The sequence below is a fragment of the Trachurus trachurus genome (assembly GCF_905171665.1).
Source record: "Trachurus trachurus genome assembly, chromosome: 5".
Lineage (NCBI taxonomy): Eukaryota > Metazoa > Chordata > Actinopteri > Carangiformes > Carangidae > Trachurus > Trachurus trachurus.
This window is the reverse complement of record NC_139896.1, coordinates 19,614,628-19,686,716: the sequence shown is the minus strand read 5'-3', so window position 1 is coordinate 19,686,716 and position 72,089 is coordinate 19,614,628. Positions and strand designations below refer to the sequence as shown.

The window sequence follows — 72,089 nt, the reverse complement described above, 5'->3', positions numbered from 1 at the left end:
AAGGGCTTTACACAGCATCATAACAACATCCTCTGCCCTTAGACTCTTGCATCTACTAAAGACAAACTCTCAAAAAAACAGGGAAAAAACAGGAGAAACCTCAGGGTGAGCAACAGAGGAGGGATCCCACCCTCACCCAGGACGGGCAGATGTGCAATAGATGTTGCAGACAAGAAAACAACAACATGATTGCTACATGGAATATGGAAAAACATTAAAATGGAATCCATCAGTTAACAAGCTGATGAAGGCAGCTTCTGCAGGCTGGGCTATATACAGGAACGGCAGGGAGAGCAGGCCAGCTTAGTGGGAGTAATGGATGGCAGACTGGTTCATGAGCAGGGAGGGCAGGCCGGTTTAGCAGCAGAGGAAAGGAGGTGATGCAGGCAGCAGTTGGTGGAGCGGGATGGATGGAGCTCTGGAGAGATCTGTGGAAACACAGAGAGAGTGCGAGACACAGCACTGTAGGTCAACAGCTGTCCCAAGTATCAGTTGGCATGACAGCAGACTCACAACACAGACACTGAAGACGTGACAGAGAAACTTTCTCCTGATTCATGACTCCTCCTACAGGTTTGAAGTGTGAACAAACTGCCTTAGAGTTTGTCAACTTTGAACAACATCATGATCGGACGAGTAAATAAAAATCAGATTAACATTTAAATGAGACGTTGTACACTCCTCCTGTCTAATTATCTACTGCAGCAGGCGTGTGGAGAGTTTTCAGAGGAATCTGAACAAAACCAGCTCCTCCTGCCAGAGAACAACTCACACTGCTGCTGCAGCTCAGAGTCCCTGAAGGTGTTCATCAACAACACTCGGGAACCACAGCAGAAAACTAAAACTCACTGAGCAGATAAAACTATGGCTCTGTTCGTACAGTGGCTCAAATCAGACCTATTTGACCCAGATCTGTTTTGATCTTTAATGACAACCAAACAGGACAAACTGCATGGAGTCTGATATTTTCAAAAATGGATTTGAGCAGCTTTCATAAATCAGATCTGCTGTTTTGAGATGTAGCCTCAGTCTGAACTGTGAAATGTGAACTGTATCAGAATTCACTGCAACTTTTACATCTCTCTTTATCAACACTCGTCATAAGCAGCGATGGAGGGACAGTGAAGGTTTACAAACTAGAAGCGCTGTATTGTACCTTCTCCTCCTCGTCATCATCTGCTTCCACGACACTTACTCAAAAATTAATCTGTGCACGCTCACATCTGTTGCCTCCATATTTATTAAACCCAATTTTTCACCTTGTTGTCCTGTTCGGTTGTACTTATGTACACAGAGGCTGCATGTTACCTCTTGTTGTTCAGCTTATGACTATTTTACACTGGAATTTGATATTGGTCAAATCCAAAAATGTGAACTGCTATGAACAAAATCAGATCTAAAAAAAAGAGATCTGAATTGATCCAGTCCAAATTCACACATGTGCAACACACAGAACACGATGAACTAAAGTGTATTACTTTTGGTGAAGAGTAAATGACCAGTGAGAAAAATACAAACACACAGACAATTAAAATGACACAGACAATAAAAAAAACTTCATGTGATAATACTGATAACTGACTGATAACTACTGAGAGTTGGTTACAGTCAGACAGAGTTAAAAGGAGAAATGTGTGGGAGGTTATTGGACCTATTTGTTTGCCCTCTTGTAGTGAGTTACGTTATGGTCACAGAGTCACAAGATTTAGAGTTCACACCACAGTGTCAGATCACACACTGCATGAAAAGGAAGAAAGATGTGGGCAGGTGTTGTTGGCAAACGCACTGGGTTCTGATTGGTCAGTGAGCAGTAGGAGGCGGGACCTTAAAGACCCCAAGCTCTTACATCTTGCATCTCAAACAGAGAACAGAGTCAGATAAACTGTAGAAGAATTGTAGAACATTAAAGACTGTGAATCTGTTTTAACAGACACCAGAGTAAAATGATGAAGGTCAAAGGTCATTAGAGGTCATCTTTAAAAATATAACTGGGGATATCAACATGTGAAACTGCTTGTTAGAAACATAGCCTTAAGCTCTAAGCTCCAGTCAGACGGTGAAACATCCTGTTCTTAACAGGACTCGGGAGGCAAGAGAGAAACTTTTCAGGCTTTGATTCTGGAAATGTGAAAGAAAAATGTGTTGATTTAATCTGTGTTTTTCACTGGCTGAAAATAGACAAGAATCCTAAGTGTGATGACCTCACTCCAGTACATGGATACTTGTCAGTCTGGAGGAGCTGGATCTTCTTCTAAAGTCTGTGTGACGACGACGACGATGATTATGATGATGATGATGATGATGGTGATGATGATGATGATGATGATGATGAGCAAGATGTGTTCCTACCATCTGCTTATGTCCTCCATGACGGTAAAGTGTGTGTGTGTGTGTGTGTGTGTGTGTGTGTGTGTGTGTGTGTGTGTGTGTGTGTGTGTGTGTGTGTGTGTGTGTGTGTGTGTGTGTGTGTGTGTGTGTGTGTGTGTGCGTGGTTTCAACTGCTGGGAGGAACAGAGGTTTCTATATAATAAGGTTTGTGACATTTGTTTCAACAACTTTCTGCTGTTACGTCTCAGTGAATTCGATCAGACTGAGAGAAGCTCATTATCCTCAGAGAGCAGGAACAAAACCAGCTCCATGTGAAGGTCAGGAGAAAGGTCAAAGGTCACCACCTTCACTCTCCTCTGTTGCTTCACTACACTGAGCTGCAGGTGCAACATTCATGAAACATCTCTACTCCTGTGCCCCAAACCAGGAACATCCACTCTCTCTCTCTCTCTCTCTCTCTCTCTCTCTCACACACACACACACACACACACTTCAATGGGCACTTGATGCACAGTGCAGAAGAACTGATGAGGAATATCAGAGGAAGTAACTATTTTTTTTAGTTCACATCATAAAGTCACAGTATCTTTATATTGTTGTGTTATGATTTTGATTTCATTTAGGCTCTGTTGGTGTGATGTCAGAGGGGACGACGTTTTCCCTGAGGAATGTCCTGACAGTTTGGAGGCTTCATCCGATAGGGTCACCAGTCTTTTTATTACAAGGAAAGTTACCCATACAGAAACATATTATATATATATTATATACGCCCCTATATGCTATATGAACTATATCATCTTCACATGTAGATATAAATCTGTGACATATATGGAAGATGTATTACTGTAAAATCCTCAGTGTTTAATTTTTACATGTAAAACATGTGAAACTATATATGTTAATAAATATTTAATTTATTTCTGTAACTCTAAATCTATATCAATAGAATAATAGTCAATATGGTTTGGATTCTACTGTTCAGTGAACTGCTTTGGCAATAATGTTCAAATAGTCCCCGAAACACACACACACACACACACACACACACACACACACACACACACACACACACACACACACACACACACACACACACACACACACACAGGGCTGTGTTAAAGCTGTTTGTCATCAGGAGGTGACTTTGGCCTGACTGTCTGGATCTGGAAGGACACTTTGTCACAGTCAATGACACACACACACACTCTGGTACAGACACACACATACACATGACACGTGAACAGTTTTTATTAGAAGTCAGAAGCAACACATAAATGTAATGTATTTTAAAATTCAGTGCATGTACAGGCGGTGTAGTTACAGGTTCTGCCACTAGATGTTGCACTGAATTATCAGTATCTGAGTCTACAACTGAGTTCTCTTTCTCTGTCTGAGCTCTATTCAGATACTCCAGGAGTCTGTTTATAGATGATAGGGTCAATATTTAACATAAAGAACTCACCAGAACGCACCAGACCAGCTACCAACACAAAGACCTAGAGACATCAAATGGCAGAGGGGGCGAGGCTTCGTTCTTTGCTCTAGACATCATGACTCCGCGGCGTCTTTGTACAGAGAACAACTGGTTGTTCTTTTACGTAATGAGCAGGTGGCAGATGCTGTTCTCTTATGTTGTGAGATGTTGAACAACTGGACTGAGTTAATGGAGCTGAGCATTTCACAGACACATAGTCATAGTACAACTCACACTCCCCATAATCATTATACTATCTCTGTCACAGCGTGTTAAAGTGTCAGCGTGTAATGACAGACATCAACGCATGGATGTAAATATTCCCTCTGACTGAGAGGAAAATGACATGCAAACTGAGGGTTTTCATCTGCCATTCACAGAGTGTTTTTACTGCAGTATCTCAGCTCCAGCAGGGGGTCGAGTCATCACTGAGGGGGTAAATAGGAAATGAAGAGGCCTCCTCACATCCACACAGAATAATTAAATAGTAAACACAGTGAGGAGTGTGGAGTGTGTTTTCTGAATGGCTCTATGAGGCTGCAATGCTCATCACACACCAGGAGGAAAAACTGATGAATGGATGGATAAAAAGCAGAGAGAGCAGAGGTTACATGCTGCTGGCTCCTCCCCCTCCTCACTCTGCTCCCTGCTGAGTTGAAAGTGTGTCTGCTAACAGTAGCATGTTTCTGTCAGGACCACTATGTCAAAATAATATTTATTTACTTGCACAAGTTTTATTTGGCGGTATGGTACTGTTCTGGGACCCCCTGCTCTTCCACGCGCTTGCATGGAAAGCCTGAGGTAGGAAGAGCACCTCCCTGCCCTTCACGAGCCATCATGAACGGCATAAGCAGGGAGCGCAGCAGCCAAGAAAACCCAGACAGAGCAGAGCAACCAACATGAATACAATGACAGGAGGAGCTGGGGTGGAGGTGGGTTGCAAAAAAGCCGGCAGAGGAAGCAGCAGCAAGGGAGGTGACATCGGGCTGGAGCAGTTTAAACAGCGTGCTCTGAATGCAGTTCCCCAATAGGAAGGGCCCATGGGGAGTCAGCTGAGCCATCAGCTGATCTGCACCAGTGAAGACAGCTACGCTGTGCTGATTAGAGCTTGACGTCATGGCCTGCCAGAACTAATGCTACGCTTGATTTCTGTCAGGACCACTATGTCAAAATAATATTTATTTACTTGCACAAGTTTTATTTGGCGGTATGGTACTGTTCTGGGACCCCCTGCTCTTCCACGCGCTTGCGTGGAAAGCCTGAGGCAGGCAGAGCACCTCCCTGCCCTTCACGAGCCATCATGAACGGCATAAGCAGGGAGCGCAGCAGCCAAGAAAACCCAGACAGAGCAGAGCAACCAACATGAATACAATGACAGGAGGAGCTGGGGTGGAGGTGGGTTGCAAAAAAGCCGGCAGAGGAAGCAGCAGCAAGGGAGGTGACATCGGGCTGGAGCAGTTTAAACAGCGCGCTCTGAATGCAGTTCCCCAATAGGAAGGGCCCATGGGGAGTCAGCTGAGCCATCAGCTGATCTGCACCAGTGAAGACAGCTACGCTGTGCTGATTAGAGCTTGACGTCATGGCCTGCCAGAACTAATGCTACGCTTGATTTCTGTTAGGACCACTATGTCAAAATAATATTTATTTACTTGCACAAGTTTTATTTGGCGGTATGGTACTGTTCTGGGACCCCCTGCTCTTCCACGCGCTTGCGTGGAAAGCCTGAGGCAGGCAGAGCACCTCCCTGCCCTTCACGAGCCATCATGAACGGCATAAGCAGGGAGCGCAGCAGCAAAGAAAACCCCCCAAAACGACCATACCGGCAAATCCTGGAACCTCTGCTAAAAGAGATGCCAGGAAGCTATCTAGGATGGAAATAATTTTTGCCTATAAAATTTAATAGGGAATAAGCCACACGCTACCTCTTAATAATTATTAACTCATTGAGTGCCAACCATGTAATTTCTCGTTTTTCGTTCCCATGCGTTGAGTGCCAAAAACGTAATTTTACGTTTTTTGCTTTTTTTTTAAATTATGAAAATAGACACTTTAATACACATTATATGTAAATTTGGGGACTCTACGACGAGGAGAACTGAAATAGATGACGATCAAAGTCACATGACAGCTCATGATCTGGAAGTTTTTATCATAACTCGGCTTCTGCAAACGAGTTCTGCATGCAGATGCAGCGCAGCTGCTCTGCTCTCACCCGCGCTGCTGCTCCAGCTGCTCGAGCTGCTCGGAGCAGAAACAGGAAGCTCTCAGTCGACAGTCCGCCCGGTCTTCATCTGGAGCAACACCGTGTCCTCCCCAAAGTCCTCCCGCGGTAAAATCTGATGGTCTCTGGACCAAAGCAGACCGCCGGCACCGACCCGTACCACAGAAGGACCGCGACCACCGGCGGGACCGGTGTTCCCGAGCCGCGGTGGCCGACTGACCCTCACGCTCCGCGGGGAGAAGCTGTGACACGGCACGGTGCGTCTGTGTTATTGTTGTTTAGTGGCGCCCCCCCCGCCCCCGATGGTGGTTTTGTGAATAGAACAACAATTGTTGTATATATTTATCTTATACGAGCCCTTTGATCCATAAATGCGAGTGTCAGAAGAGCGACAGACACAAACAGCGCACCTTTCATAAAAGACGCTCTATCTCCTTTTCTAGAAAAAAAGGAGGGATTTTGGTGAAACCCAGCCATGTTTAGCTTGACTTTTCTCAGGAACGGAGGCACAAACGGTTTGTGGCCACTTGAAGCATTAAGATAAACCTTTCAATTGAGCCACAGTATGTGTTGGTGGCAATAATATAGAATACACTGTGGCTCTACAAAAATGGTCTAAATTGCCGGTACACTTGACTAAAACTTTGGAAAGGAGCGCGGCACTCAATGAGTTAATAATAATAATAATAATAATAATAATAATAATAATAATAATAATAATAATAATAATAATAATAATAATAATAATAATAATAATAATAATAATAATGTAACCAATCATGCCTATGAATGAAGCAGTGGCTCAGGCAGTAGAGCGGGTCGTCCAATGATCGGAGGGTCGGCGGTTCGAATCCAGCTCTCTCCCAGTCTCTGTCGTAGTGTCCTTGGGCAAGACACCTTACCCACCTTACCTCGTGTGAATGCGTATGAATGATCATGGTGGTGGTCGGCCACGGGGAGTCATCTGAGCCATCAGCTGATCTGCACCAGTGAAGACAGCTATGCTGTGCTGATTAGAGCTTGACGTCATGGCCTGCCAGAACTAACGCTACGCTTGATTTATACAAGCATTAGCACCTTGTAGATGTTTGGTTACAGTTTTTTGCAAGTTAATTTGTAGGTTTGCAGATGTTTACTCTCAGTGTTTGTTTAAGCCCAGGAGCATTCAACTACTAACATGTTAGCATTTAGCATGTTTGCTTGTTTACATGCTCTGGACCAATCTCAGTCAACCAAAGCAGCAGCAGTTATTTGTCCTCTTTTTTTAGTCTTTCATCCCTCCATCCCAAGACCTCTCACAGACCCTGCCGACACCCCTCCCTCATTAATCATCTTCTTTCTCCCACCTTCGTCCTTCCTTTATTCCTTATTTTGGTCTCTTGCTGTCCTTCATCCCTCCTGTCTTTAGCAGCTTTTCCTTTTCCTCTTTTCCCTCTCTTGATCATCTCATCTTCCCATCTCCTCCATATTTCTCACTCTGTCAATTTTATGCTTCCGTTTTTCCTCATTTTCCTCCTTTATTATTATTCCTCTTTTTTTCTTATTCTCTCCAAATATAGCCTACCCTTTTCTCTCTCCATCAAATCTTTTCTCTTGTTTCCCTGATAGGGCAAAGATTACAGTTACTTAAAGTGGTTTATAAATAATCTTGACTCCTTGTGTCTTTTTTTCTCCTCTATCTATCTATCTTTCTTTCACCACCACCACCACCCTCCTCTTCCTCTGACCTCTTGCCTCTTGTCAGTCAGCTCTGTCCTCAGCCAGGTGGCTCGTCAGCACTAATGAAAATCCTTTACACTTTATTAACCAGGACTAATGAAGCACCCCGCCGCTCACAGTGTGTGTGCGCGCGCGTGTGTGTTTATACTGTATGTGTGCATATGTGTGCGTAATAGTAACTGTGGGTAGGACCGTGTGTGTGTGTAGAACCACGGTTCCCCAGTGAGCTGCTGTCCAAACTTTATGATGTTATGTGTGCTGCTGTGTGTATTAGTGGAGAGGTCACGGCCAAAGATAATCTCACACACTGAGGAGTCTAAACCAACATGAAACTGCAGGTCTGAGCATCAACAACAACATTTTGGGGTCAATGTCGACGCAACTTTGTGGGTAGAGCTGGACAACCTGCTCTGACAAACATACAGTGGAACGTGTTTGATGGATGTTTGTGGTAAAATTTAACAGAACTTACGTAAAGCAGAAGTAAGCGATCCGGTCGTTTTGGCTCATGCTGCGTTCCAGGCAGGCTTTTGAAACCGTAAGTTACAGCTTCAAGTCACGACTTACGACTTTGTAGCGTTCCAGGCAACCCACTCGTGTTTTTCCGACCTGTTTTACCTGTGAAAGTCACTATAACGGCCACTCGTAACTTCCGACCCGTGAACTCGTACCAGATCGAACTGGTACGACTTCACAGGTCGGAAAAACATGAGTTACTGGTTGCCTTGAACGCACCATAACGTCTTGTCAGCCGATGGAGTTAGCAGCCCCCGCCCTCGTCATGGATAATTGGTCCTCGTCCCTACGTCACCACATTCACGGCATCCCTTGGCTGCACACACAGCCCTCATGCCGTTCTCTCTCCTCATTGGATAAAACTTGTAGGATACGAGAAAAGTTTTCTCCTCGGCTCAGAGTAGAGCAGAGTGACTGACAGACCCGTGTTTCGGTCCAAACACTCTATGTAAGTGATTGCTGTCGGAAGATATAACTATTTAAGACTTATATTAACACAAAAATATCGCTTACTTCTGCTTTAATCACATGTAAATGAAGGCAGTGGTGATGGGTTTGGTCCAGACTGAAACATCCTGACATGGACCTGTCCCCTCCTGTCATAATTGATGATGATGATGATGATGATGATGATGATGATGATGATGATGATGATGATGATGATGATGATGATGATGATGATGATGATGATGATGATGATGATCCTTAGCCACACCTGACTCTTACCTCCTCTAAATAGAGGATAAAGATGACTTCAGCTGGACACATCAGTCACAGCAAAAGCAGAGGCGCAACACTGTGAGGAGTACGTGGGGAAGAAGACATTCCTTCAGAATGCTTCCTGAATAATGACTCACACACACCCCTCCCACAAATAGACCTGAGGGTCTCCCCTAGAGAAGGAGCCATGATAACATGGGAAAAGAAAATAATTTAGTGCAATGTAATATTGTTAGAGAGAAAAGAGTGCGAGCTCTGATTCAGCCACACACAATGCAGCACAATAGGTCCAGGTGAGGCTCTGTTGACCTCCTGCTGCAGTAGCCTCAGGATGGAGCAGAACGTGTGTGTGTGTGGGGGGCATGACAGTCTTTGTAGTAGGACACACAGGTTCAGACACAAACCAAAAACACAGAGGTGGTGGTGATTTAACCGTATTGCCATGACTGTGGAAGCAGGTGGAAGCAGTCGTGCAGGATGACGGAGATGGACCAGAAGCAGGTAAGTGGGGAATCCAGGAATGAATTATGAATGAGAAGAGGATTCATCTCAGGTACAGACTGAGAACATTTTCATTCAGTGATCAGTCTGTGTGTGTGTGTGTGTGTGTGTGTGTGTGTGTGTGTGTGTGTGTGTGTGTGTGTGTGTGTGTGTGTGTGTGTGTGTGTGTGTGTGTGTGTGTGTGTGTGTGTGTGTGTGAACTGATCAGAGAGCAGTTACAAGCTGGAAAATTTACTGTGTACTGAAATACAAACAGTTGAGGTCACAGCCTGTTCTTTTCTCATTAGTAATCAAGCTAGAATATTAATTGATATTAACTCACTGTTTTAAAACGGAAGAGTATGTTTGTTAGATTGTGTGTGAAAACCATACATCTGCAGTTTCAGCTGGTTCCTTTACATGAAAATTAAGTTAAATACAGCAGCAGTTGCATCACATACATACACATACACACACACGCTATATACACACACTTTATCACACTCTCTCAATATAAACATTGTGCAATGCAGGTATATTCACAGTGATGATACCTTAGTGGGTGTGGGGCCAGCCATGCAGGTGTGTGTGTGTCTCCATGCTCATGACTGAACACTTGTGCATGAAAGTGTGTGTGTGTGAACATGAATGCCATTAACATTGTCCTCTTCATACTCACACATAGATGATGACGACTTGGTGCTATGGATCATTTTGTTTTCCCCATAACACCAGTGTAGCCAAAGTAACGCTGTCTGAGGAGCATTGAGGACACCAGGCTTCTTAAAGGCATGGACGGGGTTCGAACCCATGATCTTTGGTTTACGAGACCAACGCCTTACCACTTGGCCACCACGCCTCCATGAAAAACAATCATTCATCATCAATAGCATCCTAACCTGAATCACTCCCTACGCTCCCAACAGATTGTGCTACAGCAGGTTCTTCTTCTCCATCAAAGAGAATTTGGTGGTAAAAGACAGGGGTCAGAGGTTCAGGTCAGTGTGACCTCACATAGTGCAGCCCAGGAACTGACCACGGAAGAGGAACCTAAATAATAAATTTAATAGCTAGATTAAACTGTTTACTAATTAGGTCTCAGATAAAATTATGCCTTGATGACATTTTATATCTAAAAGGTTAGAGGTGAATTTGTTCATTAAAAACCACTTACTATTCAAAACCGAAGGAAACACTGTGACCTTGTTCTTAATAGTTAATTGAAAACTCCGAATTTTTTTTTTTTATTCATTTTTTTTCTAAACCTAATTTGAGGAGCCATTAAAACATTAAACAACTTAAACATGACGAATGTGGAGATACAATCAGCCTTTACACACACACACACAGCTGGTTTCTCTGATCTCCCAGGGATTGCCCCTCCTCCAGCCTTTTATAGACTGATTTTAAATTAACATCTGCTGCTATTCCATAAAAAAATGAACCTGGAGGATTCATTTCAATTAGAGGGGGGGAAAAAGTGAACGGTTTAATTCATTTAGAGGAGATGAACTCGGAAACGAGGCTGAACCGGCACCTGTGAGGAGGCACAGACAGAAAAACAACTCTATTTAATAAGAAAAGCAATTTATCCAAGGATGAAGCATTAAATCAGCTTTAAGTTTTTTTCTTCAGCAGCAGCAGAAGATAATTCCACTCATTTATGTTGCACCTCCCATTAAACTCACTGTAAACCAACTTGTACCTGCATCTCACAAAAGTCACTATGACATCATTGTGTTGCACTCTGATTGGTTCTTTTTCTTTTCTTTTCTTTTCTTTTCTTTATTAGGATCCCTATTAGCACCCACAGCAGCATCAGCTATTCTTCAAGAGTTTTAGAAACTCTGATGTAACTTTTGACCCATAATGCACCAACAAGGGGTTGAAGGTTAAAGGTTAAAGTTCAGCTGTAACTCATGGCGAACACAGTGTCTTCATACATACAGTGTGTGTGTGTGGTTGTGTGTGTGTGTGTGTGTGTGTTGACTCACCTAGCTGAACTGGTGCCAAATGTTGCATCATGTTTTGCTGCTTTTGTGTTTGTAATCCTTCAAATCCTCGTCAGTCGCGGACGCTGGAGTCAAATGTGATGTGACGTTTTAATAATCAGCCAAAGAGCCAAGCGTAGGAGTTCCTACAGGATTATGTTACAGGGAACGTGTCAATACACATCTGAGAAGAGTTACACAAAGGCAGAATACACTGAGTGGGAGGCTAATTGTGAGTGTGTGTGTGTGTTTGTGAGTGTGAGTGTGAGGGTGGCACGAGGCTTAGAAGACATAGGCTATCACACCAGGGTCCAGATTAACATGCAGCACATATGGATATAATAACTCTTAAAGCTGAACTGAAGTCGTCCTCGGGGCTTTGTGGAGACGCCCACCGTCAGATTAGCGGAAGGTACAGTATATTAATATAACCACATGTCACCATGGTGTCATTTAATCAGCTGTGCTGTGGTAGTGGTTCTTCACACTGTTGTTCACCTCAAGCTCCAGTCCAAGAAATCTGAGCTTTTTATTAATCCACACAGAGTCACAAAGAAAAACACTTACTCTGAGCACAACGATCCAGAGATCAGAGTTGTGTTGGCCAAACAAAAAGACATTTGTGACTGATGACTGGTGTCAGCTGAAGCTGCTGAGGTGCACTGGTTGAGCCTGACCCTCAAACATTCACGTAACTGTTATGCTACAATATTTCCCAAATTCAGGAAGAATCTTGTAATACAGAGGATTTCAGACACCCTGGTTTTCTAGCTTCCCACTTTAGCCTTCAATTTTACATAAATTATATAATCTAGCTTCCCACTTTAGCTTCAGTTACACAATATTTTGCTAGCTTCACTTTAGCCTTTGGTTGCAGTTAAAATAACTATTGTGAGCTAGCATGGTATCCTTTAAGTTAAAAAGCTACCTACTGTTTGCTCATGTCCTACTAAACTAAGATAATTAGAGCCCCACATACTCGAGGCAGACTCAATCCTTTTAAAATTGTTATGACGACGTGGACTCCACGTACGCGTAGGTACCCCTTAACAAATGACTTTAAAACACAACATTTTTCACCAGACCTGACACAAGGTTTTGTGAGATTTTGAGCATGAGTAAGGCACAGCGATTACAATAGGGTCCGAGGGCCCCTGGTGTACTCGGGCCCTAATAACACACTTATAACCACTGTAATCATCCATGTAGCTCTAGGATGATCACAACTACAAGTTTGAAGTTTTTTTCATAGAAAATCATCACAAGTTATTTTATCTGACACTGTAGTCTATTGGGCTCTGGGTGAATTACATGATTTTCCTCTAATCATTCCCTGATCAACTCATCAGCTGTAAACAGACACAATAACTAATGTTCAAATAGAGATAAATTGAGAAGTAAAAGAGGAGTAGGTTACTAAAAGTCAGTGGAGCTGCTGCCAGTGTGTTATTGTGTGTCAGCTCTAGTGTTTGTCAGACTTCACCACAAACTCATTGTTTCAAATTTGTTGAAACACAATTTAACTCAGCTTCAGTGTCACACAATAATAATAACCGTCAACAATTATGAAAGCTGCTGTGTGTGTGCATGTATGTCTGTGTCTGTGTGTGTGTGCAGTTCAAATTCAGGGAAGAAACACTGCAGGAGGCCTGTCAGTAATTGTGTGTTTATGTTTTATACAAAAGCTCAGCGTGATGCAAATGGGAATGTGCGTTTCTGTGCAGATTGAACAGGCTGTGTGTGTGCACGAGTGTGTGCGTGCGTGCGTGCGTGCGTGTGTGCGTGTGTGTGTGTGAAGTATAACAGCCCAACATGAAGGTAGTGTGCTCTCTCCCATGTGTCAAAAGGTTTCATATAGCAATAATGGACACTGTTTTCTGTGTATTACCACTACTACCCTTAAGGCACACTCACACACACACACACACACACACACACACACACACACACACACACACACACACACTGTTTTGTGTGTTTTTCTCTCAGAGGCTTCATGGGGCTGCGGAGGACTGTAACACAGACAAGAAGAGAACAACAAATAGAGACAGAGGAAACACTTTTAAGTTCACTGTCTTCACCAGTCAGTGTTGATTAACCAGCACAAGCTGCTAACGACTGATTCACTGATAATTAATTAATCTGCAGCGCCAGGTGAAGTGGTTCATCCCACTGAGTCGTCCTTTGTACCCTCATGATTACCTTATGCTACATCAATGAGCTGACATCTTTGAGCCCTCTTCACTTCAACCACACAGTTAATATAACAAACCTGTTCACATTTCATTAAGGACCAAAACTATGGAGGACTGAAGGTGTGGCCTAATGTCACTAACATCACCACAAAAGAACAGAGAGGCCAAATAACATTTTAGAAAATACAGACTACAGACAGATTAGGATTCGCTGTGTCATCTCAAAGAGATTAAATAGACTAGGCATGTTCACTGGTGTGTGTTTGTTCGTCTTTCCTCCACCCATCCATCCGCCTATCCGTCCTTACCTTTAATGATCTGTGAAGAAGTGGACCGTGTGGATAGGGTGAGGAGGAGGAGGACATGGAGAACAGCCCTACAACAAAATTTTGAATAAATAGTGTGATTATTTTTCAATGATACATTGGTATCCTAACCCTAATTTAACACATGGCTACAGTGGCCCAGAAGGGTCAACATGCTGCAGCTTAGAGAAAACCCAAGCAGAGACACAAATGTCTGTTAAATTAAAAAAACAACATTGTCAATTTGACAACACATGCGCCACAAAAAGTCACGACACACTGGAGATGGTTCAGGGGATGTCAAAAAGTTACAGACCCAGCTAAAGACTAATGCTAAGTTAACAGTAGGCTACATTATTTAATATCTAAACATGTGATAGTGATGTTATTTTTAAACACCACAAACAGCTATCTTCATAACTTCTGGAGATGATGATGATGATGATGATGATGATGATGATGATGATGATGATGATGATGATGATGATGATGATGATGATGATGATGATGATGATGATGATGATGATGGTGACAATGATGATGATGGCGATGAACAGGTGAGGAGGAGCAGGAGCCTCTGTCTTGTGAAGACTGATGATGGAGGGGGAGGGGGCTGAATGCTCCACTGACTTCTGCAGATCCTCCCTCCTCCTCCTTCTCACCTCTCCCCACTTTAGCTTTGATTTCCACTCTATCTCCCATTTCCATTTCCTTTTTCCCGTCCTCAACTTATCCTTCCTGCTTGCTTCATTTCCTCTCTTCACCTCTCTCCTCCTCTCTTTTCCTCTCCTCTATCTTCCCTCTGTTTCAGCATTTCCTCCCTTTTCTCTCCTACAATCCCACTGCTCAGAAATAAATGAGCAACCTGCTTCCAATTCTCATCCTCTCTCTGGGCTGGCATTTAACACACACACACGCATATACATGCACACGTGCGCGCACACACACACACACACACACACCTGCTGAGTATGCAGGCAGCAGCTTTTGATTGTGCACAGCTCTGACATATGATATCACACAGTAGGAGACGAGGAGCCTCCACACCTGCACAACAGAAGAAGAATCTGCTTTAGCACAATCTTTTGTGAGCGTAGGAAGTGATCCACCAGTTCAACCCCCCATCAACCCTCCCCTCCCCCACTTCACCACCACCATCCCCACCACCACACCATACTACACCCTCCACCCCTGTTTCAAGTGTGTTCTGATGTAGCTACATTTTCTATTTACAGTGGGGAGACAGAGGGTTTTTTTTAATACGTGTCAGTTTATATTATCTATCATAAAAAATATAAAGTATCAATGAGTCAAGGTGTACTAGGCCTCTTCCTAAGGAGAAAAAATCCAAATACATTATGTAAAGTATTCAACTTCAAGGCACCAAGAAACACCACCTCACCAGCCTCTGGATCACCATGGTAAAATGAATTTTGAAGGCGTGGTGGCCAAGTGGTAAGGCGTTGGTCTCGTAAACCAAAGATCATGGGTTCGATCCCCATCCATGCCTTTAAGAAAACCTGGTCCCCTCAATGCTCCTCATACACTGACAAAGGGTTCTAATAGACTAAAACTGGCCTTATGTGAAGAACAAAATTATCCACCATCAGCGGACGCCACAATCTTCCTGTGAGTATGAAAAGGCCTATGGTGAAATGCTCCTTTATGAACCATTATATAGTGAACTAGCTGAGGAGCACAAAGTTGAATGGACAAGGCTGTAAAACTACTGAACCACAAGGAGCTGAAAGTCTGGCGCTGGAGGACAAGGGAGACGATCTACAGGTTCTGTGGAGCTTTGGAGCTGTCAGTGGTTGAATCTTTCACACCAACCAGAGAGAGGATGTGTCAGTGCTCTCTGAGCCTGAATACCATTCATTACAATGCATTTTGTTTTAAATAGAAGATAAATAACTTCCCAGGTGTGGTGGCCAAGTGGTAAGGCGTTGGTCTCGTAAACCAAAGATCATGGGTTCAATCCCCATCCATACCTGTAATATCGTTAAAAAAGAAATCAATAGGTTCAAACATTTAATAGCATTTCATGGATTGTAAGTAAGGAGCTGTGGTGCTCACCTTAATGGTACCCAGTGATGTATCTATGCCCCTGCTTCTATTGTTTTGGCTTTCAGCATTTAAACCACCACACTGATCCATGAGTTGTATTTGCACATTCTTTACATTTCACATTTTTGAAGCTTCAAGGCTGCTGCTCAGAAAGAAAGGTGCAAAGTGTATGTAAAGATGTGTGAGGAGCAGGAAAGAAGAAGACAGGAGGAGACAAACTGAGAATACTCCTCGGTGGCATTTTTCTTCAGTCGTCCTCAGTGGAGACAAATGGAGGATGGGAGAGAGAGACATTGCTCTGTAAACCTGCAGAGAGAGAGAGAGAGGGGATATTCTTCATCTTGCTTAATCTATGAAGAGAGGAAGAGAAAGAGACAGGAGGAGGAGGAGGAGGGTCTCACTCCTCCTGTGTCCATGAGCCACAGACTGAGCTTCAGTTAAACACATGGATTTATCTTTACATAGAGTTTATGTTTACTTGATGACAAAGCTTCTGTCAGAAAATGGACAAATGATGTAAACTCAGAGGTTTTTTTCCCCTCACATCTGTAAAATTAGATTAGATTAGAAAAAATACTGGGAAAAAAACAGAAACTGATTGTGAATACAAATTTTGACAAGAGAATCAAGATGTGAGTTCACAAGACTAATGATGGGAGCAGCAAAGGCAAAAAAAGAGCAAGAAAACAAATTTTTGTCCTGTAATATTTCCTCTAAATTGATTTGTTGATGAATGAGTGGGACATGATGAGCTGATCAGACAGATGAGTAGATTGACTACATAGAGAAGGAGACAGAGAGAGAGAGAGATGAGTGGAGGAGCAGGTCGTCTCTGATTTGACAGTTTCTATTATGAAGAAGGATGAGAGGAAGAAAAGTGAAATTTGAGCAGATCTCTCTTCTCCACTCGTCTCTCTCACTTTTCCCTCTTTGTTCTCCTGCTCAATCTCATACCGTCCCCAAGCGCCTCTCTCTCTCTCTCTCTATTTCGCTCTCTCTTTCTTTCTCTCTCTCTCTCTCTCCCTCCCATGTGCTGCCACTTAAATGAAAAAGGAGAGCTCTAATCTCTCGCCCCTTCTGGATGATTACCATTTTATCTTTCAATTACCAATAATCCCTCTCCCCTCTCTCTCTCCCTCTCTCTCTCTTAGCTCTATTTTTATTTCATTTTCCGTTTGCTATTAAAACTTTTTATTCCGTTAGTCTATTTAACCATTTTAGATTCTTTCTGTTACGTAATGTTGTTTTATTTTCGTGACCAACAGATTAAAATGTCTTTTCTAAACAGATGGAGGAGTGATTTGGTTTTATGTAGGTGTGTGAGGGTTACTGTAATAGTTTCTGTTTTGAAAATCAGGGTAACTGTTTTTAAAGTGGATCATTAAGAGATGTCTGTAATGAATGAGAATGAGTCTGTGTGGCTTAAATCTAAAATACTTTTATTTTGTCACACTGCCTCACCTGAGGGAGCTCCTGATAACACTGCAGTGTTACAGTAAATACAAAGCGGACGACTTACAGCCTGTAACACCAGACAGAGTCCAGCAGGGCGGCTACCTTTATACTGTATGGAATATTACTGTAACGTTTCCTCAGGTTTTAACTCCTTACTGTAAATGTACATGTGTTGCTTAATGTCATGTCGTTGTTATTAATATTGTGGTATTTAGAGGTTGGATGAGTGACATAACTGGCCCTGCTGCGTGTGTGTAGTTGAAGCTGAAGCAGAGAAAATGAAAACCCCTCTCTATGTATGAGAAAGTTGAGTGTCGTCGTTCTTCTTAAATTAAACTTTATTGGTCCCTGTTCTCTCGCCTGAATAATTAATGAGCTCCATAAATCAGCTCTAATGGAGCTGGACTCAGTGGGACTCACTTTCTCATCGTTCAGTCTGATCCAGCTGTTTCACTCTCTCCTGCTGTCTGGACTTACTAACAACCCTCTGGGGTCAGAGGTCACTTCCCACCTCATGGGAAGTCTCCTGTTTTGCACAAACTCAGTGGAGAGTGTGAATATGTCAGAGAAACAACGGAGCAGGGTGCAACACTGCACAGATCATTATTTATAATAAGTGAGAACTGATCAGAGAGCAGTTACAAGCTGGAAAATTTACTGTGTACTGAAATACAAACAGTTGAAGTCACAGCCTGTTCTTCTCTCATTAGTAATCAAGCTAGCATTGATATTAACTCACTGTTTTAAAACGTAAGAGTATGTTTGTTAGATTGTGTGTGAAAACCATACATCTGCAGTTTCAGCTGGTTTCTCTATGAAAATTAAGTTAAATACAGCAGCAGCTGCATCACATACATACACATACACATACACACTGTATACACACTTTATCACACTCTCTCAATATAAACGTTGTGCAGTGCAGGTAAATTCACAGTGATGATAGTGGGTGTGGGGCCAGCCATGTTCATGACTGAACACTTGTGCATGGAAGTGTGTGTGTGTGTGTGTGTGTGTGTGTGTGTGTGTGTGTGTGTGAACATGAATGCCATTAACATTGTCCTCTTCATACTCACACATAGATGACGACGACGTGGTGCTCGTGGATCATTTTGTTTCTCCCATAAGACCAGTGTTAGCCAAAGTAAACCCTGCGTCAGTGGACACCAGGCTTCTTAAAGGCATGGACGGGGATCGAACCCATGATCTTTGGTTTACGAGACCAACGCCTTACCACTTGGCCACCACGCCTCCATGAAGACTGATCATTCATCATCAATAGCATCCTAACCTGAATATTCAGTCATGGACTGGTGGATCACTCCCTACGCTCCCAAAAACTGTTTCATGGACACAAAGAGACAAATAAAAACAAAATGATGCAAATGTCAATCTGAAAACTGTAACTGAGAAGTCAGGTCACAAGGTCATTGTTTGTCTAAACCAGTCACAGACACAGTGATCTGTTGTGTTCAGGATCCAGATCTTCCTCTAAACACTCTGAGTGGAGACTTGAAGAAGGAAACTGGTGTTTTAACTGTTTTACGTAATGTTGCTCTGCTGGACTTTTTGCTCAGACCCTGTGAGTCCAGTCTCTTCACACTGACAGTGAACTCACCGCTGTGACCATATGGAGACATTCAGTGGAGTCATGGTGCCATCTAGTGGAGACTGCTCATACAAGCTATATACAAACTACCTTGGATGATTTTTGTTTGTACTGCAAGGTTTCAATAAAATGAGATTAAACAAAAAGTTAGAAATTACTTGATAAATGCTGTGTAGAAAAAACTCTCAGAATCGTATTTAAATTTAGTCTGTGCAGGAAATACGATCTCTGCAGGTCTGTGCTGATTGTGGATGTATTGGGGTCATGGGTCAACCTTTGATCAATTAGAGACCTCAAGTATTTATAGGACAACACCCTCGTTTAAGATAAGACATTTTTTTCCCAGACTTATAAAGGTAATCTCTTGTTTTTAATAAAAACAAAGAAAATTGATTTTATTTATTTGTTTATTTATTTAGGCCATTTTGTGTAAAGAAGCAAAAAAACACAAACACAAAAACAAACAAAGTGGATATGAAATTACAAATGTTATATGTCTGACAGTCTGAGACGGTTTGGTTTGTAATAGTTTATGATTGCAGAGGATGAACAGCAGAGAAAATAAGACACAGATCATACAGGAGTCAGACACTGTAACATGGTTTAGAGAACTGTTGACTGTATAACTGATTCTCATTCATTCATTCATCATTCTATTATTATTATTGGTCCTAAATGTGAACCTTGTGAATGTATAAATATGTATAAATGCAGAGTGAATGTTGTCACTGTGGTTTCTGGTTGTTGAAGAACTGACTCGAGGTACGGACTCACATCAGGGTCAGAATGAACAAATACACACATAGGGATTCACAGATGTCTTTTGGGATTTATATGTAAATGCCTGATTCCACAAAAATATCTCTCACTATATAAAGGGGAACAGAATCAACATATAAATTAATAAGGTTCACAAATGTGTCTCCGATGTACACACAAATATTTCTAAATGATAGTATATATGATAATATATGATGGTAATTCACAAATATACAGTATGTTTTAAAGAATTTACAATTTTCCTCAAAAACACAAACAAACTGCTGTGACTGACTGAAAGAAGGAGACGTCTGATAAGTTAAGATAAGATAACGGAAGAAAATGCACTTGTGAATCTGTATATCTTCATTTATTCATTTTGACACAGGTCTGACTCTGTACCTTAACCTCACCATGAGACAAAAATAAATATATATATTTTCCATATAAGATGTTGTTTGATTTCGTTGTTTTATGATATTAGACAGATAAAACACGACCATGTTTCCACTGTTGGCACATTCAAGTTATCGTTTGCATTTATGTTCATGTTACTGTTCAGATCAGATAAACTGCTGAGTGTTGATGTGACGTCAGAGGCTGCTGGAAGTGACAGTGTGGACTGGATTTACAGATGTTTGTGATGAGACTGATCTCAGGTCTGTTTCCTGCTCAGAGGCGTCCATCAGTCAAAATAGTAGTTCTGGATGAAGACAGCATGGACACCAGCAAAGACCGGAGAGAAGTTGTAGATTAGAGCTCTCTCCTCTTCCTGAAGACTGGAGAATTGGTGATTGTTCTTCATGGCTGCAGGAACCGGGGAGAAGAAGAAGAAGCAGAAGAAGGATTTAGTTAGGAACTGTTTAATGATGTTTTTTTCATTAAAGCCACTTTAGGATGAAATGCAAAGTTTCGTCAGAGCTGTTATTTGTATAATTTCAGTTCAAATAAACCACATATACTGTGACCTGATAATAAATCACAATAAAATAATATTTAACTGACTCTAAGATGACAAACAGGATACATCATTCACATACTGATGTGAATTAGATTTAAGTTAAATCTTTAGTTCCACATAGGGGTTGCACAGACTAGTCGACTAATCGACTAGTCGACTTTACTGCTCCACAATGACGTTTTCAGCTTGACGTCGACTAGTCGCTGATCATGTGACAGTCCAAGAGTAGCGGCTTGGAACAACAGCTGAGTGCGCTGAATGAAAAAAATACGAGCGCCGTCAAGCTGGATAGAACGAGCGCGTACCAGACAGGAAGTCAGGCACAGAAAAGGCGAGAGAATCCGGTCAATTTTCAAAATAAAATAAAATGATGATTAAGTTTGCTTGTCCGTCTATAGATATTTGTCAGTTGCGTCTGCACACAAGACACACATCCATACAGCGCTAGAGACAGACCTGTGTGTGGAAAACCGAGCAGATACAGACGGGTCGATGTTTGACCGGCGCGGAGAGAGCAGGAGAAGCAGCTGCCTGAGATCAGCCAAGCGCCTGTGAGGCGCTGCGCTTCCGCGGGCAGTGTGTCCGCGCTGCCGGCAATTAAAAAAAAAAAAAAAACTCCGCTCATATCGACAGGTTTACGTCGCGCACAACAACAACAACCAACAACAGCAACAACCAACCAGGAAAAAAGTGTGACTGAGCAGGACTGTGATGGTGACGAGGCCTGTGTGTCGTTTTCCTCCCTAATTGTTTAATGGACAGTAGCTACAGTATTATCTTTTGCACTTGTAGCCTATAGGAGTGTATGTTACAAAAAACCAAACTGATTTACAGCTTGTTGTTTATAAAGCTGCTGTTCTGTGGACTAATTTCTGTGCATGAGCTTCTGTCAGTGAATACAGATTGTTGCAAAGCATTTCCCTCCTCCTGTGATTTATGATGGGAAAAATATGAATGACGTCATCAACGACTAGTCGACGTCGACTCGACTTTCATAACATTAGAGTCGACTTTTAAAAACCTGAAGTCGTGCAACCCCTAGCACAGTAGATTATTGAACTGTCTGTAGGTGAAGCTTGTGTGGCATGACTGAAAGCCCCAGGACAGAAACTTAACTGAGAGGGTTTCAGACTTAGTATGAGGTATGACTCAACATTAAAATTCTGTGATTTTTAGGAAAAAATAAGATTTATAATAAATATAGATAGTATATAGAATATTTCAGACAAACTGATTATATTAGTGAGATTAGTGAATTTCAGAGATTTTCCTAAACAAAGATGGAGGACACAGTAATGGAGGAGAGGACACAGAGAGGAGATGGAGATGTCCAGGTGAAAAGCTGTTACCTTCAGAGATGAAGAAGCAGGAAGTGTAGAAACTGGCCTTGACAGAGGAGGTGGTGTGAACCATCCCTGACTTGTCGATCCACTCAAAGGGACTTTTCTCTGGATGCCATTGGACGGCATAGAACGGGTAACGATAAGCTGAGGAGAAGGAGGAGACACAGTCACACTGAATCTGAATTATTAATCTAATTAAAGGTGAACCGCTGAAGGTAATGGGGGTGTTGTCTCGGTCGTCACCTTCCATGGTGGAGATGAACTCCTTCTTGCCGTCATTGTTGGTGGTCAGGATCTTGTAGAACCTCTTCAGCTTAGTGTTCCTGGTGTAGTTCTGTTGATCAAACACAGCGTTAATGTAGCATCAGATACTCTGACCCTGAATGTTGGACACCACACAGACTGGACCACAGAGATGTTAACTTACCTGTCACACGGCATTTTAACCTATGTTCAAACCCTGACACTGAGATCGTCACCACCTGATCATCATCCGCCTCAGTGCAGCTCCCAAAAGAGGTGTGGTGGCCAAGTGAAAAGGTCTTGGTCCAATAAACCAAAGTTTATGGGTTTGATCACTATCCCTGCCTTTGAAATTTAAGAAAGTATGATAAGATCTTGTGCAGTTTTGTACGCCACTCGTTCACCTGCAAAACAGCTGAGCCCAATTATTATTATTCTGATATCTGGCCGTTTGTGGATTAGCTGGGGTTAGGAGAGCCTTGTCTTGTGTGTGTGTGTGTGTGTGTGTGTGTGTGTGTGTGTGTGTGTGTGTGTGTGTGTGTGTGTGTGTGTGTGTGTGTGTGTGTGTGTGTGTGTGTGTGTGTGTGTATGTATGTAAGTCCTGTAATGTGTTTCAATGTATTTGTTTTTCTTTTATTTCTTTACCTGACATTGTATCATTGTATCTTTTTGTGGAAGGACCCCCTCGAAAATGAGATGATTCATCTCAAGGGGCTATCCTCAATAAATAAATTCAAATTCAAATTCAACACACCGAGACTCATCAGTGACATGATGATCTTCACAGACTTGTACAACCCAAGCCCCATTCATGCCTTAAAACATCTAATGTCAAATCCATCTCATCAAAAGGACGAATGAACATGTTAAAAATAAAAAGCACACTAAACATATGATGATGTGTTCAACACTGTGTCGGAAACATCAGGAGATCGTTTTTTTTTTTTTTTATGAGAAACAAAAGGCGTGAAGACGAGAAGAGAAATAATCAAATCTTACTTTAACCTGTGTTTTAAACATAGACTGTAAAAAGAATGGACGTAGCGTCCGTGACGTCACCTATTGGTTTAGGTGAGTCGTTTTTGTGACTCAAATATGGCGGCCTGAACAGCGCCATGTTGGATTGGCCGGCCGAGAACCCGCCCACTGGCCTCGAAGCAGCCTGTCTCCGGACCGCTCCCGACCTGTCACTCAACGTTTCTGCGCCCTAATTGGCCAGAGTTTTAACCTAATAACAGTAAAACGGTAGAGTAAAAAAAAAATTCACCCCCCTCAGAGTGTGTGCGGGGGTAGAAACTATCAATTGAGACCAAAAAACGTTCTGACACCAGGCTTTGATCATGTTTATTGAGGATGTAAAGTCGGCGATTTTAACATGGGGGTCTATGGAGAATGCTCCCTTCTGACACCAGCCCCCAGAGGAAGCCGAGGCCGAGGGGATTGCAGTTTTTTGAACGCGGGAGTGAGCTTCACTTCTCAGACCGACAACTGCCCCCTTGGTTTTAAACCACATGTAGGAACATCTGGAATACCACTCTTCTTAGGTTCATGTTGAGGATCCTGGAGGGCTCTACAATCATGGGTTCAATCCCCATCCATGCCTTTAACCTCAGACTAGCAGTTAAGATTTTTAGTTGCTAAATAAAGAGGAGAGAGACAGACCTGGATGGACAGACTCCAGCTGTGAAAGTTAGACGTGATGTTTTCCTCGGACAGAGACAGCAGCAGATCTTTGGGGAAGCCCTGGAACAGACGGCTGGATTTGGCCGCTGGAGGACAGACGTGGATCAGTGTGGAGGAGGCGGGAGAGAAAAGCAGATGAACAGAAGTTAATAACAGGACATTGACATTTTTGGTTAATAAGCTTCACTGATCATTTTGACTGTACTGATCCATATGGTTCCTTCAGCCTCGTGTGTGTCAGAGTCTTTCATTAGCATAGGCTCCACCCACACCCACAACCACTCAGCACCACGAGTGACAGTGCTGAGGCCTCAGTACAGATCACATCTCAACTAATCGGCACATCAGGACAATTTGCTCTTTAGAAGTTTTTCTAGCAATACTCCTGTAAAAGGAATCTCCCCTTACCTGTCTCAAATAAATACATGCTTGTATGCCTCTGTGATAGTTTGGAAATACTTGAGAAAGTTATGCTTGAGGCTGGTTTGTAACAGAGTTTTCTAGTTGGTAAACTTTTAAAGATCCTATAAAGCAAGATTTTACAAAAACACTAACAACACAATTCCTGAAAACATGTGAAAGGAAAACCACCAAAAACACAGAACAATGTGGTATTGAATTGAAACAACAGGAAGTAAAATAAAACCACAGTCTCTCTCAATGTGGTTTAACTGTATTTCATCATTTCTGAGTTGAGCATTTTTTGAGCAGGTCCCAAAATGAGGAACCAGTGACACACTTGGACCCTTACTTACTATATCCCTTCCCCAACAATATAACAGTATAAAAATGTGGAATCCACTGACATCGGCAGTTTCCTACTCGCCCTCAAATGAAAGTTTGTTAAACGGTTAAATTACTAATAACTGTGTGTATGTCGTTACTGTAGAACAATAAACCATAGTTGAGGCCAAGCTTACGTTACCTTACATTACATCACCTGTAACTGCAGTGACCTCCCCTCCCCTCCCTCCCAGAGAAGGTGTGGTGGCCAAGTGGTAAGGCGTTGGTCTCGTAAACCAAAGATCATGGGTTCAATCCCCATCCATACCTTTGTTCTATAGCTGTAACCTTAATAAGGGAGATAATTAATCTCTGTGACTTTATGTGGTCACACTATAAATACCTCAGGATCATCCAGTCTGGGTCTACATTTCATGACAAAGCACGTAGGACTGAAGAGGTCTTTGCTGCTTTGAGGTTTCACTAACATCTTTCACTGCTCACACACTGTGGATGAAATGCAAGAATCTATCATCCTGAAGGAGGGTTGTGTTTGAGGGGTCACCTGTGACTGAAGCTTTGACCATGGAGAAGAAACTCACCATGGAGACATAAATCCACCATTCTCCTTTTTAAAGATGTAGTTGTTCTTTTTGTTTACCAAATGTCAATTAAATAAAGTTATTTCTAAAGCTCAATAACTGACTGTCTAATACAAATCATTAATGCACTGCGTACTCATCTTCTATGAATGGTTACTTTACAAACAATGAGAAGCTGTACTGTGGTGCTTAGGTGAGTTGGTGCAGGTATCAGAGAAAATCAGTCACAAACCATGAGGTGTGAAAACCACAACTATCTTTGAGTTAACTAAGAACATAGTACAAGATTATAGCTGCTGCGCAGTGATGGGTCGGGTCCGGGCTACTTTTGGGCAAATTTAGGCAATTCTGAGCATCAAACAGGAGAATAGGAAGACAGAACAGTTGACCTTATAATGTTCAATTTGCATCAGTTGAGGATTGAACCCACAACCTCGGGAACCAAAGACCATTGTCTGTCGCACTGAGCTAATTGACAAGAGGCAACAGTGGCTTCACAAATTGAGTAAGCCATTCACTGTCGTGCAGGCAGATTTGAAACCACAGTAAAAAGAAAAATCAGTTTTTGAGGTAAAATAATGATATGTATTTGTTAAACATCTACTGTGACTCTAAGATGTTAGGAGCCTTCACACATGGTCCAGTCCAAGCTATTTGGATTTTTAAATTTAGAGGCTTGCTGTGATGCCACCATTAGGACAATTGTCTTGTGTTTCGTGTTGAGGACATCTGACATTTTGATCTGTCATCATCATCATCATCCTTGCTGGGTCTTGAACTCACAATCTCTGACACCAAGAACCAGCTCCTAACTCGCTAAGCTAATTGGCTGGTAGTGACACCTGCTGTGTAGTTTCATTTATCGACTCAGGGAGTCAATGCCCGGGCAGCTGTTGTCAAGGCAGATTTCGAAAATGGTCAAAATGTCAGAAATTCTGTTATCTAAACAAAAATCTGATCTGAACCGAGGAGAAAACTTTTCTCGTATCCTACAATTTTTATCCAATGAGGAGAGAGAACGGCATGAAGGGCTGTGTGTGCAGCCAAGGGATGCGCCTGAATGTGGTGACGTAGGGACGAGGACTGTTATGGTGCGTTCAGGGCAGCCTGTAAGTCGTGTTTTTCCGACCTGTGAAGTCGTACCAGTTCGATCTGGTACGAGTTCACGGGTCGGAAGTTACGAGTGGCCGTTATAGTGCACTTTCACAGGTAAAACAGGTCGGAAAAACACGAGTGGGTTGCCTGGAACGCTACAAAGTCGTAAGTTGTGACTTGAAGCTGTAATTTATGGTTTCAAAAGCCTGCCTGGAACGCAGCATTAGCCAAAACGACCGGATCGCTTACTTCTGCTTTAAGTGGACAAAAGTTTCAGCAGTTGAGGCTACATTGTGGTGAAGTTTCAAAACTGTAGCATCTACCGTTGGTTTGGTAGGAATTTTTAAAGTTTTAAAATTTAAATGTTTATTGTGCCCCCCGAGGGGGGGCACATGTCCTTGGAGTTGAGTGAATCTGGCATGGGGTTGGATGTTTCTGTGAAGTTTGGTGAGTTTTCGCCCATAGGAAGTATGACTTCCTTGGAAGAAGAAGAAGAAGAAGAAGAAGAAGAAGAAGAAGAAGAAGAAGAAGAAGAAGAAGAAGAAGAAGAAGAAGAAGAAGAAGAAGAAGAAGAAGAAGAAGAAGAAGAAGAAGTCCTAGGAATACAATAGTGTCCTGGCAGCTTAGCTGCCCGGACCCTAATAAGAGGCTGTATGACAATGAACACAGTGACAACCTCAGCATAGGCTCCACCCACAACCACTCTGAGCACCACGAGTGACAGTGCTGAGGCCTCAGTACAGATCACATCTCAACTGATGTGATCAGCAGGATAATTTGCTCTTTAGAAGTTTTTCTAGTAGGACTCCTGTAAAAGGAATCCCCCCTTACCTGTCTAAAGTAAATAAATATGGTTGTAAGCTTCTGCACTGGACTAGTTCAGAAATGCTTAAGGAAGCTGTGCTTCAGGCTTGTTTTGTAACAGAGTTTTCTAGTGGGTAAATTTTCCTGTTAAAGCAGAAGTAAGCTGAATGTTTGTGTTAATATAAGTCTTAAATAGTTATATCTTCCGACAGCAATCACTTATATAGAGTGTTGGTCCGAAACACAGGTCTGTCAGTCACTCTGCTCTGCTGTAAGCCGAGGAGAAAACTTTCCTTGTATCCTACAACCTTTATCCAATGAGGAGAGAAAACGGCATGAAGGGGCGGTCCTCTCTGTGTGTGCAGCCAAGGGATGCGCGTGCATGTGGTGACGTAGGGACGAGGGCGGGGACTGCTAACTCCATCGGCTGACAAGAAGTTAGCCAAAATGACCGGATCGCTTTAAGCAAGATTTTACAAAAACATTGTGTATAAATAAATAAATACTTCACTTTGGAAATGCTTGCGGAAGCTATACTTGATACTGATTTTGTAATATAATTTTCTAGTGGGTAAACCTTTAATGATCCTAAAGCAAGATTTTACAAAAGCATTGTGTATATAACAATACAATTCCTGAAAACATGTAAAAGAAAAACCACCAAAAACACTGAACTATGTGTCCAAATGACCAAATGTCGATTCAATAAAGTTATTTCTAAAACTCAATAACAACAGTGATGTACAAACATTTAAGCTTCAAACAATTTTTTTTTCTGGTGCCACCAACAGAAAACAACGATGATATTTGCATTAATGACATGTGTTCATCCACCGGTAGCCTCCTGTGTGACCGAGCTGCAGTGGATTTCCTGTAACTATTTAAACCTGTGAATGCAGCAGCAGCTGCTCCTAACAACCTCTGTCCTTTATGTCCACAATAAAGTCCTCAGGTCATTTCTCAACTATTAAGGTAACAGCTGTAGAACAAAGGTATGGATGGGGATTGAACCCATGATCTTTACAAGACCAACGTCTTACCACTTGACCACCACACCTATGTGGCAGGGAATGGGGAGGTCACTGCAGGTGTGTTGACAGCAACACATAACTTTATTGAATCGACATTTGGTAAAAAAAACTACATCTTAAACAAAGAGAATGGTGGATTATGTCATGGTGAGTTTCTTCTCCATGTTCACAGCCTCAGTTACAGGTGACCGCTCAAACACAACCCTCCTTCAGGATGATAGGTTCTTGCATTTCATCCACAGTGTGTGAGCAGTGGGAGATATTAGTGAAACCTCGAAGCAGCAAAGACCTCTATTGTCCTGCATGTCATGCAGATGAAGCAGAACAAAGGTATGATCTCTGGTTTACGAGACCAACACCTTACCACTTGGCCACCACACATATGTGGCAGGGAAGGGGAGGTCACTGCAGTCACGGGTGTGTTGACAGCAACACATGTAACACGTAAGCTTGGTCTGAATTATGTATAATTGTTCTATCTACAGTGACGACAGACACACAGACACACAGTTATTAGTAATTTAACTGTTTAACAAACTTTCATTTGAGGATGAGTAGGAAACTGCCGATGCCAATAGATTCCACACTTTTATACTGTTATATTGTTGGGGAGGGGATATTGTAAGTTAGGGTCCAAGTGTGTTACTGGTTCCCCTTTTTGGGACCTGCCCAAAAAATGCTCAACTCAGAAATGATGAAATGCAATGAAGTTTAACAATCCAATTCCACAATTCAATACCACATAGTTTGGTGTTGTTGGTGGTTTTTCTTTTACATGTTCTTAGAAATTGTGTTGTTATATATACAATGTTTTTTGTAAAATCTTGCTTTACAGGATCTTCAAAAATTTACCCACTAGAAAACTCTGTTAGAAAACCAGCCTGAAGCATAGCTTCCTCAGGCATTTCTAAACTAGTCTAGTGCAGAGCCTTACAAGCATTTGTTTGTTTTAGACAGTTAAGGGGGGATTCCTTTTACAGGAGTCCTACTAGAAAAACTTCTAAAGAGCAAATTATCCTGCTGATCACATCAGTTGAGATGTGATCTGTACTGAGGCCTCAGCCCTGTCACTCGTGGTGCTCAGAGTGGTTGTGGGTGGAGCCTATGCTGAAGCGGTCACTGTGTTCATCATCATATTTAATGAGATTTAATGAAATTTAATGAAAAATATCTGATACAGGAAATAAATCCTTTCCATCAGACTCAAATAAATAACAACATACAAAAATTAAACACAAATATACCAACCCATACATAATCACTAAATACATATAACAGAATAATCCCCAAAAAGCTCAAGAAAACTACAAAACAAAAACAAAAACAAGAAAGAGAAAGAAACAAACACGAAACAAAATAATTCATACCCTTGCCCTGTAATTATATAAAAAGTCCTTGTTTGACCAACATTGATCGAGTCTATTTTTAAAAGAGTTCATTGACGGAGCCTGTACTACGTCCTCAGGAAGCTCGTTCCATACTCTTACAGCTCTGAGTGCAAAAAAATATTTTCTTTTGTCACAACGACACCTTTTTGGTAGGAGTTTTAAGGAGTTCCCTCTTAGCTCATAACTATTATTCCAGAAACTAACAACCGGCTCCACTGTGGGGTCATATATTTTATGTACAAGTTTATACACCTCAATCATGTCACCTCTATACCTCCTATAGACAAATATTGTTATTGCGATTCTTATATTGAAAGCCCAAGAAAGTAGAATTTACTCAGGTCACAGATAAAGTACATCAGTGCTGGGCTCGGAGTGACAGAGCTCTCGTAGGATCTCTGTCAGGAGTGAGCCCTGATTTCAGGAAATGGTTCACATGTATCTTCTTGGGCTGGGCCTGCTCCGTACAAAGGTTGGACTTTCGCACGATAGAAGATAATTGGCCAGTTACCTGTGACGTGGACAGGCCAACCACTGTCCATGCATGTTCTCAATGTGATAAGCAACATGATGTGTGTGTTGTTGATCAGGCGTGTATCTAATGTAACAAACCTAACTGACAGATTAAGAGAACTCAGCAGTTACATCTTGTTCTTGTTTATCAGGCTAGAGTCACACTACCTGGCTTCATGTTCACACACATCAGGGGCCTCATGTATCAATACTTGCGTGGATTTCATACTGAAACATGGCGTACGCCAAAATCCAGAAACTGTCGTACGCACAAAGAAAATCTGGGGCCTCATGTATCAATGTTGCGTACGCACAAAAAAGTGGCGTACGTCATTTTCCACGCCAACGTTCAGATGTATCAAAAGTGAAATGACCGTGGAAAAGTGCGGTGGCCCACGCCAACTCCATAGCTGGCGTACGCACGTTTCTACTGCTGTTGTTCCTTTGGCGACACTTAGAGGTGAAGCTGGGAAACTGTTAATAATGTGAAAACAATTAGTCCTCAGAGTAATGTGCACATCAGAGACACATTTATGAACAACTAACCCATCCACATGTTGCAATTAGATAGGTGGATAGAAAAGCATGCGCAAAGTGGTGCAGAAAATAGCATCAGCTTTAGTCTTAAGATATTGCAGATGCTGCAGTGCGAAGTGCACACGAGTCCCGGAGGTTTTTTTTTTTTTTTTTGCACATGATGACTCCGAGGGCAATTCTCTTGGAACTGAGCGCAGTGCGCTGCAACCGGCCTGAGAGCGCGACACGGCGGGGAGCCATTGCCTCCATTCAGGTGCTGACCACACTGTGAACAGGAAGCATTTTTATACTATAAATGTACAGATCATATGTGATGCGTAAATGCATCACATATTAACAAACATTGTGGCGAGGTGGCTGGTTCAGCGCACGATTCATTCATTCAGCATAGTTGGGGACAGATTACAGGCTGGGACTGTATGCGCGCAAAGTAAATGTATTTGTTTAATTGTCCTATGTAACCCCCCGATGCACATTGAGCATGTCTGCCGAAATATCACGCTGTCAGTGACTTTCTTTTTGCTGGTTAAACTACACAGACTGTGTGAAGTACTTAATGTCAATAAACACATGCGTAAAGTTGGACATGTGTCTTTATCAGCCTCCCTGGCGCACTTATGCATTTATTTACTACGCGATCTGTGTATAAAAGAAGGCAAATAAAATCATAAATCCATTTCACATAATTTAATTAGAGTACATTGTCTGCTTTCATTTGGGATGACAGCGGTCCTCCGCCTCACGTTCACCTTTATATAACACACACACTCTCCCACCCCCTTTGTGATGGTGCCGGAGGACGGCAAAAAAAAAAAAAAAAAAAGATGTTTACACGGCTCAACTTTATCGAGGAGCACCTTCAACTCAAATTTGGTTAAATTGCTGTTCCTCACAGTTTTTCATGGTGTTATCTGACCGTAAAGAGAAGGGAATCATTGGTGCAGACCTTATTTACATTGATTTGCATATTTAAATGGGGGCGTGGACAGGGAGGAGATTACCACTTCTACATGTGCGCTCAATTCCACGTTGATTGGGATGTACAAAGGAAAAGTGCTTGGATCCATGAGTACGCACACTTTGATACATCAGATTTTCTTTGTGCGTACGACAGTTTCTGGATTTTGGCGTACGCCATGTTTCAGTATGAAATCCACGCAAGTATTGATACATGGGCCTCATGTATCAATACTTGCGTGGATTTCATACTGAAACATGGCGTACGCCAAAATCCAGAAACTGTCGTACGCACAAAGAAAATCTGATGTATCAAAGTGTGCGTACGCATGGATCCAAGCAATTTTCCTTTGTACATCCCAATCAACGTGGAATTGAGCGCACATGCCGAAGTGGTAATCTCCTCCCTGTCCACGCCCCCATTTAAATATGCAAATCAATGTAAATAAGGCCTGCACCAAAGATTCCCTTCTCTTTACGGTCAGATAACACCATGAAAAACTGTGAGGAACAGCAATTTAACCAAATTTGAGTTGAAGGTGCTCCTCGATAAAGTTGAGCCGTGTAAACATCTTTTTTTTGCCGTCCTCCGGCACCATCACAAAGGGGGTGGGAGAGTGTGTGTGTGATATAAAGGTGAACGTGAGGCGGAGGACCGCTGTCATCCCAAATGAAAGCAGACAATGTACTCTAATTAAATTATGTGAAATGGATTTACAATTTTATTTGCCTTCTTTTATACACAGATCGCGTAGTAAATAAATGCAGAAGTGCGCCAGGGAGGCTGATAAAGACACATGTCCAACTTTACGCATGTGTTTATTGACATTAAGTACTTCACACAGTCTGTGTAGTTTAACCAGCAAAAAGAAAGTCACTGACAGCGTGATATTTCGGCAGACATGCTCAATGTGCATCGGGGCGGGGGGTTACATAGGACAATTAAACAAATACATTTACTTTGCGCGCATACAGTCCCAGCCTGTAATCTGTACCCAGCTATGCTGAATGAATGAATCGTGCGCTGAACCAGCCACCTCGCCACAATGTTTGTTAATATGTGATGCATTTACGCATCACATATGATCTGTACATTTATAGTATAAAAATGCTTCCTGTTCACAGTGTGGTCAGCACCTGAATGAAGGCGATGGCTCCCCGACGTGTCGCGCTCTCAGGCCGGTTGCAGCGCACTGCGCTCAGTTCCAAGAGAATTGCCCTCGGAGTCATCATGTGCAAAAAAAAAAAAAAACCTCCGGGACCCGTGTGCACTTCGCACTGCAGCATCTGCAATATCTTAAGACTAAAGCTGATGCTATTTTCTGCACCACTTTGCGTATGCTTTTCTATCCACCTATCTAATTGCAACATGTGGATGGGTTAGTTGTTCATAAATGTGTCTCTGATGTGCACATTACTCTGAGGACTAATTGTTTTCACATTATTAACAGTTTCCCAGCTTCACCTCTAAGTGTCGCCAAAGGAACAACAGCTGTAGAAACGTGCGTACGCCAGCTATGGAGTTGGCGTGGGCCACCGCACTTTTCCACGGTCATTTCACTTTTGATACATCTGAACGTTGGCGTGGAAAATGACTTACGCCACTTTTTTGTGCGTACGCAACATTGATACATGAGGCCCCTGGGGTTTCTACTGCTGTTGTTCCTTTGGCGACACTTAGAGGTGAAGCTGGGAAACTGTTAATAATGTGAAAACAATTAGTCCTCAGAGTAATGTGCACATCAGAGACACATTTATGAACAACTAACCCATCCACATGTTGCAATTAGATAGGTGGATAGAAAAGCATGCGCAAAGTGGTGCAGAAAATAGCATCAGCTTTAGTCTTAAGATATTGCAGATGCTGCAGTGCGAAGTGCACACGAGTCCCGGAGGTTTTTTTTTTTTTTGCACATGATGACTCCGAGGGCAATTCTCATGGAACTGTGCGCAGTGCGCTGCAACCGGCCTGAGAGCGCGACACGTCGGGGAGCCATCGCCTCCATTCAGGTGCTGACCACACTGTGAACAGGAAGCATTTTTATACTATAAATGTACAGATCATATGTGATGCGTAAATGCATCACATATTAACAAACATTGTGGCGAGGTGGCTGGTTCAGCGCACGATTCATTCATTCAGCATAGCTGGGGACAGATTACAGCCTGGGACTGTACACAGTAAAATCAGCATACCCAAATTAACACTGTAAGAGTTGATTTTAACACTTTTAAAGTGTCTATATGGGTCCACACCTGAGAGTGTTAATTTAACACTTTTTCAAGTGTTGGTACCTTTACACTAAGTTAGTGTAAATTTGACACTTTTTGGAGTTGAAATTTAACACTGCCTAAGACCAGCCAGTGTTAGTTTTTTTAACACTTCGATGTAGTGTTAGCAATTAACTCTCTCAGAGTACTATTTCTTAACTATACAAGTGTTACCTCTATAACACTTAAAAGGTGTCAATATAATTCTTATATAAATATATATTCCTAAAAAAATACTAGGAAAATAAACTTTGCGAAAATAAAAAGGTAGTCGTGTTTGGCAGTTCAAAAACATTTATTTTGAAACTTGCACCACAAATACTAGAACATGCAACAGTAAGGCACAATGTATGTCCTCTCACTCTCATTAGAGTATTGCTTATCAAACGGTCTAAAATACGTCAGCTGGTCAATGAAAATCACAATATGTTCATTATTTTTCTCTTCTATACAGTATGCATGAAAATGTTCATCGAAGTACAGTGTGTCAACAGCACAGCCTATTATGAAAGCACGTTGCTCATGTATTATGATATTACAGATTTTCTTAAATACAGGTAGGTCATCATGGGATGTTCCAGTGCATACCAACCAGTCAATCTGGTACTCTGTGCCATAATTTCTGACCCAACGTGTAGTTGAAACATCTGAACATGGATCTAATTGTAATGCATGACAGAGTAATTCTCCACCTTCCAAGCTATCAATGCTTTTTATTTTTAAAGGACCAATCTCAAACCGCTTAAAACAATAATTTTCATAGTAAAATGCCAGTTGACGCTGGTGTTGCTTTACTAGAGATTTAGTAAGGTTTTTAAAATTTGTTACAGACTTCTTAAAAAAGTAGTGTTTTGCTTCGAATCGCATACACCACATATGAATAAGAGGGCCAATTTTTTTTATAATCCTTGGATAATGTATCATTAGGTGGTGTTTGGGAATCAATTTCTTATCATGGAACAAAGTTTTGAACATGTTATGGTGGTCACAGATCAAATGTTTTAGGTAACATATCATGCCATCAGTAAGGATAGGGGAGAAGACTATATCAACAATCTGTATCAAGAGGAGCAATAAATTCCAGTGATTATTGTCCCTTTCAACCACGTCACCAAAAATAAGTGGGGTATTGCGCAGAATACACCATGACTGAATTGCATTTAAACCTAAGTGCTTGCTGTTGTCCTCAATTTTTAAGTGACTTGGTTTGTTTTTACGTTCCATGTGTCCATAATTAAAACTCTGTATCCTATCTGACAACGTGTTCAAAGAGATGTAACCATTTTTAAGCAGGTACTGGAAAAACAGCTTAAGCTCATACTGTACGACACCCTCCAACAAATCATGCATTATATCAACTGCAAAATTATCAGTACACTGAAAATACTGTAATGAATCAAGCACACAAGGTTTTTTTACACCATAAACAGTAGGTAGAGCAGGATCTTCACGTAGTGCATTACAATGTTCAATATGAAGCTCTCTGGAGCGCAATGTAAATCCTGGATTATCCTCAGAAAAAACAGACTGAATTTCTTCCTTATTTGTCAGACAGAACCTACAAAAGTATGTTGCACTGAAAGATTCAACAAAGCCGAGTAAACCATTTAAAGCAAGATTATCTCCTGTGACTTGAATTACAGAGCCAAACACTGGTGCATCAATAAATGGAAGTTGGATTCCTTCAGTTTCTAAAATTTTCAAATCGTCAATTAGAGGCTTTAATATTTCTTCAAAACCGTATGTCTTTAAATCTTGGGTGTAGAAAAGAGCTGCAAGATGTACGTTCATTAGCACAGAGTTCACCTTGGGTGGGAGGTTTTTTAAAGTAAAATAAACACAACCAAGTTTGTGGATCCCCTTCTTAGAACCCAACGGATTAGCCGTTTCAAAATCGTCATAATAAAGTAAAATTTGTAGAGCATGTCTCTGTTGTGAAAAAAGAGGATGGTTTTGGAAATAAAACCCATCATTAATGTCTTTGTATGTCCCCTTTTTACAGTGTTTCTCTTGCAAGAAGCACTCCCTTATCTCACTGTTGTTGAAAATGGATTTCAGTGTACCTAAAATGGGTACATACATGTACTTGTCTGTTACAGGAATCTGACTATATACACCTGTAGTTCTATTTCTACGTGTATCCATTCTCACACCAAGGACAAATTCTTTAGGCTCAACTATTTCCCATTTTTCATCATAATATTTTTGTCTCTTCGTCTGTGTGTTAAATTTTGAAAAGGGATTGTCTAATTGATTTAAACAGTGCTCTACTTTCTTATAAATTTCTGACTCCTTAGTTTCAGAGGAAAATGTTTGGAGAACTGCTTCTTGTGCTCGACTTTGAACATCACTAATAACTTCCTCCATCGAACAAACTATCGTTTGGATAGTGCTTTGAGAACAACCAGAGGTTTGTAAGTGTGCAACAACTGAACCACACATTCTTTCAAGTGAGTTCTGTGTAATTTCAGGGGGAACCTGTAACATGGATGCAGCAGAAGTTGTTGGCTGTTCACTTAAAGATTCAAACTCAAAATGTCTTTGTGTGGCCACTTCCTGGTTAGTATCGACCAGTTCTTCATGGTTCTTATGAACAGTCTTTAGGTGCTTTCTGAAGCCATTGTATGTACAAAAAGATGAAGGACATCCTTGCTCTCCACATTTCAAACGTAAGTTTTTAGCTGGATATAGTCCATGCTGAAATTTTAAATGTTGACAAAGACCTGAACAATTTTTGTGGTGCTTTTTACAAACAAAACATGTGAACATACTCAGACAGTTATTTCAACTGTGCTCTGACCTTTGTGAATTGGTGACATTTTAATGGTCTTGCAGTAGTTTGGCCCTCAGTTCCTTGACTCGTGGGGTTTCCTTTGTGGTTCCAACATCGATGTTGTATATCGTCGTTTGGATGAAAGTGTAGAATGCAGAAAGTGCTTCATCATAGGAGAGGCTGAAGACATAGTGAGTCTTGAACAGCACATCAAAAGCGGCCACCGATGTCTGAGCGTTGCATGGGATAGCTTTCTGGTCCACAACAATGAAGAACCTCGCGATTTTCTTCTTTTGCTCTCCGATGCAAAGGAGGAAAGGTTGCCTTGCATCAACTTTATCCAGGAATGTAGTGAGGCTGGCTCCTTCCTGTAGTTTGAATGACACATTATGCATAATACTTAGCATAACATAGTTACACAGCAAGAATTATTCTTACAGTCGAATCTGCACCTCATACTTCTTACATGGTAGTACAAAAAGCTGATGGTACATACCTTAATGAATCTGACAACATGATTGGCTGCCTGTGCTGAGCTCATCTTGGGAGTTTTTTTCTGGCCTTTTGATGTAGGGGGCAGGAGATGCAGCAGCAACAGGAGAGCAGACATATCACTATCCCAGCCTTGAAGACAAATATTTGAGACAGACAACAAAAGCATTGTAAAACATTATTTCTTGCTTACTACAGATACCATTTAACTAAAATGATTATTTTTGTTGAATAACAAAACTCAACCTCATATTCGTCATTATTAAAATGACAATCGATCAATTAATTTATTTCAGGACCACAAATTTAGCTTTGGATGACTGTTGCATATTGGATTTATTGAAATTGGCAACACATTGTATGTTGGATACAGAAAAACTTCATATTTACCGTAGTCATTCTCAACTTGAAGATCAGAAGCAGCCAGCAGCTCGTCAACATAAGGACTTGAGGGAAGACTCTGGCATTCTGTGATGACTCTGTGCTTGAAATCTGAAGACCACCTCGCAAGAAACCGTCCAGATACGTGGTCCCCGAACATCATGGAAAAATCCTGTTCAATCTTTAAACAGAGGCACAATGTCCATATACAGCTTACTAAAATGCACTTTGCATTAGGAGTCAGTTTTAAAATAATTTATAATAAAAACAATAATCTCATATACATAATACATATTCCTACCAGTCCGGCTGTATCAAGAAAACGAGGGAAGACATCCAACACTGAAGCTGTTGCATCCTGGTCATGAACCAGCTTCTGTCTGTAGTCAAAGGTGGCTCTCGTCTTCTCACTAACCACAGATTTGTCTGTTGAGTGTCTCATTATGGAGAGAGCCTCCCTGCACTCCTCACCAAGGAGCTGATCACCAATTAACAGAGATTCTCGATGGGTTGTCGGACTGTCCTGGAAATCAGGCCTGGAACACTCACGGAAGCCATCATGGGTGTTGCGTTGTACCGTCTTGAGTCTCCATGCAAGATAGCCAGTATTGGCCTGAGGATCATAGAAGTGTTCCTGCATGCATGCACACACATCAAATATTAAAGTAGTAGTGATTGCAGATACTGATTCTGATAATGTGGGCATTTTTTGACCTAATTTCAGATAATGTCAAGTCTTTCCTGTAGTGAAAAAAATACATTATGCTGCCTACTCATACCATGATGGCCCAGTTATACAACACATTTTTGGACTTCAAAGGCACATTAAAACTTACGTATCCACGTTTTGAGTAAGGATCTTGCAGATAAGGAAACAGGGTAACAATTCCAAGCGCGTAAGTGGCCCTGACATGCATGGGTGGAATCCTCCTTTAGAAACAAATTATTTATTAGGCTAGGCAAGGCAATTTTATTTGTATAGCCCGTTTTTACAAACAGTTTGTCTCAAAGGGCTTTACATCGCATCACAACAACATCCTCTGTCCTTAGACCCTCACATCAACTGAGGAAAAACTCCATGGAAAACCCTTTTAACAGGGAAAAATCGGAGAAAGCTCAGGGTGGGAAACAGAGGAGGGATCCCTCACCCAGGACGGACAGACTGGACAGAGATGTTGTTACAGACAAGACAGTTTACAGTTTATTATTATTAGATGTGTCCCGTCATGTTTTCCTTTGCCATTATATAAAAAATTATTTCTTACCCGTATGTTTCAACCATTTCCGCCACCAGAATGTTTATCATTTGCTTCCGTGTCCCAACTGACAATGTTTTGGTTTGACCATACTCTTTGATGATCTCTTCACCCTTCGGGTTGGAGCTGAGAGCAGTTTCAACCCTCTGCAAAGACAACATTAGGCAGAGCAGTGAACTAGGTGTCAGTGCACCGACACAGCCAGAGCCGTGAACTGAGACACTGGGAGCTTCCGCTACAAACAAGCTTAAAATATAGACTTATTTATTTTCGAAACAATTTCTCATGTCGGGGCTTCAATACAAGACGGACATTACAGACGAGCTGTATGGAGGTATTTGGATGTTTTTTGGTGTGTCTTTTTGCACGAAGAAAAGTAAGCCCTGTTCGCCACCGTCATATGGCAGTGCAGTGCTGCGCTGAGCCGCTGTAACTCCAAAAAGGCACAGATGGCTCTGAAACTTCTCCCAACCCTTAGTCGACATGAAAGTGAGTAAAAAATGAGTGAAATTTTAATTTTGGGTGACATTTGGTTAAATTTAGTTACGTTTCAGAGAGAGAGAGAATCTTTATTCATTATACTAGATAATGAAATTGTCTTCGGACCCACGGCTTAAAAACACAGACATACAGTACAGTAATAAATAGAATAGAAGAAAAAAAAAAAGTTTCATTTAAAAAAAAAGAAAGAAAGAGATGCGACAGAGCTGGTTGCACAAGTATGTAGGGTGGCTCGGGACGAGGGAGTAAAGTATAGCATTAGTGCAAGTCTGAGTGTGTCTGGAGGGAGAGTACATATTAAAGTCACATTAAATATAAATAGTTGAAATGCTGCCACTTATCTAGCACTAATTTTATGATCTAATACATGTGTATCTTGTTTCAAGGTTTACCTTTCTTGCTTCGTCACGATCCAGGTCTGCTTTCATGGCCCTCTTCCTGTTCCTTGTGGTTGGGAGGATAATAGTAGAATCTGATGAAATGGAAGAAGCCGGTGATTGTGCTGTGAAGTCTGGCATCGAAGCTGGTGATGCTGGAGGGTCTGGCAATGATGCTGGAGATGGTGATGTATCTGGTATTACAGATGAATCCGATTCATCCAAAGTAATAGCAATGTCTAAAAAACAGTTCAGAGAGGAATCAATTTAAATTAAAAAATAATAATTTATTGATTGGTGAATGATTAAAAAAAAAAATCAAGACAACATAACCTTACCTGTTATTGGATACTGGCGATATCCAACCTTGAAGTTTCTCACCCCTGACTTGACCAGCTCATCGAATGTGTCGGCATCAACCTCAGTCTCTGATGTGTCAGTCAAGCTGAGAACACCTTCAGTCACAAGTTGGGCCTGCAGACTAAATTTGTCTGTTACTGGGGGAAAAAAAGTTACATTAAGTGTATTATCAACCATTTCATTCAGACATTTAAAGCATAACATCTGAAAAACAAAACAGACACACTACAATAATGAAAATATTCTCTAAAATGGCCTATAAGGGTTTTTTTTAGCTTAAAATGTGTGGAGACAAACCTTCTATAAGAAAGTTCTGGAAGTCAAAGTTTCCATCAATTTGTGGAATTTTTATGTATTTTTGGACTCCTCCGTATTCCACCTTTGCCAGCATTTTCTATGTGAGTTCAGTGAATTAAAAGAAAGGATAGCTTCATGAACAATTTATCTGATCCACTGTTATTAAAATGAAAAGTCAATGTGAGCCAATATCATGCATTCATACATACATATAATAAATATCTTACCCCAAGAAATGCCAGGAGACATTAATGCATCTACACATTTTAAAAGACATAAGGCACAGAAAAAAAATAGAGTTAGTTATTTTCATGTCATTGAGGAAACCAACATTTAGCTAAGTGTCTCCCAAGATAAACCATAAGACAGTTAGAAATATAACTCCCTCTCAAAATAATAATGATATTTCTGTGTGACCCAGTAAAAACACATCGGTAAACATGAGCAGTCTGTCGAAAATTTCAGGCTGTGTGTTTATTACTTAAGCAATATCACACGTGAGGGAGTGCTGTTGTACTGTATATCAGCACGGGTGTGATTCGGTCGTAGGCACGAGGCCGCAGGCAATCACACCGTGCTGATATACAGTACAACAGCACTCCCCCGAGTCCGCTTCGCGTCGGGCCGAACAACGCCCCTTAGCCGTGGTATAATGAACATATAACACGGCCTGTCGTGATATAGGCCTATTGCTTAAATAATTATATTATACTTCACCAAGAGCTGTGTTATTTTCGCAAAAAGAAGGAGAAAAAAAAGTAGAAATTACTTTGGACGAAGGGCTTGCTAGCGTTAGCACAACTATAGCACGCTAGCTAGCAACTCCGAACCATTAGCATCATCTTATCACGGTTTCCCCCCCCCATCTTATCACGTTTTGTGTCTATGGTTACCAGTACAACGTGCATAACTCGAGCCAAACTTTCCGTTTACTGCCGTTACTCACTTTTTATGTTACAGTGAGACCAGCATGCATGCTAACCGCTAGCTCATTAAGCCACCTGCTTAATGAGCTAGCGGTTAGCATGCATGCTAACGGGTGGTTAGTAACAGCATGACGAGTAAAGTTACCGTGACTCACCATTGCAAAACGACCGGGTGCCCGAAGAGTAATATTAGTATAAAAATACAATATTATCAGATACTACTTCACGTAGCTTACTTACCGAACAGTGTAATCGTTAAAAGTTGAGAGGTAGCTCTGTCTTCAGCAGACCGATTGACACGCAGTCGAGAGAGTTCTGGCAGTTGCTTCAGCAGTCAGAGCGCAGAGCGGTGTTCGTAAGGTGGATGGGGGAGGGGCGACGTTAACACTTCAGGTGTGAAATACAGGATCAGAGTTTAGAGTAAGAAGTTCGGAGTTAATATTTAAACATTTACACTTACAGGTTTGATTTAGTGACACTTCCTTTTTACACTCGGTTTTGACAACAACTATTTAACGACCGAGAGTTATTTATAATGGATTAACTCTATCCAGAGTATAATTAACTCTACTAGTGTATGTCTAGTTTAACACCAGTAATTCAACTCTTCTCAATTTGCTGTGTATGCGCGCAAAGTAAATGTATTTGTTTAATTGTCCTATGTAACCCCCCGATGCACATCGAGCATGTCTGCCGAAATATCACAGTCAGTGACTTTCTTTTTGCTGGTTAAACTACACAGACTGTGTGAAGTACTTAATGTCAATAAACACATGCGTAAAGTTGGACATGTGTCTTTATCAGCCTCCCTGGCGCACTTCTGCATTTATTTACTACGCGATCTGTGTATAAAAGAAGGCAAATAAAATTGTAAATCCATTTCACATAATTTAATTAGAGTACATTGTCTGCTTTCATTTGGGATGACAGCGGTCCTCCGCCTCACGTTCACCTTTATATAACACATACACTCTCCCACCCCCTTTGTGATGGTGCCGGAGGACGGCAAAAAAAAAAAAAAAAAAGATGTTTACACGGCTCAACTTTATCGAGGAGCACCTTCCACTCAAATTTGGTTAAATTGCTGTTCCTCACAGTTCTTCATGGTGTTTTCTGACCGTAAAGAGAAGGGAATCTTTGGTGCAGGCCTTATTTACATTGATTTGCATATTTAAATGGGGGCGTGGACAGGGAGGAGATTACCACTTCTACATGTGCGCTCAATTCCACGTTGATTGGGATGTACAAAGGAAAAGTGCTTGGATCCATGCGTACGCACACTTTGATACAGATTTTCTTTGTGCGTACGACAGTTTCTGGATTTTGGCGTACGCCATGTTTCAGTATGAAATCCACGCAAGTATTGATACATGAGGCCCCAGATGTATCAAAGTGTGCGTACGCATGGATCCAAGCACTTTTCCTTTGTACATCCCAATCAACGTGGAATTGAGCGCACATGCCGAAGGGGTAATCTCCTCCCTGTCCACGCCCCCATTTAAATATGCAAATCAATGTAAATAAGGCCTGCACCAAAGATTCCCTTCTCTTTACGGTCAGATAACACCATGAAAAACTGTGAGGAACAGCAATTTAACCAAATTTGAGTTGAAGGTGCTCCTCGATAAAGTTGAGCCGTGTAAACATCTTTTTTTTTTTTTTTTTTGCCGTCCTCCGGCACCATCACAAAGGGGGTGGGAGAGTGTGTGTGTGATATAAAGGTGAACGTGAGGCGGAGGACCGCTGTCATCCCAAATGAAAGCAGACACTGCACTCTAATTAAATTATGTGAAATGGATTTACAATTTTATTTGCCTTCTTTTATACACAGATCGCGTAGTAAATAAATGCAGAAGTGCGCCAGGGAGGCTGATAAAGACACATGTCCAACTTTACGCATGTGTTTATTGACATTAAGTACTTCACACAGTCTGTGTAGTTTAACCAGCAAAAAGGAAGTCACTGACAGTGTGATATTTCGGCAGACATGCTCAATGTGCATCGGGGCGGGGGGTTACATAGGACAATTAAACAAATACATTTACTTTGCGCGCATACAGTCCCAGGCTGTAATCTGTCCTCAACTATGCTGAATGAATGAATCGTGCGCTGAACCAGCCACCTCGCCACAATGTTTGTTAATATGTGATGCATTTACGCATCACATATGATCTGTACATTTATAGTATAAAAATGCTTCCTGTTCACAGTGTGGTCAGCACCTGAATGGAGGCGATGGCTCCCCGACGTGTCGCGCTCTCAGGCCGGTTGCAGCGCACTGCGCTCAGTTCCAAGAGAATTGCCCTCGGAGTCATCATGTGCAAAAAAAAAAAAAAAACCTCCGGGACCCGTGTGCACTTCGCACTGCAGCATCTGCAATATCTTAAGACTAAAGCTGATGCTATTTTCTGCACCACTTTGCGCATGCTTTTCTATCCACCTATCTAATTGCAACACGTGGATGGGTTGTTCATAAATGTGTCTCTGATGTGCACATTACTCTGAGGACTAATAGTTTTCACATTATTAACAGTTTCCCAGCATCACCTCTAAGTGTCGCCAAAGGAACAATAGCTGTAGATGTTACGCCCCTGTAAAGGGGAATAATAATGAATACACACAGACACGATGTATCGTCAGTCACGTCCAGTGTTGTAATGTATTTTCCAATAATTCACAACTTCCTTTACAGCATTGTACATTGTTAATAAACCAAAACTGTTTAAGCATCTGTTCTGTCAATATATAGTTCAGTAAAAGAAATAAAGCATTGCGTTGGAAATATAAAATATATCTCTACAATGTGTAAAATTCAGAATTGACTAACTGTATTTTCAATACACAGCAACTGTATAATGATATTCACTCACTTTTACATCTGCTTCTGTACAAACATAAACGAAAGTATCTCACATTTTATCATGTGGAATATTCACAACCAAACCTACATTCTGCAAAATGGAAGTATCATTCATTCACTCATAAACAGAAAAAGAGTAACGGTGCTACACGTTTATCATTAAACATATTCTCATTAAATGTCTGACGTTGTAAATAAACAACACAACTACACCTCTGAAACAACGTCGTCTGCACGGCACGACCAGCTAGCAAGAAAACTACGGTGGAATTAGCATTGACATAAACAAAACTTAATAGCTCTCAAACTTACTTTAAACTCCGTTATTGTACTCCCTACTCATGTTTCGTGACACATAAAACATATAAACACATGTTACAGCTGCTTATGTTCACTTTTCTTACCTGTAAAGGGGAATAATAATGAATACACACAGACACGATGTATCGTCAGTCACGTCCAGTGTTGTAATGGACGAGCGAAACACCGTCTTCCCCTCTACCGTCTCAGCTCAGGCAAAAGCAATCGAACCCCGAACACCCGAGGTGATTTTAGGATTAGCTTTCAGAAACACAACTTATAAGATGAAACACTTTAGAAACAACATAAATAATATTAAGAGAGCTTTTCTAAAATAAAATAGATAATTACTTGTGTTTTACACACTTTTAACTTGTGACTCTATACTCGTCTGTCTCATAGACCAAAGCAATAGATAATGGATCACTTGATCAGCAGATCACCTGGAATTTAACCTTAATCCACTTTTCTTAAACCTTTATCATTACTGATGTGTTTTTAACCATGTACTTTAATGAATTAAATCATTGTTATATCATTCTTCCTTTTACTGTTTTTAGAAACGGATGTGAGTTTATAAACCCTTGTTTTAGCAGTTTTAACAGCACTTTTAACACTTTTTTTAACCATTACACACTCCCCCTCAATAAAAATGTCGTCCTCGACATGAAACGATTAAGGCAGGTGCATAATATACAATCAAGGTATTCTCACAGTTCTTATGTAGGCACTTGACAGCCCAAAAGTCCTTGAGTATGTGATGTGTGGCAGGTCAAGCTGCTTCAACAGTCCATTATGAGTGTGTTTGTGTGTCACTCTGCTTTCACAAAAGTCCATGAGTGTATGGGATGTGTATGTATGGTGACACTCCGCTTCCTCAAAAGTCCATGAGTGTATGGGATATGTGTGTATGTTGACACTCCGCTTCCTCAAAAGTCCATGAGTGTGTGTGATGTGTGTGCAAGACAGTCCATAAAATGTCTGTGGTTACCCGTGCAGGTGCACAGGCTGGTATGTGGGGTACTGGACAGAATCTGGCCACATGGTCCCTGGTTGATGGATTCTGTAGTGTTGCATAGGGTTAAACCTATACATGGATCTGGCCGGAGGTCCCATACTGTAGCAAACTGGATTACCAAACTCATTATAGGTGAATAGCTTTGGTGGTCGCCTTTCTCTCCTTGGCCGCTCTTGTACTTGTTCATTTTCACTCTGGCTGTCACATGGTGGAGGCGACATAGGTGGCGGTGCAGGGTTGTCTCCAAGAATTTCCAGTTCCTCTGGAGCCTCATCTCTGTCCAGCAACTCAATCTCACCTGGATCCTCTCTCAGCTGTGTCAGTGTTTGCTGTTGTTCCCCTTGCTTGTGATGTGCTCCTGCCGGTTCAGAGTCTGCTGCCTGGCCAACACATTCCTTTTCATTACCTGCCTGTGGATGTGCATCCTGGAGAGGCTGTTGAGGTAGGTAATAGAGCCAGTCATCCTCTGAATCCTCATCACTGTCATCCTCTTGCTGACTCTGAGCACTTTTTCCTTCACCTGTCTGTTTCAGGCTTTTCCTCCGTGATCTGGCGACTTTTAGGGGAACTTCCAAAGGCAGATGGTCACACGGAAGCAAGAGATTGCGATGTAATATCCTGCTATCTCGCCCCTTTCCTTGTTCCGGTACAACTTCATAAACTGGAGCATCTTTGTTTACTCGGCGAACGACTTTGTGAATGATTTCTTCCCAATGACTGCGTAGCTTGCCAGTCCCTCCTCTTGGGGTCAAGTTTCTAACAAGGACGCGGTCTCCTGGTTCCAACTCTGAGCTTCTTACTTTGCGATCATGGTTTCTTTTTCCTCGTTCAGCTGATTTTCTTGCACTGTTCTTTGTTATTTCATAGGCTTCCTGCATCCCTTCACGCCACTTTCGCATGTACTCTCTGTGGTCAGGCGTACCTGTTTCTGGTGTCAGACGGAAGAGGATGTCGACAGGCAGTCTTGGAGTCCTCCCAAAAAGGAGATAAAAGGGAGAAAAACCTGTGACTTCACACTTTGTACAGTTGTATGCAAAAATCAACTTGTTCAATGACTCCTTCCAGTTCGATTTCTCTCTCTCTGTCAGTGTTCTGAGCATCTGTATTAGTGTTCGGTTGAAACGCTCTACTTGGCCGTTTCCTTCAGGGTGGTATGGCGTTGTTCGTGAGCCTAGCACTCCAGAAGTCTGCTTCAGTTGTGACAGGAGCTGGTTTTGAAATTCACCTCCCTGATCATGATGGATGCGTTGAGGGAAACCAAACTTTAATGCATAATCATTGAAAAGCTTGTCCGCTACTGTTTTTGCCGACTTAGAGGTGGTGGCATAAGCTTGGGCAAATCTTGAGAAATGATCAATGATAACCAATACATATTCATAACCGCCTGAACACTTGTCAAGATGCAAAAAGTCAATGGAGACTAATTCAAAGGGCTGGGTTGTGACAATGTTGGTTAGTGGTGCTCTAATCTCTCGGCTGGGCTTCTTTTGTTTTAAACACGAACAGCTTCGAGCCACATAATGTTCAATGTCCTGCTGCATATGAGGCCAAAAGAAGCGCTCTCTTACCAATGAAGTGGTGCGGTCGACTCCTTGGTGCCCCATGTCATCATGTAGTTCTTTCAAAACAGTTGTCTTGTACTTTTCTGGCAGAACAAGCTGTGTTCGTGTGGCTGTTTTTCGACGCAGGATGCCATCATCATCTAAGGTGAGTTTTTCCCATTCACGTATCAGTCTTTTACTTTGTGCACTGAATGAATTTAACTGTTTGTTATCAGGTCTTTTATTTAACTGACGACACTCAATCACTGGGCCGATATTTTTATCTTTCTTTTGAGCTTGACAAATCTCTGCAGGCAAGAGAGGCTGATGTTTTGACTTTGTGATGTCTTTTGACTGAGCAGACAGAGCCATGGACCACACTGAACTTGGACTTGGGTCCTCAACTGACTGTACTACTGCTTGTACTGACCGAGATGACAATTCTTCAGTGCAGTCTTTCAACATGGTGTCGATGTCTACTGGCATTCTCGAAAGACTGTCGGCATCGACGTTTTCCTTTCCTGGCCGGTATCGTATGGTGAGGTGGAAATCTGCTAATTCAGCAACCCATCGGCATCCAGTTGCGTTTAGCTTTGCTGTGGACAAAACATAAGTGAGCGGATTATTATCCGTATACACAGTGCATGATGAGCCGATCAAATAGTCCCTGAATTTTTCACACACGGCCCATTTTAGGGCCAGGAACTCTAGTTTTCCGGAATGTAGATGGTAGTTCTTCTCGGATACAGTGAGGGTCCGGGATGCGTATGCTATTACTCGCATTTTTCCTTCCTGTTGTTGATATAAAACGGCTCCCAGGCCCAGGTTGGACGCGTCCGTGTGTAAAACAAAAGGTTTGCTGAAGTCAGGAAAGGCAAGTATTGGCGGCTCCACCAGATGATCCAAAAGTTCCTCAAGCAAGTGTTGATGTTTTTCTGTCCATACAATGGGCTGGTTAGAGGACGCTCCATTGTGTCTCTTTTTCATCTGTCTCGTTCTTGTCCCATGTTTGTCACTCTTTTGTACATCAGTAGGGGCTCTCAAGAGGTCGTATAGAGGGGCAGCTATCTGAGAAAAATTACGAATGTACTGGCGATAATAACTGAGGAGACCCATGATAGCTCTTAATTCTCCAACAGTGCTTGGTCGCTTGTCTTTTAGGGCTCTAACAGCTATGGTGTCAGCAGGGTCAATTTTACTGCCCTCTGATGAAACGACCCGCCCCAGATAACGAACCTCTCGACGAAACATCTCACATTTGGCCGGCTTCAACTTTATGCCATACTCTCTCAATCGGCGCAGCACAGTTCTGACATTTTCAACATGACTTTCAAATGACTGACTGAACACAAGTATATCGTCAAGATATGGAATACAAATCTGATCTCGAATTCCCTCCAGACACTCTTCCATGCATCGCTGGAAGGCAGCCGGCGCGTTCATCAAGCCAAAGGGGATTCGGATCCATTCATACAAACCCCAGGGGGTTACGAAAGCAGTGAGGGGGCGACTCTTTTCTGCCATGAACCCCTGATGGTAGGCTTTCCCCTGGTCTAAGAGCGAAAACCATGAGTGACCCCCCAGGCCGTCCATAATGTCCTGCACTCGGGGAATGGGCTGACGGTCTGGTACGGTTTTGTGGTTTAACTCACGGTAATTTATACACAGGCGTAAGCTTCCATCCTTTTTACGAACGCACACAACTGGAGATGCATAAGGTGAGTTTGATTTGCGCACCCAACCTTGTGTGATGAGGTCATGCAAGTAGCTCTTCATCTCTTGATAAAGTGGTTTTGGCACGGAGATGTAAGTTTTGGCCACAGGCTCAGTGTCTTTCAGTGAGATGGAGAGCCGCAGATTCTCAATACAGCCAATGTCGTCATCAGAAGTAGAGAAAGAGCCTGACTCTTCTCTTAACATTTGTTTAACTATTTCTTTTTCAGATGGGCCGAGGTGGTTCACGTCGACTGGGGGTTCCCATTCACCAGAAGAGGTTTGTTCATTTCTTACTCTCACATTACTCACTGTGACTGGAGGAGAGGTGCAGGATCGTTCGAAGATTGTCGGTGGATAAACTGCTTGAACCTGCTGCGCTGTCCCAATAACAGTTCTGCCAGTGAGCACGACGTCATGGTCTGTTGGGTTTTGTACATCAACAATTATGAATGGTTTTGCCCCTTTTTCCAGTGTCACAAGAGTATCAGTGAACTCAAGGCCTTCTGGCCACTGTGGGTCAACACTAGGCTCAAACATCAGTGTTGTCTCAACTTGTGAAGGTGCTGTCAAAACACGGCAGTCTACTTTTACAGATGTGTGTTTGGGGACATGGACTCGCTCTCTGGTCGTCTTGACAACATATTCATGTGATCGCTGTTCGGCAGTAACTTGCTCTACAAAAACTTTAGCATGATCCATCTCAAAGCCAGGAAAAGCTGCTTGGACAGTTTTAATTAGCTGCTGCCTATCAGTGGCGTTACTCTGCTGTAGCTCAGTATCAACAATCAGTCCAATAACATTTGAGCCAATAATAGGTCGTGCAAGACTGTTACCTTTAATCACCAGGGTGGGAACAACGACCTCTGTTGTGGGGACTCCATCTGCAGCTAATCTAAACGTCACCTCTATCCATCCGACGTATGGCATGTCTTCACCATTAGCAGCAACAAGGTTTAAAGTGTCATTAGCATCAATGATCTCAGAAATGTCTCTCAGTGTTACATGTGATAAATGTTCTGTTTTCCAGTGTTCACTCACCACAGTCACTTGTGAGCCGGAGTCCCACAAAGCTCTAACCTGCTGGTCTTGGATATGGCAGTCAATAAGGTATTTATTTCCAACTAAAGGAGCAACTTTGATGTGTTTTCTCTTTCGTGTTGTGGCTCGGACTGTTTTACATGAGGCTGTTAAACATTGATTTCTGTGGACCATCCAGTGTTCATGTTGACATGCTTTGGAACAGTATAACACACCTTTACATGATGCACATTGTCTCAGCCTCACGTTCCTTCCATGTGCACCACAGTGTACACAAAGTTGGGGCGCTGTTGATGAAGCGGTCACTCCCTGCCCCGCTGGGGTAACCCTGGCCCGTTTAAAGCGCTCCCTCTGAATTGACCTGACCTGCCCACTCTGCAACCGACTGCGAAATGTTCATTACTGCCGCATCTGAAGCAGTGACTACAGTCTTCTACATTTTCCTGCTCGCAAGCATAACATCTCCTTCTACGGCGTGGTGCAGGTGTGGGGAAAGGGCGTTGGTTGGCGAACCTTTGGTGGGGCTGAAGATAGCCATGTTGTGTTGCAGGGGCAGGAGCAGCCCAGTGTCTCTGCGGCGGGCCGTGGTGGACTGGTGCTAGCTGATGAGGAGTGCAGTCTGGTGGTAATACTGGGTCTGGTTGCTGCCTTGGTGGGTAAGAGGGCTGCTGCATCGACTCTTTGATGGAAGCAACTTCAGCTTTAAGGTCCTTTAAGAGAGACATGTTAGCTTTCATTTCTTGCAGTTCTGAGAGAATATCAATCTGATTCTTACTGTGACCCGCCTGACTCGTTTTCTCCTTCTTTTCAGCAGGGGTGTGGTCAGACTGAGCAGAGTGGACGGCTACAGGTCGCTGTGGTGTTGTCATTTTCCTCTTGTCTTGCCTCTCACTTTCATAAGCACATGCTGTATTCAGTTTTTCAAACAGGAGTTCATCAGAAACACTAGCTTGTTCCAGGTATGGCTGTAGATCTCGTTTGATATTATCATTCTGCAAGCCAGTCATCACTGAGTGAAGAAACATGTTCTGTACTAGCACTGGATCATATCTTAGGCCTGACTCTGACTCTTGTGAGGCAAACAGAATCTTCTGCCTTAGATCTAGAGCACGGATGAGGAAGTTTTGAGGCGTCTCTTTTGTGCCCTGAACTTCTGATGACAGCTGTTTATATAATTCTGTTGCGCTCTTTTCTTGGTAATGACAACGGAGAATCCTCCTAAGTGTTGGTAGTTTGAGGTCACTTTTCCCCTCTAAGTAACTGCGTAACTGCATTCCTGGAACAATGGCTCTTATGACGGCATCAACAATCTCAGTCTCAGGAAAACCCTTTAGGAGGCCATGCTCAATCTGCCGTGCTAAGCTGGAAAATGTGAGGCGATCTTTTTGTCCTGGTTCTCCGATCTGTCCCGATATTTTAAACTCTTTGTGCCAGGGGGGAGGGGCCTGACCTGGACCTGTACCTGAGACTGGCGTCGTGTGGAAGACTGTGGTGACCTGAGCCTTGTGTTCACTTCCGCTATAAGTACTCCCTGTAAAAGGCAGTGGCTCTAACGGAGGGAGCCTGCTTTCTTGTGGTATAGTGACCCCTGTGTTGTCTTGTCCATTTTGATCTTCATTTGATTTTGCTTGAAGCTTAGTGAAGTGCTCAGTCATAGCTACCTCAGCATGGAGCTCAGTTACCTTGTCTTTTAAGAATAGGAGCTCTGACATTCCCATATCCTCGAGTTCTTGTAACTCCTCTCTCTGCAGGTGATTACTTATCATTGTTACTAATGACGTTCTGTTCTTTCCTGCCACATGCTCAAATTTTTCTCCAGCAATAGCGAGGAAGTCACATATTTTCTTTAGATTGTCTGCTGGCAGTGTACACAAAAGTTCAAGTATTTCCATCTGCAGTGTCTCTATCTCAATTGACTCCATTGTCCTTGTGGCAACAACTCAGTGCTCTGTAGCAGTAGTAGTTCGTGTGCTAAACCTCAGCAACAGCGCTCCTGGTACTTTAAGTTCACCTCAGATTGCTTGTGCTCTTTGTTGTAGACGTTCAAACCACCACCGTAGAAGCCACTAGATGCTGCCGGCCTGGGTAAGTTGAAGGGGACTGAATGAGAGCTGGGGACGTCCGTTGCTAGCAGAAGTCGAACCTCGTCTCACCCAATCCCAGCGGTGCCTCCAGAAAATGTTACGCCCCTGTAAAGGGGAATAATAATGAATACACACAGACACGATGTATCGTCAGTCACGTCCAGTGTTGTAATGTATTTTCCAATAATTCACAACTTCCTTTACAGCATTGTACATTGTTAATAAACCAAAACTGTTTAAGCATCTGTTCTGTCAATATATAGTTCAGTAAAAGAAATAAAGCATTGCGTTGGAAATATAAAATATATCTCTACAATGTGTAAAATTCAGAATTGACTAACTGTATTTTCAATACACAGCAACTGTATAATGATATTCACTCACTTTTACATCTGCTTCTGTACAAACATAAACGAAAGTATCTCACATTTTATCATGTGGAATATTCACAACCAAACCTACATTCTGCAAAATGGAAGTATCATTCATTCACTCATAAACAGAAAAAGAGTAACGGTGCTACACGTTTATCATTAAACATATTCTCATTAAATGTCTGACGTTGTAAATAAACAACACAACTACACCTCTGAAACAACGTCGTCTGCACGGCACGACCAGCTAGCAAGAAAACTACGGTGGAATTAGCATTGACATAAACAAAACTTAATAGCTCTCAAACTTACTTTAAACTCCGTTATTGTACTCCCTACTCATGTTTCGTGACACATAAAACATATAAACACATGTTACAGCTGCTTATGTTCACTTTTCTTACCTGTAAAGGGGAATAATAATGAATACACACAGACACGATGTATCGTCAGTCACGTCCAGTGTTGTAATGGACGAGCGAAACACCGTCTTCCCCTCTACCGTCTCAGCTCAGGCAAAAGCAATCGAACCCCGAACACCCGAGGTGATTTTAGGATTAGCTTTCAGAAACACAACTTATAAGATGAAACACTTTAGAAACAACATAAATAATATTAAGAGAGCTTTTCTAAAATAAAATAGATAATTACTTGTGTTTTACACACTTTTAACTTGTGACTCTATACTCGTCTGTCTCATAGACCAAAGCAATAGATAATGGATCACTTGATCAGCAGATCACCTGGAATTTAACCTTAATCCACTTTTCTTAAACCTTTATCATTACTGATGTGTTTTTAACCATGTACTTTAATGAATTAAATCATTGTTATATCATTCTTCCTTTTACTGTTTTTAGAAACGGATGTGAGTTTATAAACCCTTGTTTTAGCAGTTTTAACAGCACTTTTAACACTTTTTTTAACCATTACATAGAAACGTGCGTACGCCAGCTATGGAGTTGGCGTGGGCCACCGCACTTTTCCACGGTCATTTCACTTTTGATACATCTGAACGTTGGCGTGGAAAATGACGTACGCCACTTTTTTGTGCGTACGCAACATTGATACATGAGGCCCCAGGTTATGTGCGTTCAAGTACTGAAACAGAATACATGATCTCAAAACATACATCAAGTCATTCAAGTATATAAAAACAGAGTACATAATATCCCAGAACCTAGTCAATTGTAACAATACAGCCTCTTATCTTTTACTATGTTTTCAGTCACAAACCATTAAGTGTGAAAACCACAAATATCTTTGAGTGGTGGTAATGAACTAAGAACATAGTACAAGATAAGAGGCTGTATGATGATGAATGACCACTTCAGCATAGGCTCCACCCACAACCACTCTGAGCACCACGAGTGACAGTGCTGAGGCCTCAGTACAGATCACATCTCAACTAATTGGAGCCTCAGGATAATTTGCTCTTTAGAAGTTTTTCTAGCAGGACTCCTGTAAGAGGAATCCCCCCTTACCTGTCTAAAATAAATAAACATTTGTAGGCCTCTGCACTAGGTCTGGAAATGCTTGAGGAAGCTGTTCTTGAGGCTGATCCTGTAAAGCCAGATTTTACAAAAAAAAACATTGTATATATAACAACACAATTCCTGAAAACATATAAAAGAAAAACCACCAGAAACACCAAACTATGTGGTAATGAATTGTGGAATTGGATTGTTAAAGTGTATTTCATCATTTCTGAGTTGAGCATTTTTTGGGCATATCCAGAGGAACCAGTGACACACTTGGACCCTTACTTACTATATCCCTTCCCCAACAATATAACAGTATAAAAATGTGGAATCTACTGGCATTGGCAATTTCCTACTCATCCTCAAATGAAAGTTTGGTAAATTACTAATATTTGTGTGTCTGTCGTTACTGTAGAACAATTATACATTTCAGACCAAGTTTACGTGTGTTGCTGTCATCACAGTTGTGACTGCAGTGACCTCCCCTTCCCTCCCTCCTAGAGAAGGTGTGGTGGCCAAGTGGTAAGGCGTTGGTCTCATAAACCAAAGATCATGGGTTCTATCCCCATCCATACCTTTGTTCTATAATCCTTCTACAAGGCTCCAGATTCAGCAGCGTGACTGACACTGCTCTGAGCTACTTCACTGTTGACTGTACACTGACTAAAAGAAAAGTAAAATATTCTGTAGTGATTCAGCAGTCAGAGTTTAAACCACACACACTCCTGCAGCTGTGTGCTCTGTGTTCACTTGTTCCTCTCACACTTACACAGACACAGGCTCCACCTCCTGGCTAACCACACAGTGATCTAGCATAATTACTGCATGAAGTCCAAGAAGAGGTGACAGCATCTCATAATGAGAAAAGAGTTTAAGCTTCAAACAAACCCCCACCAGAGAACAACTATTAGTGTAAATATATATTATTACATATTTGCATTAATGACATGTGTTCATCCACCTGTAGCTTCCTGTGTGACAGAGCTGCAGTGGATTTCCTGTAACTATTTAAACCTGTGAATGCAGCAGCAGCTGCTCCTAACAACCTCTGTCCTTTATGTCCACAATCAAGTCCTCAGGTCATTTCTCAACTCAGTTCCATTTCACACCTTTGGAAGTATGGTGGCCAAGTGGTAAGGCGTTGGTCTTGTAAACCAAAGATCAGGGGTGTGATCCCCATCCATGCTGAGTCAGTGTAGGTCACATCTCAACTAAGTTGAGCATCAGGACCATTTACTCTTCAGAAGTTTTTCTAGAAAGGCTCCGACAAAACAAATCCCACCACTGACTATCTAAAACAAAAAAATGCAAGTTCAACTTCTGTGGAAGGTTACTTCACAAACAGTGAGAAGCTGTGCAAGATAAGAGGCTGTATGATAATGAACACAGTGACCACTTAAGCATACCCCACCCACACCACTCTGAGCACCGCGAGTGACAGGGCTGAGGCCTCAGTACAGATCACATCTCAACTGATGTGAGAATCAGGATTATTTGCTCTTTAGAAGTTTTTCTAGCAGGACTCCTGTAAAAGGAATCCCCCCTTACTTGTATAAAATAAATACTTGTAAGCCTCTACACTAGGTCTGGAAATGCTTGAGGAAGCTATACTTGATACTGATTTTGTAATAGAATAGCACCACATGTTGTGCTGAGGCCTACAGATCATTTCTCAACACAAGTAAGTGTCAAGATGATTTTAGAAGCTTTTCAAACAGGACTCCCAGGAATCTCACCACTGAATGTGTAAACAAATCATTAATCCAAATTAAACTTCTGTGGGAGGTTACTTTATAAGGTGAGTTGGTGCAGTTATTAGAGAAAATCAGTCACAAACCACGAAGTGTGAAAACTACAAATACCTTTGTAAGTATTGCCAACACTGTTGGTTAAGAGCTAAGATCATAGTACAACAGAAAAGGCCTTATGATGATGAACACAGTGACCATTTTAGCATAGGCTCCGCCCACAACCTGTCTGAACACCACGAGTGACAGCGCTGAGGCCTCAGTACATATCACATCTCAACTAAGCTGAGGATTAGGATGATTAGCTCTTTAGCAGTTTTTCTAGCAGGACTCCTGTAAAAGGAATCCCACCACTGACTGTCTAATACAAATAAATGCTCATGTGATTCAGCACTATTATGGGAAAACTTAAGGAAGCTATGCTAGAGGCTGATTTTCTAACAGATTTGAAACAAAGTTCTCAATTGGGTAAACATTTTAAAGATCCTGCGAAGCAAGATTTTACAAAAAAACATTGTATATATAACAACACAATTCCTTAAAACCTGTAAAAGAAAAAACACCAAACACACCAAACTATGTAGTGTATTTCATCATTTCTGAGTTGAGGATTTTTCGGGCAGGTCCCAAACCAGTGATACAGTTGGACCCCTACTTACCACACACATTATAATGGTAGAAAAATGTGGAATCTACTGGCATCAACATTTTCCTTCTCGTCCTCAAATGAAAGTTTGTTGAACTGTTAAATTACTCATAGCTATGTGTCTGTCATTACTGTAGAACAATTATACATAGTTTTAGACCAACCTTCAATCCCCATCCATACCTTTGTTCTATCGCTGTAACCTTAATAAAGGAGATGGTTAATCTCTGTGACCAAATGTTCTGTTGATCTGATCTGTAGCTCTTATGTTAAAGGAACTTGGGGCAGGATCAAGAAATAAGACTCATAGCGATACAACGCCCATTGCAGCCGTTAGGGTAACTGCAGCCAAGCTGGTGCGAGAGCGTACATGAACTCTCAGTGCCCAGCAGTGCAGCTGTGCAGCTTGCCAGCGGGGGGTCAGACCCGGCTCGTTTTGGTCAATGGGAAAGGAGCCAGATGCTGATTGTTAGCGGGTCGACCCGCATTTAAAAAACCCACGTCGACCCGCTAATTTTAGTGGGAAAACAGCTTTATACAGACACAGGCTCCACCTCCTAGCTAACCACACAGTGATCTGGCATAACTACTGCATGAAGTCCAAGAAGAAGTGACAGCATCTCATGATGAGAAAAACGTTTAAGCTTCAAACAAACATATTTTTCTGGTGTCACCACCAGAAAACAACCATGAGTCAAAATAAATAAAATTACATATTTGCATTAATGACATGTGTTCATCCACCTGTAGCCTCCTGTGTGACAGAGCTGCAGTGTATTTCCTGCAGTTAAAACAACATTAACTATTTAAACCTGTGAACGCAGCAACAGCAGCAGCTGCTCCTAACAATCCTAACAATCTCTGACCTCTATGTCCACCTTCAAGTCATTGTTGAGTTGCTCGTTCAGTTCCCCTTCCTTCTGACATGGAGGCGTGGTGGCCAAGTGGTAAGGCGTTGGTCTTGTAAACCAAAGATCATGGGTTCAATTCCCATCCATGCCTTTAATCTATTTCTGTTGGATCTTGAGTTTGGTTTGACTCTTCTGGGTTCAGTAGCTGATACACAGTATACTGTTCAGATCCAAGTTTCAGAGTTAGGGTTCTGAATTTGTTTGGAAAATCTGACTTCTTAATTGTAAATGAATGCACCACACACACTATCACACTGACTGACTTGAACCAGGTGCTGCTCAAAGTGTTAACAAGACCACAGACGACAGGGGAAGGACTAATAAGCTTCTCATGAAAGATTGTTGTATTATTCTGTTCATCTACAAACTGAGATAATGGAGGAATTTAACTTTGTTTGAATGAACCAATGTCAACAGAGAGAATTAGCTGACATACATGATAACGTCAGAAGTCGGTAGATCATAATGATTACAAGTTCACAAACAGCCCCTGTATATTTAGTCACTGTGGACAGCCACGCATGGCATCACTTTGACCCTTTGAAGAGAAGGTGTGGGAGTCAAGCAGTTAAGTTGGTCTGGTAAAGCAAAGATCATGGGTTTGGTCGCTATTAAATTGACTGACTGATGTTTTCTAGGGTACATACAGTGAAAAAATCACTAGCACCATGACTGAGTGTTTCCTATCCTGTCAACCAGTGGGGGCGGAGCTAAACTTGTGAAACACGGTCGGTAAAGAGACAGTTCATTGTCTAAATGCAAGGAGAGAGTAATCTAAAACACTACTGAATGTATTCTTAATATCTGAGTGTAAACCTCAAGCACATGCTTCAACTGCTCATCGAACCTCTGACAGATGGAAGGAGCAGGGAAAGCGAGTGACCCCTCACCTGCTGTGAAGGTAAGGGGCAGGGCCACGGCCTTGGTATCGGTGAGCGTCAGCAGGTTCTTGTTTGCAGTGAGGACGGACAGCTGCTGGAAGCCCTGACAGGTGCCCCAGATTGGGAAGTAGTCCCCAGCATCGTTGGCCTGCAGGAGGTGACAGTAAAAGGTGTTGGGATTGTGCTGTGCCTAGGTCAGACTGAAGTTGTTCCTGGTCTGTGGTGAGGATCAGTGAATGCCACATAAAACAAATCAACAACCTTCTGTTTCGCATGATCATGATAGCAACTCTAATGTGTCTACCTCCTCTGGTTGGAGGTTACCTTCAGAGCAAGGCTGTAGAAGATCTTAGCAGCTCGACTGTACTGAGACGTCTGGAGATCGACGTCTCCCCCTGGCAGCAACAATCTGAGGGGAGAACATTTAGACAGGTCAGCTGCATACTGGGAAATAACACCATGACATCACTTTCTGACTCGTAATTATAATGAACATGAAAAATTATCCCATATGTCACACAACAACAAAGGAAAATTCATATACATATGAATGAAGACAGTGTGACAGGGACATGTTCCACAGGATTGCAATGAGGCAGACAGAACATTTTATCCAACTGTTGGTTGGTGGTTTAGTTGATCAGAGTCTAGTTTAACTCTGGTTTATGTTGTTAAAACCGTATCTGCTGCTGCAGTTCAGTACATTAAGGTCATTTATAGGGCTTGAACAGAGACCTTGCATAATTTTATGTATTATACAGAGAACGCCAAGTTTACCAGGACGACCTCTGACCTTTATATGGTCTTCTCCAGATGTGAAAATAGGATAATTACAACCGTAATCTGGAATAAAAGCATGAAGTCTAAGAAGAAGTGACAGCGTCTCATGATGAGAAAAACCTCTAAACTTACTGCTGTCACCAGCTGAAAACATACTGTATATCGGACCAAGTTTATGTGTGTTGCTGTCAACACACCTGTGACTGCAGAGACCTCCCCTTCCCTCCCTCCCAGAGAAGGTGTGGTGGCCAAGTGGTAAGGCGTTGGTCTCGTAAACCAAAGATCATGGGTTCAATCCCCATCCATACCTTTGTTCTATAATCCGTCTACAAGGCTCCAGATTCAGCAGCGTGACTGACACTGCTCTGAGCTACTGTTGACTGTACACTGACTAAAAGACTAAAAGAAGAGTAAACCATTCTGTGATTAAGCACACACACACTCCTGCAGCTGTGTGCTCTGTGTTCACATGTTACCAGGCTCCACCTCCTAGCTAACCACACAGTGATCTGGCATAATTACTGCATAAAGTCCAAGAAGAAGTGACAGCATCTCATAATGAGAAAAGAGTTTAAGCTTCAAACAAACTTTTTTTTTTTTGGTGCCACCGCCAGAGAACAACCATGAGTGTAAATACATATTATTACATATTTGCATTAGCCTAATGACATGTATTCATCCACCTGTAGCCTCCTGTGTGACAGAGCTGCAGTGGATTTCCTCTATTTAAACCTGTGAATTCAGCAGCTGCTCCTAACAACCTCTGTCCTTTATGTCCACAAGTCCTCAGGCCATTTCTTAACTCAATTCTACTTCACACCAACAGGGAGGTATGGTGGCCAAGTGGTAAGGCGTTGGTCTTGTAAAACAAAGATCACTTCTAAGCTTTTTGCTGTCACCAGCAGAAAACATATATCGGTGTTAATAAATATAATTACATATTTGCATTAATGACATGTGTTCATCCACCTGTAGCTCAAAACAACATTAACTATTTGTACCTGTGAATGCAGCAGCAGCTGCTCCAAACAACCTCTGTCCTTCATGTTCACATTACTTCATGTTACTGAATCAGTTCCCCTTCATATCTACACATGGAGGTGTGGTGGCCAAGTGGTAAGGTGTTGCTCTTGTGAACCAAAGATCATGGGTTCAATCCCCCTAATCTGTGTATTGTTCAGATGTCTACGTGATTATGCTTGGAGCCAGAGAAGGAAAACCAAAGTTTACCAGAGAATGTGAGAACCAGCTTCATAGTACAGGTTATCACGCCTGTCAAAGTTAGGTTTAGTCGACCCAGATAACTAAGAGTTATCCTGGAAAAGTTAAAAGTTAAACTTTGTGCCTATAGTCTGAGCCATGAGCAGGTGAGGGAAGTAGAATCAGCAGCAGTGTGATCATCAGGTGGAGGGGAACAGGGGTGATATTGTGTGTCAGAGGCAGTTGAACTCACCCGTTGATTGAGTAGAAGATCTTCGCATATTCTTCTTCTGTTCGATTGATTCTGTTGAAAAAACAGGGAAAAAAACAGTGTCCATCACAAAGTGAAACTGACCATTGAGCAATCAGTCAGAGATGTAACACAGTCCTCACATCTGTCATATCTGTGCAGAGCCGGCCCAAGTCTCCATGGGGCCCTAAGCTAAATTTGATTTTGGGCCCCTCTATTTCCAATAATATTGATTGTTGATCATTCACACACCTACAATAAACTCATTGTGGCTCTGGCAGTGTTGTCTTATTGTCAGTTGTTTATTGTCAATAAAAGTAACAGACAGTTCTTTTGGGCTCATAAGGTAGAACCACCACTGCATGTGCTGACAGAGACATGAAAAGTCTTATAGACAACAGTTCTCACAGATGTGCTTCTATCAGGCAGCTAAACCACATCCTCTTTAAAACTGAGACAGTTCACATCAAAGTGATACGTGACTTACACACAGCTCAATATCTAGGCTACAGGAGGGAGGGATGTGAATCTTTGGGTGTCTCTATTCGATTCAAAATCAATTCTCATATGCACATGTACATAGACATGTATCACCTGTAACAAAGGTGCTTTAAAAAAAATAGGAATGAGTTTACACATTCCTAATGTCAAGATAAATGTGCATTATAAACATGTAGTGTAATCAGCTGTATTCTAGAGGTGGCCTGTACTGAGTGTGTGACTCTCAGACCATGTAGGCCTGCACAATGGAAAAGGTTTTCATGCTGTTGTCAACCTTCCTGTCCATATGTTTACTGGTCTTTCAAATCCTTTCCCTAAAAGGAGTGATGAAATGGGACAACAAACACGGTCGTTGTTTTCAGCAAAATAAATTTCAAGCACTGTGGTAAAGAGAGAAAACAAAGAGTCAGATGTAGATGTAGCACTGTCTCTTCCTGCAGATAAATAATGACACAGTGACACCCCCACTCACTCAGGCTCTGCCCACACCTACGGTACATCTGGAACCATGACTGAAACAGCTGTCACTCCGAATGACGTCTCACTTCAACAGAAACATCAACCAGGATAATTTTGCTCTTTGAGTAATTTTCTAGAAGGACTCCTATAATAAGAGCAGTTCCCTCCCCCAGCATGTAGACAGTTAATGGACTTAATGACCTGGATTACCAGATAATTAACATACACATCATATTAAATAATAATATATTTAGAAGCATTTAGCACTGTAGTGAAAATGAGATGAAGCTCCATGAACCAGTTCAGATTAGTTTCTTGATGTGACATTTAAACAGAACAACACCTACTGGCCACAATGTGAAACAGACAAATACTAATGTTGAAACTATAGGATTGCAAAGTATCGGTGTAACAAACTATTATTACGTGCATCTTTATTCCAAGCAGAACCACTGCTGATACTGTAAAAACAAGGAACAGTCCTGTCCAGCTGGAAACATCTTAGTATTCAGAAAACCGACAGCACACTCCAATAAGTGTAATACTTTCTATTAATATCAATCGCACAGCAGCACAACATCTTAGTATTCCTCAGTGGATCATCTCTAAAGACTAGTCAGTGACACAAAGAGTTATAAGTCTAAAATGTATCATTAATGTCTGAGCTCTAATGTCTAGTCAGTTCAAAACTTCAAGCCCAACGCCCCAGAGAACTGAACAAAAAAGAAAGTAATTCAATAATTTAATTAAAATTCATCAAACCCTGCTTCTCTGATCCAGGCTAATTACGTGTTCATGGTACCTGATGGGGACGACCCTGGCCCCTGCTCCCTCCAGGTACTTGACGTAGGAGGCAGCGATGTAGGAAGAGCCGTGGGCAACTGGGTCTCCTGGAAGGTTCTCCTGAGCCAGAACACCTGGAGAGAGCAGGAGACAGGTTAACGTCTAGATAAATACACAAGAAAATACCTGAACTCCTGAATTTTAATTTCTCCATAAAATCTTCATGACTTCACTATCTTTCTGTTGTTGTTTCAAACAAAGGAAAGGACCGGTCTTACAGGGTGGTTAGGTCGGTTCAGTGCCAACAGTTTCAGGGGATCTGCATCAGAAAAGACTTTCTATTGTTGAAAACCTGCGGCTGATAATCAGGAAAAGCCACCAGATGATGGTGTCTGAGCACTTCCACGTCACCACACATCATTGGTCACTGTCAAAGTTTAGAATCCTACAATGATTCAAGGTATCAAGTGACACTGACTGATCCAGAGTCAGATCTGTAGTTATGATGACTAGATGACAAGTTCACTGATCAAACTGACATACGATGATTATTGTTGCATACATCAGCAGTGGATTTTTACTTTTTATATCATTATTACTTAGTATTTATTGTAGGTCACAGCTCCTCCTCTTGCCCCTGCTCAGGTAATATCAGTGCTGGGAGGATTCACGCTGTCAATTAGGTGCAGTAATGAAGCTGACGGTTAAGAGGAGACAACAGCTGGAAACATATACAGCGTCTCAACCAACAGCGGTTATAGCCTAATCTTAATGACTATGTATTAGTGGTGAATTAAACTGAAACGTAATTATTAGATAGGCTAGATAAACATCACAGATGAAAGTAGCCATTCCTAACCAGAAAAAGACAATTAGGCTATAAACTTATAGCCTACTAATAATAAATATGTCGTGTTTTATCAAACTATTCAAAATACATGGGCAAGCTACAGTAGTCTACAGGATATAGCCTAGAAATTTTAGTTTTATTGATCATCAATATTAATCGATAGTAGAAACGTAGCCTGCACCTGCAGTTAAAACAACAAGGTAGATGATGGCGGAACACACACACGCACACACTTATTCTGGAACATTCTCGGGCTATTACATAAGATCTGTCATAATCCACCGGACACTCCAGGACACAGCCGGTGAATCTTACCGATGATCGGTCGCTGGTTAAGCTGTTGGCCTCGACCCGCCACTACCGCCGCTACCGCCGCGCACTCAGCCGCACCGCAGCAGAGCCAAGCGGTCAGCACCGCGAACACGGCTGCAGCCGGCCAGCTCATCCCGAGCACCGGGCGGGATGGAAAAACGAAGCCGCCGGAGAAGTGGAGGTGGGAAGGGGGCGGGGGGGAGAGACTGCCTTCCGAGAGGTGGTGATACAGTGTTGGGTGATAATGATGATGATGATGATACTCTTTAGGACGCTCCTCTTTCCTGCCGCGCTCCTCCGGTCTGTGTCTTCACCTAGTCCGTCCAAGCTACGGTGTTACGGCATAAAGTCAGTCACGTGGGGGGTGTCCCCTACACACACGCGCGCGCACACACCCCGCCCCCCTCCAAACCCCAGCTCCTTCCTCGTTCGGAGGTGCAGCTGCTGTCCAGGTGGAACGTGCAAACTTTGGGGGGCGTGGTCATGGAGACAGCAAACTGACAGACAAGTAGAACAGGTGAACAATAAAAATTCATCAGATCAGAGAACAGATCTATGTCCATCACGAATAACAGGTTAGGTCACAAGTGCTTCACTGATTCACCCAAAGACAAGATCCGGTATAAAACTTCTGCCAAGTCATGTGATCACAAAACAAACAACACTGTGACTTTAATCTGTGGATTAAATTAGACACCAAAAGGCACTCAGTAGGTTTGTCACCTGTGACTGATCTAGTGTCTGCTGCTTCCTGATGCACCCAGCGGTTAATGCAGTCGACTGATCTGTAAAACACATAATAACTGAAGGTGAAATGAACATAGGCTACAATCAGCTCCTAATTCAAATAAATATCACTATGGTTAAAATGATTTATTCATATTACAGCTTCAGACATGGTGAACTGCAATGTCTGACATTTTAAATGTAGGCTATACAATCATTAGACATGCAGCTAACACATTTATTATTATTATTTATTATTAAATGTACCCTTCCGGTATTCACACTTAATGTGAGGATCAGTTTATTAACTTATCAGTCCACTACAACTGTATTAGCTATATTGTCCACTGGGACTATATTTGATTTCTCCCCCAACATAGAACTGTTGTGTAAATTTAGAATTAGAGACGTGGTTTGCTGATATAAAAGACAATAGAATTAGTTTAATTTTGTTTTCTATTGACTTGGAACCAGACAGTTGAGGGAAATCTGTGACACTGTGAATAAATGTTTGTGTCAGACTCAACCTAAAAATGAATTTACAGTAAACTGTAGTTCAGTGTATGACTGCAAACTTGAAACCTTGTGACTAAACCACATGTCTGTGATCAGAGCTTCATTAGTTCTTGTCACATGTTGTTGACCACAAAGTGACTCATTCCTGATGTTCTTCTCACTTCTGTGACAACACTTTAGGTACATACTGTGCATGTGTCCATCTAGTGCTGCAGCAGTGAAATACTCTACTCGTGTTAATTTGTGTCACCTAAGGTCATCTGGCAGCGCTGGGACGATGGGACAGAGAGCAAGAATAGGTGAAATTGTGTGCGCATGTGTGTGTGAGTTCAGAGCGAACACTGCAGTAAAGAGAGGGTGTTTGAATGTGTGTATATGTTAATTTGATGCTGTCAGCAGTTTGTAATGCAGGTAACTCTGACTGAAGTCACAAGATTGCTGTTCATTGCAGAGGAAGAAAATACACTGCACCACTGATGACTGACCACAAGAGGCTGCACTCCCCTACCAAACAGCCCTCAATGCAGCATCACTCTGTAAGTGTGTGTGTGTGTGTGTGTGTGTGTGTGTGTGTGTGTGTGTGTGTGTGTGTGTGTGTGTGTGTGTGTGTGTGTGTTGGAGTCCAAATCCCCTCCTCATCCTGGGGCTGTAACAGGTCTACTATGACAACTGATCCCGGTCAGTGCAGCTGGATATTTTATGATGTCATGTCTCCACCAGTCTAATACTGGTTCAGACTATAAGTGAATCAGAGGTTCAACCATGCAGTTAATCAATGCAAGTGCTGCTGCTGCGGTCAACTAGCAGTTGTGATCTATGTGATCTACACGTTCAACCTCACAAATAAATGGCACAACATTGACACATTTCTCTTTAACATATCATACATACAAAAAATAAAATATCTTTACCATAAAACACTTCAACCAGAGGAGACTGCGACTGAACTGCAGCCATCTGATCAGTGGGCGACCTCCTCCTCCTGATCCACAACCACTGAAGTGAAAACAGCCAACATTACCAGGGACAACTGTGACTGTGTGTGTGTGTGTGTGTGTGTGTGTGTGTGTGTGTGTCATGTTACAGTATGAGCCCCCAGCTGAGGCCACTGAGAGGGAAACGTGCTCATCCTACGCCGCCGCCCCCTCGCCTGTGACATCACAGTGATGCAGTCTCAGACAGTGAATTAGGGAACACAAAGTCGATGGATGTGACAGTGCAGCCGCAGGTCCTTTTCTGTCTCTGAGCAGGAAAAGAGGGAGGGAGCTTTTAAGTATCACAAATCAGTGTTTGTCCTGACAACAGATGAGACGAGTGTGAGCTGTGGGAACGACGACTCACAGTGATGACATCATATCTCCAAACTCTGCAGCTCCGTGAGTCACAGAGAGTTCAGGCCCAGAGCTGAGGCTCCTTCCTTACTGAGTAAAACAGGAGCATGTCAGAGATGCGATGGACCAGTGGATGTAGGGGAGGAGCTGAAGTCTTTCTCTGTCTCACCTCTTCACACTAGAAGTCGCTGCTGGGTCAGAACCTTAGTGTGGAAGTAACACAAACCGAAACTCTGTGAAATAAAAGACCAGAAAGTCAGAAAACATTAAAGAGCAATGAAGAAAGCAAAACCAACCTCCTGACACAGGCCTTGTGTTCATCCACATTTGGACAGAATACCTAGAACATTTCTGTGTGCACACCAGAGGTGTTTCAGATTCAGAAGCAGTATATGACAATGGGCCAGCCGTGGATCTGGGAATATAAAAAAAAGAGAGAGCAAAACCAGCTTGTGGCCGGAGCATGGGCCAGATTTATAAACTGGTGGGGTAATTTACCAAAGCTTTGAGGCCAGCAGCTCAAAACACCTGCATGTTTATACTCAAGCATCCAAGGTTTAATTTCTCTTTAGCTGAGGGAGAGATGCAGAATCTCTTAAATAGTTTTGTTTTAGCTGAAGAAAAAGGTTCTGGTATTTGCAGCAGTGAGTGGTCGTCTTGGGATGTTCTCATTTTTCCCAGGTATCCCAATTACCCTTTTTTTTTTTTTTCAAATTACATTTCCTCTCTGAGAGCAGGAAGTTTGACTGACCTTTGAAACTTGAATTAGACGTTGCATGGTTCAGACAGTTGCACTGACATGACCTGAACAGGCTGTTATCAGAGAACCAATTACTGGTGGACAGACGAAGCAGTCTTTACTCAGTGTCCGCACAGTGTGAGCCACACTTCACTCTCATTTAATTATTAAGGGGCAGCTTTGAGAATTAGTCTTAGTGACATGTTTGTAGGAAAACTGACAATTCAATTAACAAAACAAGCACCAGGACACTGTTGCACATGGACCAAGGCTGACAGCAGCTCAATGTGATAACACAGGACGTCACAGTGGTGTCAGGTACACAGCTTCACTCTCACGCTGCACTTTAATGTGATGTGGTGGGATCAGGTTTTATGTGGAGTGAGTTTGGAATCGGTAATGATGTCAGGAGGCTTTTGTGATTTTATACTAGGCTACTTGTAAAATTGTTAAGGCTTAATTGGGTCAGAATGTATGAATGGGTATATAGGCTACTTACTACGAATGTAAAGCCTGTTTTGACCATCACAATGTTTTGTGTCATTTTGCAGATTTTGTGGCATTTATTATGCTAATAAACAGACAAACAAAAAACATACAAACAAACTTAGCTCGTTCATAATATTCAGATAGGCTATCTACCGGTATTTGAATTTCTGTTTACTTTCATCATTGGAATTGTTGTGGAGTAGCTACATCAGCAATGGCATCAATGTGCCTGTTTGTGCTGGGGGTGGGGGCGGGGGTCTGACATGCAGCAAAGGGCCACCAGTGGAATCGAACTGCAGCCGCTGCGGTCTAGTGTAGGGAGGAGTTAAACTTCATGTCATCAGCTGTTCGCCATTACTTGCATTAGGCCTACCAACATAGAATCAAAGACTTTATAAAAGCTGCTCCTGTCGCCCATATATAGCCTGTCGCCTTGCAGCCATGCTAAACTTAGACAACATGTAGCCTAACTTTTTTTTCTTTTTTTTTTTTTAAATCATGTGCGTTGTCCATGTTTTTTTTTCTTTTCTCATGCTTTCCCGCTCCATTGGTTGTGTTATAATATAGGCTAGCTACTCAAATGCTGACATGTTTTGCTTAGTTTTAAAATATAATTTGTATTGGAAATTATTCTTCTTGTAAGATTTGTATTAGGACTAAAAGGAAAAAAAACAAAAAAACAACTTTGTCCATGTTGTTGACTTTCACTACTGGCACGCAATGCATCTTGGGATAAGTTCGACTTTTGCCGAGGAGAAGACGGCAGCGCTTGAGAGACACATAGTTCCCGCCATAACTGTTTCCTCACAAAGTGCAGCTCTTGTTCGGAACTACCATAGCCTACCTTAACAAGTAACTTATTGCTAAGACAAGCTAATGACACAAGTCTCTGTTGCACCGCTGTGGATGAACATTGAATTGTCTGGCGCTCTCTGGCAGCCATATTGGTTCCTAAGTAGATCCCGGGATCTAAAGTTTTTCGCACTTTGGAGGTTTCTTCTGAGCTTACATGGTCCCGTCCTGTTCGTCCATCTGAGCAGAGGTTTGATTAGGTACAGGTGTGTTGACACATGGTGCACCAGGAGGAGGCTGCTGATTGTTACAGGTTAATAAGCTCAGGTAGGCCCAACGGTCTCCATACACACACTCCCAGTGTAGGTTGAATGTTTTGAAAGAAGTTAGTGTGAAATTAAAATGTGAATGTGTTGTGAAAAGATAACGATAAAAAACAAAAACAAAACTTTGACCCGTAAATGAACTCCGACGAAAAGATGATGGAGGGAGGGGGACACAATAGAAAGGGACACGGAGAGGCAGGAAATGAAGAAAAATAGAGACACTGAGGGAGGGGGACAAATACGGAGAGAGAGACTGTGGAGGGGGGTGAGAGAGAAAAAGAGAGGGAGTAGAGGGAGAGAGAGAGAATGAGAGAGGAATAGAGAGAGGAAGGGGGAGAGGAAGAGAGAGAGAGAGGGTAGAGACCATTGGTGCCGCAGCGGGACCGACTGTCACACGGACTGTCAGCGGGGTCGTTACCGGAGAGAGCCGCCGCTACTCGCCGTTCACCGACAGACACCGGGGGAGGAGGAAGAAGAAGAGGGGGGCTCAGTTTGCCGCTGTCGCCTTCGTGTCATCACCTCGACTCGGGACAGGATCTACTGCCCTCACCATCATCACTCCTCTTCATCCCTCTTCACCCTCCTCCTCCTCCTCCTCCTCCTCCTCATCACCCAGACCTCTCCTCCTCTTCCTCCTCTTCATCACCACCATGCCGGGCTGGCGGAGGAACCTCACTTTCTGTCTGCAGCGGATTCACGAGGAAGGTAGGAAAGCAACATCATCTAACAGTTCGCTGTTGTTTGCACGCGTGTGTGTGTGAGTTGCAGTTTGAGCGCAGACACTTTGTGTTTCTGTGTTTTCTGCTTTATGTGTTTGGACTTTTCTGGATCACTACAACTGCGCGCGCGCTTCGTTTGCGCATGTGCTCACTGAGCTGATTGACAAGCACCTGCAGCTTCTGTAATTGTGTGTGCGTGCAGGACAGACGCATGTGTATGTGTATGTGTGTGTGTAGCTCATGAGTGTGCGTGGACACGCTTGGTCTGTTGGAGCCGCGCGCTGTGCGCACACGTGTCACCACGGGTTTGTTCCGCCGTTTCAGCAGAAGATTGCGCGAGGCTACTGATGCTGGCAGGTCAGGGTGGCGTGTGTGTGTGTGTGTGGGAGGGGTAGAGAGAGAGAGGAGAGAGAGGCTGCGTGTCGGTCCTGCAGCATGAACACAGGAGGCGGCAGACACTGATGATGTTGGTCAGCTTCAGCTACAATGTGCACGTGCGTGCGTGATGGTGCGCATATGTGAAGTGTGTGCAGATGCGTGTGTGTGTGTGTGTGTGTGTGTGTGTGTGTGTGTGTGTGTGTGTGTGTGAGAGAGAGACAGAGAGAGATGTTGACAGAGGGTGAGGGACCTTTTATACATTAACACATTCTAACACATCCTAGATCCTCTGTGTGTCTGTAGGTTAAAGTCTGTGGAGGAGGAACAGGGCCTCATGGGGAAATTAATATGATTTGTATTTTATCCATGTATTTAACTCAAAATTATGAAATATGTTTTTCATGTGGCTCTCTCCTGTCAGGACCAGAAATTGATTTTATTGTGACAGATTTTTTTATTTAGTGTACTTGTCATGCGTTTTTGGAAATCTGTGTCAGCAAAACAAACATTAATTTGTGTTTGTTTAAAATGACATTTAGATGAAATGATACAAACATTGTTAATTAACCTGCTTGGTGTCCCTTTACTGTGTAAAAGCTCAAACTGAGATAATTAAAAGCTGTGATTTTCCCCCCACACAGCTGATTTGAGTGAGAAAATAGTGTGTGTGGGTGTGGACTGGTGCTGTTCTTATAGCATTACCAACCTCGGGACACTGGATCTGTTCGTCCCTTCACTGCTAATGAAGAGGATCTACCTACGTTCTCACATCATGAAGTCGCACAACATCAACCTACACACACACACACACACACACACACACACACACACACACACACACACACACACACACACACACACACACACACACACACACACACACACACACACACACACACACACACACACCTTCATTACTCACCTGTTGAAGATTTAAACAGGTAGATTGATTAATCAGTCATTAATCACGGCCAGTAGGACATTTCATAAACCATTGTTACTGGCTCTGGTAGTGGATGATGGTTGTGCAGCCTCCAATCACGCAGTTACAGCTACTTAGATGTTGCTAACAGTGAACTCTGTGTGAGTGCAGACTGTACCTTCAGGTGTGTGAACCTACAGTATGAGTGCAGCCAGAGACAGCTATCGATAACATAATCATAATAATAACGTGACAATGACGTTGTACATGAAAAAATTTAGTTTCTTTTGTTTGGTGCTTCGAAGCTGCATCATCTATGATCAATAACAAATCAAACTTAACTGGAGCAGTTTGAGGTTTAGGTTTAGTCCATTAGTAAACCTCTTCCATCCTCTGTGTGTGTTTGTGTGTGTGTCAGAGACATGGTGCATGAGGCACAATAGATTCATGAGCCACAGCTTGTGAATATGGCACACATGCTGTGTGTGCTCTGTGTGTGTGATAATGCAGGTTTGTGTGAGGTGCATGGATGTGTGTGTTTTTATGAGCGACTGAGCGGAAAAAGTGTTTTGCTAAGTGTGTGTGTGTGTGTGCGAGTGTGTGAGAGAGGGAGGGGTGACAGAGTAGGAATGATATTAGAGAGTGAGAAGTGGTACACACACACACACACACACACACACACACACACACACACACACACACACACACACACACACACACACACAGAGGAGTGTTGTGACCCTGCTGTCCAGTAATAGCAGGCTGATAACTCTGTGGCTCTCTGAGGAAACTAATTGAAGCTCTTCAGTTTTGAAGGAGCTGCTCTCTGACTGACAGCGGCCAGTCCTCACTGAGGCAGCTGCTCTTGAGCAAAGCACTACACCAGCAGCTGTTCAGGAAACGCCACTCCAGGCTAAACAACCTGCAGTCCTCAACCATGCTGATTAATAAGAAACAAACGAGAGCTCAGAAACACAGTCGGCATGTTTACATGACAGTTGAAAAAAACAAATTATTGCCCATATTTGGCAAGGTTTATTGGCAAAATCTGAATACTACCGATCAATATATTGTGCATCGCTATTATCGCTAGCATCGTATCGGCTTCCGATACCAACGTAATTCATGGATCGGAAATTTCCGATCCAACTTGCACAAATTTCCGATCCATGTGCTTTACTGTTGTCCCCTTTTTGGGGGTTTGTTGATCTTTATCAATAAAGTAAATGAAGATCTGAAAAAACAACAACTAGGCTACTTGATCAGTAGAACAACATTTCTCTAGGATCTCCCAGCCATACTTTCAACAGTTCATCACATGTTTTTCCCTGATACGATGGATCTGCTGCAGTTATCTGCTGCAGGAAAACCTCTCTCTCAGTTTGGTACAGGGGGCAGGAGAGGAGAAAATGGGCCTCAGTGACTCTCAATTCTCTGGGATTCCATTCTTTCTTATGCCAACCTTTTTCAACCTGTAGTTGATGGTCAGTGAGTCTGTACATTGTTAGTGTTTGTCTTTGTTTGGGTTTATGTATGCTGACCAGATATTGTGCTGGAGAATACTCTCTATCCAGTGAGCGATAGCATTCCAATATAAGTTCTTCTGAGTATTTGCTTCATGCCTCGTAATGTTACATAATTATGTTATTATATCAAACCTACTCCTAAATAACGGCCAGTTGCAGTTATTTATTTTTTCAAGTTATTTACTATGTGACGGAAAAGTCAAACGGACAACTTTGAGCTGCAGCTGATCAGTTGGTTATTTCAGATGTTGGTTTGTCTTCGTCTCATAGTGACTCCTCTAATGATCTCTGGTGGTGTTACACATCTGTCCCATTTTCCTCAACATGACGTCTTAGTAACACTACTTATCAAACTCACACTTTAATTTTAATTACACATTCACTTTGACTCAGAGATGAACTGATTAGAGTTTAGATTTCAAGGTCAAAGGTCACTTTGACCTCACAATATCCTTTCTTGGTGATGCCTTAATAATTCGTCATGAAACAGTTAACCTCAAATGTCTAAGAGGATAAAATGATGAAGTGATGACATTTTA

At 42.2% G+C, this 72,089-nt stretch overlaps 2 protein-coding genes across 2 annotated transcripts; both read right to left on the bottom strand.

Annotated features, from left to right (window-relative positions):
- Nucleotides 1-20,524: 20,524 nt before the first annotated feature.
- On the bottom strand, nucleotides 20,525-63,219 carry LOC310986735 (gamma-glutamyl hydrolase; the record flags this gene model as incomplete). Its single annotated transcript, XM_083972793.1, has 9 exons — nucleotides 20,525-20,646; nucleotides 22,150-22,287; nucleotides 22,387-22,477; nucleotides 24,049-24,155; nucleotides 57,961-58,099; nucleotides 58,276-58,360; nucleotides 60,185-60,235; nucleotides 61,944-62,058; nucleotides 63,090-63,219. The coding sequence occupies 9 exons, from the start codon at nucleotides 63,217-63,219 to the stop codon at nucleotides 20,525-20,527; spliced, it is 978 nt and encodes a 325-aa protein (XP_083828919.1).
- LOC310986734 (uncharacterized protein) lies at nucleotides 34,249-41,970 on the bottom strand. Its single transcript, XM_083972792.1, has 11 exons — nucleotides 41,594-41,970; nucleotides 40,655-40,684; nucleotides 40,428-40,524; nucleotides 40,109-40,267; nucleotides 39,786-40,009; nucleotides 38,902-39,038; nucleotides 38,473-38,566; nucleotides 37,938-38,270; nucleotides 37,646-37,817; nucleotides 37,260-37,387; nucleotides 34,249-37,131 (listed from the first exon to the last, which is right to left on the bottom strand). Exons 3-11 carry the CDS (start codon nucleotides 40,519-40,521, stop codon nucleotides 36,811-36,813), a joined length of 1,662 nt encoding a protein of 553 aa, XP_083828918.1. The 5' UTR covers nucleotides 40,522-40,524; nucleotides 40,655-40,684; nucleotides 41,594-41,970; the 3' UTR covers nucleotides 34,249-36,810.
- Nucleotides 63,220-72,089: the final 8,870 nt, after the last annotated feature.

Coding starts and splice junctions, on each gene's coding strand:
- LOC310986734 (XM_083972792.1), bottom strand. CDS start 40,521: ATGCTGGCAAAGGTGGAATACGGAGGAGTCCAAAAATACATAAAAATT. Junction 39,039..39,785: donor ATCGTGACGAAGCAAGAAAG/GTAAACCTTGAA, acceptor TTGTCTTTGCAG/AGGGTTGAAACTGCTCTCAG. Junction 37,388..37,645: donor TCAAGTTGAGAATGACTACG/GTAAATATGAAG, acceptor TTTGTCTTCAAG/GCTGGGATAGTGATATGTCT.